General features: G+C 40.4%; 4 protein-coding genes across 8 annotated transcripts in view; all 4 read right to left on the bottom strand.

Annotated features, from left to right (window-relative positions):
* LOC117811558 (ras-related protein ORAB-1-like) overlaps positions 1-1,743 on the bottom strand; it is a 15,460-nt gene extending 13,717 nt beyond the window's left edge. Inside the window, exon 1 of the mRNA XM_034681905.1 lies at positions 1,356-1,743. Coding sequence (XP_034537796.1) covers positions 1,356-1,369 — 14 coding nt within the window. The 5' untranslated portion in view covers positions 1,370-1,743. The remainder of the gene's footprint in view (positions 1-1,355) is intronic.
* A 3,229-nt stretch (positions 1,744-4,972) lies between these two features.
* Positions 4,973-22,847, bottom strand: cep68 (centrosomal protein 68). 4 transcript variants are annotated; one of them, XM_034682507.1, is made up of 8 exons: positions 22,739-22,847; positions 22,360-22,655; positions 18,950-20,008; positions 14,050-14,251; positions 12,575-12,762; positions 11,724-11,846; positions 8,311-8,407; positions 4,973-8,227 (listed from the first exon to the last, which is right to left on the bottom strand). In XM_034682507.1, exons 2-8 carry the CDS (start codon positions 22,597-22,599, stop codon positions 8,052-8,054), a joined length of 2,085 nt encoding a protein of 694 aa, XP_034538398.1. In that variant the 5' UTR covers positions 22,600-22,655; positions 22,739-22,847; the 3' UTR covers positions 4,973-8,051. The 4 variants fall into 4 exon arrangements, with proteins under 4 accessions (XP_034538398.1, XP_034538397.1, XP_034538395.1 ...); XM_034682506.1 differs by having other exon boundaries at positions 22,360-22,630; XM_034682504.1 differs by having other exon boundaries at positions 8,029-8,227; positions 12,575-12,759; positions 22,360-22,630; positions 22,739-22,842.
* Positions 22,848-33,547: 10,700 nt separating this feature from the next.
* sdhaf4 (succinate dehydrogenase complex assembly factor 4) lies at positions 33,548-38,718 on the bottom strand. The gene is made up of 4 exons (XM_034681860.1): positions 38,656-38,718; positions 38,504-38,567; positions 38,138-38,251; positions 33,548-34,034 (listed from the first exon to the last, which is right to left on the bottom strand). Exons 1-4 carry the CDS (start codon positions 38,698-38,700, stop codon positions 33,925-33,927), a joined length of 333 nt encoding a protein of 110 aa, XP_034537751.1. The 5' UTR covers positions 38,701-38,718; the 3' UTR covers positions 33,548-33,924.
* Positions 38,719-50,089: 11,371 nt separating this feature from the next.
* tlx1 (T cell leukemia homeobox 1) lies at positions 50,090-55,962 on the bottom strand. 2 transcript variants are annotated; one of them, XM_034682138.1, is made up of 3 exons: positions 55,364-55,962; positions 53,150-53,387; positions 50,090-50,973 (listed from the first exon to the last, which is right to left on the bottom strand). In XM_034682138.1, the coding sequence occupies exons 1-3, from the start codon at positions 55,809-55,811 to the stop codon at positions 50,763-50,765; spliced, it is 897 nt and encodes a 298-aa protein (XP_034538029.1). In that variant the 5' UTR covers positions 55,812-55,962; the 3' UTR covers positions 50,090-50,762. The 2 variants fall into 2 exon arrangements, with proteins under 2 accessions (XP_034538029.1, XP_034538030.1); XM_034682139.1 differs by having other exon boundaries at positions 53,150-53,351.
* Positions 55,963-72,089: the final 16,127 nt, after the last annotated feature.

Below are 72,089 nucleotides of genomic sequence, written 5' to 3'. Positions count from 1 at the left end.
TTTCATCATTTGGCTCCTGATGGCAGGGATTGGTTGGTGTTTTCCCAGGTTTACTCCGGCTGTAGATAGCAGCTTTTTTTTTCACTCTTTTTTAAGAACACATTATGTATTGATTGCCATCAGGACATAAAGATCATTTTAACCAGTATACCAAAAAGTGGATCTAAATCTGACTACCAACCCCAGCTGTAACCCACTCAATGCAGCACAAACATCACATGACAAACCTGTGAACTACCATCACTCTCCTTGCTGTTCACCACAGTTTGAGTCAAGCAGTGCAGTTTAGACATTCCTGCTTGTTGCATCTGAACCAGTCTAAGCGGTCCGGATCAGCACACAGGATTACTCTGTAACCATGTTAAGTTAAGGAGCCTCCTCTCTCCTGTTCTGACACTTATTGAGTCACAGATGTTGGGCCTTCCCAAGGTGTATCCGGTCTTTCCTACACAGGTGAATATCAATAAAAGATGAAGTAGTCTGCAGGGGGGAGGGGGATTTAAATGGCCTAGTTGGACTTAAACACAACATGGAGATGTTTAAAAACAGGTGAGATGTGTTTGCACTCTGAGGTGGAGAAGAAGGAGCTCAAGTGACGAGTTGCTTAACGCTGTTGTGGTGAAATCGAGGGCTTGTCCCGTGGCATGTGACCTACACATGACTAAGAGCCTGCCTCACTATAACTCCACCATATGACTGAAAACTGAGTCATGCCAAACACCAGGTACAGCACTAAACTAGTAACCTGGAGGTAAACAACAGATGGTTGATGTCACTATGTTTACCTGTATGCTAATAGAAGGAGAGTAAATACATGATGTAAGAATATCACATGAGGAACTGGAGACCTCCGAAAGCATCGACAACAAGTGTTCAGAGAGCTGTGAGCCCTGGATCACATTCACACGGAATTTAATAATCCAGACACGGTTACCTGGTGCTAATACACTGATTACGCAGATGGTAGCATCTTTAAGCACAATGAACAAAACACAGCAGAAATGATCAAGTGAATTCAGCAGATAAATGAGCAGCACACCTTTGTCCTGTGGTTATTTACATGTCAGCGTTAAAGCAGGTGATACCTGTGACCTAACAGCTGGCTAACGGTGATGATCATGTGTCCAATGTGTTGCTTTTAGGTAAACAGATGCCTTTCACTGTGTTTAAAACAAACATCTGCTTTTTTTGTGTTTTATAACAGAAAAGGTGAAGAATCTATGTGACATGGGTGGACATAAAGGCTAATGTCAGCTGATGTTAGCCGCTAACATTAAGTTGTCCGCCAATGCTTGCTAGCTAAATCACGCTAGCTCGATTAAGAGTCCCACATGGTTTAAAAAGGTGATACTTACTATTCAGGATTCATTTTGACTTGTTATTTAGTGTATCCGTCTCTTGAAGAAAGCGGTGGCTAGCTCTTACTGCTCACAGAAGAACTACGGCCGGCTAGCTAGCTGCTGCTCCTCGGTACAAATCCAAAATGGCTGCCGCTCCAACCAGGAAACAGCTAACATGAGCCAGCTGGTGCGTCCAGTCGGGAATAACAACAAATACGGGGCTTGTTTCCGAGTGCCTTGTCTTTAGATGTGATATTGGTAACTCCTAATACAGAGGGGAACCGACGGTGAGAGAAACAGGCGGTGTTAGTGGTGAGGTGAGTAGACCGGATCCTTTCTCTCCTCCTCGTTGACTGAGTCGTTACTGCAGGAGCGAGCTGTCAAGACGAGGAGGGGTGACGTCATTTAGTGAAACGTGGCATACAGGAGTCAGACAGTGCTCCGTGTCCAACTACACACAGGGACATTTAACATTTAGGATCTTAGTTATTCATCCGATGAGCTGTTGATGATGAGACTGAATTATGATCATAACATATACAGTTTATGTGTAAAAACAACAGACCCGTTCTTTCTTTACACCTAAACTCCTCTTACTTTATTTATTTATTTATTTATTTATTTATTTATTTATTTATTTATTTATTTATTTATTTATTATCTAGTTCCAATTTTAATCACTTCTAAAGTATATAATATCTTATTTTAAATTATTTATTTAATTTAATTTATTGTTAATTATTTTATTATTTATTCAGTCATTAATTAGATCTTATCATCTTGTGTTTTTTACAGATTACCTCTCAGAATTTTAATATTTTATTCTGTTTTATTTACTTTTAGCAGGGGCGTTGTAGTGGGGGGAAAAGTGGGACTGACTACCTAGGGCTCATGTGGGGTGGGGGGGCCTGAATTGACCTCTAATAAAATATGTTTTCTGCTAATCTTTCCTTTTGTTTTGCTATAACTGTATTAAGATAACTAAAATTGTCTGAATAAATAAACAAACATTCAGAATTCCTTTCTGGAACAAAGGGGAGTCTCTGTTTACCTTTGGACCACAGCTGTCTGTCAGCAGCAGGCAGCTCCTGGGGTGCTGAGTGGACAGCAGCTGCGGAACAGACCGTGAGCCTTGATCAATCAATGTGGATGCATGATTAATACGTTAAAAACGCTTTTTCAATGGGCTATTAGTTTGATTTAAACAGCTGTCTATGCATAAAAACACTTGTTATTGTCATATTTTCACAGCATCAAGTGTGGCTGAATCTGATTAAAAGTAAACTGTAGGTTTTTAGAGTTTTATTTGACTTCATGAGGTTAGATTATACCACATAATGCCCCCTTGTTGTTATTCAACCATCACTTGGCTTCAACTAATCTTGTTTAAAGAAGTGGACAGTCTGAAGGTCAATGTTGTGCAGTTACATTTGGAGAAACTGTAAAATATATATATATTGATATGTAGCTTAGATTTGAGTCAGTTTAACCAGGATAGTTTTAAGCATATATTTTGTATAATGCAAATAAACCAGTATTATAGCAGCACTGTTATATTTTGTAGGGTTGGCTGTGGTGATGAAGAGTAACAGAAGAGGCTTGAAATGACCAAATCTGATACACTTGGTGAATAATTCCATTAAAACACATCAATAGAATCAATTTTCACAGTCCTCTGAAGGAACCTTGTAAATAATTCCAGTGCTTTAAAACTAATGAAGGGTTCAGAAGTCCTAAGCAGACATTTTATTTTCACAATTTTCCAGGAACAAGAAGTGTCAGTTTTGTTTTCAAGATCTGGACTTCTTCTCCTCGTCATATCTGAATACAAAAAGGTTGAGGTAACAGTATATAGGTTACTGTGGTAGGCCAGACCACAACATGCCGCGTTGCCACAGGTCATATCTAAATGCTTGTTTGGTTCTATGACTACTCAGGGGAGTTTTGATCATATGATGTTAAGCCAATAAGGTCTCAGCAAATCAATCTCCAAAAAAGGGAATCAATAAAAGTATGGATGCATGTCCTCACAGAGCTTCCGTACAACATAAAGGAAACCACAAACAAATGACTGAATGATCTGGAATCTGAGTCCAGAGTTCATGTTCATATCATGACTCGTATAGTTGCATCACCACTGTTGGTATGATTGGGATGATGACGGGTAGCTCATGTCAGCACCTGTACACAGGTGAGTGTAATAACATGAGTCACCGGAAGCTATTGCATTCTTCTCATTAGTGTGTTTGAGCGTCTTCTTTAAATGTATTTGTTTCAAAAGAAGTTCACTGAATTGACTTTGGATGAAGAGGCCTCACTGTCTGAAGTTTTTAAGGTCCTCCTCACCTTTAAAAAATAAAATTAGTTTCTGAGTATCCTTTTAGAAACATACGGTGGCCCTGAAGGCAAATAGTAATAAATATTTCAAAAGCGCAAAATATATTTCACAAAACGCAAAAACATTTCACCAAACACACAGAAATATATTTTGCGCTTTTGAAATATTTATTACTATTGGCCTTCAGTGACACCGTAGAAACAGACACATCTTGTGAAACCTTGTAATGTTTTTAATTAAGTAAATAAAAAAAGAATTATGAAACATGAACTCTAACTTCCCTTAAACTAAAACACCTGTGTTTATGTGAAGTGTATTTTATAACATGTGACCTCCTCACCTTCCAACACCTGCAGACCCTCAGGTCCTTTTTGTTTGTGTCTCTCTCTCACCGGTTCAGGCACTCACGTTTCCCAATCAGATACTCAACCAGACCGACCTGATGTGCTGTGAAACAGTGAATCAGTGAAATAGGAGTCAGCCTGGTTTCGCCTAGTGATCTGAGTTTTCCTCGTCCTGACAGATCACACAGTGACTTCCTGCTCTGTGGTCTGTGTGTGTCTGTTTGTGGTTACGGCCCCGGGCACCACTCTCTGTTGTAAATCAGCTCTGCATCTCTCTCTAGGAGGTTTATCCAGAGATCTCTAGCTGGCTCTAGGGGATGGACCTACTGTCATAACACCCAGCGGCCTGGACTACAAACCTGTGATAATCCAGTCACAGCAGAAAGGGCTTCCTTTGACACATGACAGGCTGCTCTGCTGGGAGAAAGGAATGGAGGAGTCTGCTTTATTTAACCTGCCTCTTAATGATGGCACAGAAGGACGGTTACACTAAGTGGATGACTGACCCTCAACAGACTCAGCCCTAAATCCTCCATAAAAAGTAAAGGAGGTGAGGCAGTTACACCTCATTTAACAGTTTCTTTAGGAACAGAGGAGCAACCTGTTATTTCACTCTTCATCACAGCACAGTTCACTGCTCTCCTGCCCTCAGATCTGGGAGCAGTGTCACCTCAGCTCTCACACAGACTGACAGTGTTCTGCTTTCCTTTGCTAGATGGATGTAACCAAAAGCTCCCTGAGGAGGCATATTTAAAAAGAATAATAACACTGCAGGAAGCCTTGTCAGTGTGACTGCTGTCCAGCAATGTTGGCTCTTCCCCAGCAATGTTTGCTCTTCCCCTTACGTCCATTTTTCCATTCTGTGCATTCATATAAAAAATGTCCTTCCGTTTGTTCTTCCACTGTGTGACTGTGGGGGGCTAAACATGTATATATCAGACAACATCCAGTCAAGTTTTTAAACAACGTGGTTTATTCAGTGAAAAGTTAGATTTCTTAAATACGTTCACACAAGTGACAAAAAGGCAGAAATCTCAGAGGCAGGTGAATCTGAACCTGAACATGTGACACCTGATGGTTTCTACTGAGAGAGAAAGGCTTAGTAATGTGTGTGAATTGACCCTGTGACATATAAACACACATTATAATGATGTAACAGACATTGGACTAAATATGTTAAGGCTGTGTGTGAAGGTGGATCATCTCTCCTCTGAGGTGTGATCACCTCCTTAAGCTGGCTGATACAAAAAAGGTTAAAAGGTGAAGACAGTAACAGATCATTGTGCAAGTAGTTGCAGTACACCAGGGTTCAGTGTTGGTGCAGGATCATAACAATCCTTTCAGCTGCCAATCATAAACGTGAAATGCTTTAAACTAAGTGAGCTCTTCACGCACACAAACACTGATTCAGCTGGTGTTAACACGAGTCGTGGGTTATCCAATCACATAAGGGCAGCTCAATTAAAAACATCTACACTGTGACCTCACCTTGATGAGTTATTATAAACTATGATAAACTCTCAGTGTGCCAGATCTCTTGCATGTTTCTGTGTGCTGTCTCACCCTCTTCCATTGTCCCCTTATGAGATCAAACGCACTGTCCCTTACTGAGGAGGTGCAGTTGTCCAGAGTTTTGTGCACACCTCCAATGATGCGTCTGGATATGCTGGAAATGACTTTAAAACAAAATTAGTCAGATATTTCTACAAAAATAGGAGAGAATAATTTAATCGGATGACATTAAACTTTAAAAACGGCCCTGACAGAGAGAGTTGTCTGTCCTCTATGTATCTCAGAACATATTTAGACATATACTTCCAAACAGTGTCAAAGAATGCATCCCATACGACCTCTACGATCGAGTCTCAGTGTTTCCTCAGTTTCCTTTCTGGGTATGTTTGCACCTTATCTCTGACAGGACCCATTTTAACACCAGGTGTAGACCGGACCTTTGATACGTTACTCTTTCTGATGAGCTCTGAGTCCATACACAGCTTCAGCTGCATGCTTCCTCAGCCTCTCTGAAAATGTTGGACTCAGTGTACCATGATGCATTGTGGTTTGTTTCTGGTTTAGGATTCTGCACACATCATTGCATCTTGTATGAAAAGGTAGGCTTGTCTTCCTTACACAACAGAAGAATGGAGCATAGGTGTCACTTTCTCTATAAGGCCGTACTACAGGATCTGCCGTCTTATTTATGCTCTTTATTGACTCCTAAAGTCGTCAGTGGCTGTAATCTTCTGTTTGTCATTCCTTGGACTCGCTCTGTTTTTGGTGAAAGTGCTTTTGATGTTTTTGCTCCCTCATCCTTGTCTGAGCTACGAAGTCACCTAAAACTGGATTGTTTAATTCGATTAGAGGATTTTAAAACAAGGATAAAGGATCATCTGATCAGCTTGTGCTTATTGTCTTGTTCTCAATGTGAAACTTTTATGCTGATGTCTTGACTAGGACTCCCTTGTAAAGAGACTTTGTATCTCAATGGGACTATTTCTGGTAAAATAAAGGTTCAATAAAAATAAAAATAAATAAAAAATGTAAAATGATCCATCCAGCAGATTAAGGTTCATGCTGCTGCTCTGTGGATTATGATCTCATTCAAGGTTTCAGTTGGCACACACCTCTTACATATTGTGATAGAAAGAAACTCTAAGACACTACATGTGACTGTAAACAGAGCAAGACGCTAATTCAAGAGAGGAAACATTAAAAACATTTCAAGGCTTCAGTTTGTGATTCTAAGAGTCTAAAATGGAGAAACAACATTTTTAGTGGCAGAAAACATAAACTTTGAAACCAGGTTCCAGTGTGGAATCTTTGGAAAACGCCACCGTAAACTGGCAATATGTGAGTCCTGTGAAAACGGTGAATTCACAGCCCCATTAGCACATGCTTCTTACTCACCAGATAAATACTTTGTGCACACCACTCTGTTGAAGAATAGCCTCTATGAGCTGGCACGTGTTGGTCTTCACTGGTCTTTCATTACAAAGTTATACCGCCAACTACTGGTCCGGCATGCACATCCTGCATTTTCAGTCGTGTGCACGTGGATCGCTTTCTCAATTATTTCATATGACTGCAGATTTTTGTTTACAGGCAAAGGTCAGACTTTTCTGTGCTCTCGTCTAAATGAGGCCAAACACAGGCAACAGAAGTGACACGATGGTGATCAGAACAGAGTAAGGTTTTAAAATGCAATGCTTAAAGTGAGTATGAGTAAGACAAGCTGTGCATTAAGGCATTCATGTTCTCAATCAGACCATGCACTATAAAAATATGGACCATACAACAGCTCCCCGAAAGTGAAGCCAAAACTTTGAAAGCTCCTCCTGCTGACTGTCTGCAGAATAGGCCTTAAAGCCAGTTAGCTCTTATCATGCTGGTTTAGATGCTGCTAGAGTTCAGCATCTTTGAGTTGTCTGATGTTAAAAAGAGGGGGCGTGATGTCATGATTGACAGCTCTGTTGACCAATGAGGCTCCTGCAGCGCTGTGTGCACCGGATTACCAGAGTAGAGAAGGAACGGTGAGAGGAAACGTAACAAACACTAACACAAGAGTCATTGAACTTTACATAACTGGGAGAGTCTGCTTCAAACCCACATAGGAATCTGTGACGCTGTGGACTGGACCCACATGAGGATCTGGACCCTCTGAGGGATGAGTGAGGTTTTATCAGTAAGTCAGATGTGGGTTTGAGTTAACTGAAGGCGCGGGAAATCTGTTCACGAATGAGATGGTATTTTGGCTTCACTTCTTACAATGGGGGAGATGGAGGCGCATCATCCATGTTTATATAGAGTCAAGCTGTAGGAGGACTTTGAGGTCTCCAAAGCTTCAGAGATCAGTTTCGAGCCTGAGCTGAATTCTTTCCATTAAAGTAAAAAACATTTTGTGACAAATGTGTGCTGCTGATGTGTTTCTGTGTGAAACATATGATAGCGTGGCATTAAAACACTTCATTGTAAAAGTTTAAGAAGCAAAGAAATAAATAAGTAAATTATGTTTGTACACAAACAGTCTGTTTACTCAGTGGATCCCTGGACCCCCCCAGAACACTGGTCCTCCTCTCTGCTCTGATGGACTGGACTGGGCTGGGTCAGGCTGTCCATGGCTGACAGGATGGAGGCGAAGAAGTGTTCAGTGTGGTTCTCCAGAGCTCCAGACTGCCTCTCGATCATCAGCAGGGCGTCTCTCAGGACTAGAAAAGAGGAGGGAGGATGCAGAGAGGCTCAGAGGAAGTTGATCAGTGCTCGTTTCAAAAGTTGCGTGTTGCAGACTTACGTGGAGATGTGGCGTTCATGCAGCTGAGGAGACGGTGTCCAGTTTGCAGAACACAGGATACCAGGGGCTGATGGCTGCTCACTTCTCTCTGGACACTCTGACAATGAGACCATCACAATGTTACTGTAACAGAATGATGATCAAAGACACCGACAACGTTGATTCTGGCGCCCCCTCTGGATGAAATCTGTAGTGTTTTTCAGGATGCAGACTACATTTTGCATGAGCTCCATCACCCTCTGTGGTAAAGATGTGTCTCATGTGTTGTTGAAGTAAATGAATGAAACAGATCATCTGTTTAACACCACTTTTCTTTGTTTGGACACTTTGTAACCTCTGATTTATTACTGATAGTTAGCTTACAAAAAGTGAGCAGACGTACCGCTTTAATGTTGTCAAGTTGTCATGGTTTAAGCTCCGGTGTCACATTTAATGTTTGAATAACATAAATATGCTCACGGTTTAACTCTTTAGTCCTCACAGAGCAGTGAAGCATTCACACGCTGACATAAACATTGAATCCTGGTCATAGATGTTTAGCTCTTTTAGCTAACAGAGCTCTGGTTGAAGAGTTTCTCTGTCTGAAACTTCAACAGGAAACATACACTACCAGTCAGAAGTTTGGACACGCCTTCTCATTCAATGGTTTTTATTTATGTTAATTATTTTCAACATTGTAGATTAATACTGAAGACATCAAAACTATGAAATAATCTGGTTTTACCATAATCTGGATTACAACAGTAGTCAAATAGGGCTATCCATTGTGTACTAACCCTACCTCTGAACAACACAACTGATGGTCTCAAACACATTAAGAAGGCAAGTCATTCTACAAATGAACTCTTGACAAGGCTCATGTTCATTAGAAACCATTCCAGGAGACCACTTCATGAAGCAGACTGAGAGAATACCAAGAGTGTGCAAAGCTGTCATGAAGGAAAAAGGGGGCTACTTTACAGAATCTAAAATATAAAACAGATTCTGCTTTGTTTAACACTTTTTGTTTCATTCAATAATTCCATATATGTTCTTTCATAGTTTTGATGTCTTCAGTATTAATCTACAGTGTTTACAATCATTAACATAAATACAAACCCTTGAGTGAGAAGGTGTGTCCAAACTTTTGACTGGTAGTGTACATCTGTTTGATAACCCTGCTCCAGTATCAGACAGGAGGATTAAACATCATGTCAGAAGATAATCATCTAAAGAAGAAAAACGCCTCCTGCTTGATGACTTACTTCTCTCTGACAAACTTTATGAGCAGAGCTCTGAACAGAGACACTTCAGGTGGAGGGATGTATATGGACCTGAACACAGGAGCCAACATTCAGAGAGAAATAACCAATCTGATCTCTGATGATCTCACTTTACTCTGTAGGTCTCTGCAGGCATCAGTATGAGAGTGAGGCTATATCAGAATCAGTTAAAAACTCCCTACGGTGACTTCAAGTGAGGTAAGACTTAGTTGAAAATGATGCTTTTCTGAGCATGTTACGCATTAAAATTGTGACATCTGTTCAGCAACAGTTACCTGTTAGAGCTGGCTCAGGCTTGGACCAGTTCTTAGTTATGCTGCTGGGGGAACTGGCGCACTGACACACTGGGATCCTATCTCACCCCCAACCCCCAACCCCCTCATCACTTACTTCAACTCTGCCTGTCCCATTAAAGTTACTAACCATAGACCTTTCTGGAGTCCCTGAGCTCCCTTGTCTCGTAGGTTCCTCTGAACTGCCGTAGACGTCCTCCTGCTGTGGACGTTCCAGACTCCAGCTGATACGGACGTGCTGGACTCCAGCGACAACAGCTACTACTACTTGTCTCATCACTATCACCGCTCCCTCTATCTCTTATTCTCCTCTATCCCTCTTTCCAGACCCAACTCTGTCTCAGCAGATTCATGTCTAACATGAGTAACTTTCTAAATGCTGCGAGGTGCATTGCTCATGGTGGATTAAGACAGGGTAAGACTGAGTCTTATCCTGTCTTGGTGTTGGGTCTCTGTTCATAATTTGACATAGAGTGGTCTAGACCTGCTCTGTTTGTAAAAGCGTCTTGAGATAACGTTTGTTGTGATTTGGCGCAATACAAATAAAGATTGATTGATTGATTGACCTTTAAGGTTTCCTTTACAAGAGTTGTGGACATGGTCGTTGATTTTGAGATGGACTGATTCATCTCTAGATTTGTCCTGGGGAGTTTATCTGTTTTGATTTGAGTCTGTTTCTTTACTTTAATTGAAAAGCAGACCTGGTGTTTGAGTGTGAGCTGCAGAACGACATAATTGAAATCAAATAATAATAGTAATACATTTTATTTATAGGCGCCTTTCAAAGGAGAGTTTAAAAAGAACAACAAATTAGTCTGATAAAGTCAATAAGACATAATCCAGTGTAAATGATAAATAAAATGAGCCAGATGAGATACAGTTCAGTAAAGAGGAGTAATAAGAGTGAATATGACAGTTTAAAAAGATGTGTTTGGAGATGGATTTGAAAATGGGGCAGCAGGAAATTCTGTGCTGGGCAGCAGGCTGAGGGTAGCAGACGCCAACAGACCAAATAAACTGATCTGTAAGACCAGTGATGTTGTCGGGGTGGAGCTTGACTCTCTGACGGTGGTGACAGAGAGGAGGACTCCACAGCATCATGGACAACATCCACCACCCTCTCTACGAGGTGGTGGTTAAACACAGGAGCACATTCAGGGAGAGACTCATACCCCCTAAATGCACCACAGAACGCCACAGGAAGTCATTCCGTGTGTTGACGTGCAAAAGTTCAGAGAGGTATGGAGGAGCGAGGTTATGGAGGGCCTTTAAGGCGAGGAGCAGGATCTTGAAATTGATGTGAGTTTTGAGCGGTGATGTGATCAATGGACGGGGTTCTGATGATGATACAAGCAGCAGAGTTCTGGACTAGTTGGAGTTTATGGATGGATTTGAGAGGGAGACCAAAGAGGAGAGAATTACAGAGGTCAATGCGTGATGTTACCAGGGTGTGAACGAGAGCGGCGTTACTGTTGGGTGTGAGGGACGGGCGGAGGAGATGGATGTTACGTAGATGGAAATATGCAGACTGAGTGACATTACTGATGTAAGATTGGAATGATAGTGTGCTGTCGAAGATGATTTAAGTCAGAAGAAAGAAATATGAAGCAGGTCTGTGTATCATCAGTCATTGTCCTTGAAATCAAAGCAGTTTTCCACACATGTATGATGAACCACAAAGCTGTGTGTTGGTCAGAGAGAAGAACTGAGTCTGAAACTGACAGATACTTGATGGATGATTCAGTTTCATGTCCACCTCACACGACTTTCAAAAACACTCACAAAGGTGTGAATATCTCCATATAACAAGTGTAGGGAGATAAGATTCTCATCTGTGACTGACAGCTTCAGCGCTCACCTGGTACTCAGCCAGAGACGACTTCACACTGTCGATGTCCATAGAGGGCGCTGCAAGCAGCTCCATCCTCTCTGACATGGCATACAGCTGCTGGATGAGCTGCTCCAGGTGTGAGCAGAAGACCTGGAACATACATAATCAATCAATCAATCAATCAATCAATCAATCAATCAATCAATCAATCAATCAATCAATCAATCAATCAATCAATCAATCAATCAATCAATCAATCAGCATTCATGTCTGCTACCTGACACATCCTAGACAATATCAGGACTTCCGGCCGTTCACACATGTACCACACAGCAGGAGACGATACAACTTTACTTACTCCCTAGATTCGACACAGAAGTATAAATCAGGCTTTTCTCTGCTCTCACAACATGATACACTATGTTTGGTTTCAGTGAAGGGGAGTTGCTGTGTAGAGCGTGCAGAGGGAGGGGGAGTGTTCAGTGATAGTGACTGTCTCTGTGTTCATATCCCTGCTTCATGTATAAGAACATTTCTGCAGAATGATAGCAACAGCAGGAAACTCCAGGCTGACAACTTAGAAAAACCTGCTGACTTTTACATGCAGCACTCACTTAATCGGCTCACCCTGATCTGTTGAAGAAATTGTACTACAAGGCTAGCAGGAAGAAGTCCTGTCCTGATAAGTCAGGGTGAAAAATTCTGCTGTTTGCATTTACTCATACAGCCCACCTGGATAAAGTCGGGGAGTTTTGTGCTTCTGTGAAAGGTCAAACAAGGTTCATGGATCTATGCCACCATGAAGCCAACGTGCTCAGATGTATCACCCCTTTGGGAATCTTGCACTTTGAAACTGTCTGCTCAGATTGTGTCTTTACCTTGATGTGCTGCATTAGGGAGTCCCTCTGCCTCTGGTCCTCCTGGCTGCCAGACACGGTGAGTCCAGAAAGCTGCTCCACCAAAGCCTCCACCTCCCTGAGACTGGACCGACTCAGCCCCCCTCCAGCAGGCTCTATATAGGCTCCAGCCCTCCTCCTCACTGCTTCAGGGACGCTGTGATTGGCTGCTGTTGGACAAGAAAAAGATTTCATTTAACTTGTTGTATTTACCTCAAACTGAAAATCCCCTGCCACTCTTTCTGAACAAAGAAAACCCAAGTTCACTTTCTATTTTACCATTAAAAACTACGCCTTAAACACAGAAAGTAAACAGGTTTCCTGCTCAATCTTTGTGAATGCATCATTTTGATGTATATAAATATGGTAAAACTCAAACACACACATACTCCTGGTACTTTTCTTGGGTATCACAACATTGTACATTTTCATCTTAACTATACCTTGAATAAAGCTGCACGACACACTTGAATAAATCAAATTCAGTGGGCAGAAGAGAACATAAAAAGGGTATTACTACATTAAATATTGCGAAATAACCAAAAAGTAAGCTCTAGTGAAAAGAGGACACCCTCAGGCACATTTTTCCACTCCTGGTGGATTCATCCTGTAAATACGGCTTCTTATTCCCTGGTTGAACAGTCGGTTTAAAGCTTTATTTAACGTGGGCAGATCAGGTTTTTGTCTTGTTTGTGCTGGTTTGGTTTATTGGCGACTTGTTGTGTGGTCAAATGATGAAACATGATGTAAATAAGAAAGTAGACCACATCACTCCAGTTCTTAGATCTCTACACTGGCTTCCTGTATGTCAGAGAATAGACTTTAAAATCCTGCTCATGGTTTATAAAGCACTGAATGGTTTAGGCCCAAAGTACATTGCTGATCTGCTACTACTGTATGAACCATCTGGACCTCTGAGGTCATCAGGTCTGCTGTCAGTCCCGAGAGTCAGAACGAAACATGGTGAAGCAGCGTTTAGTCATTATGCACCACATATCTTAAACAAAGTCCCTGAAAGCTGCAGGTCTGCTCCAACTCTCACCTCTTTTAAATCAAAGACTAAGACCTTTTTATTTTCCACTGCCTTCCTATCTTAGCTCATTTTAACTCACTTTAAATGCAGATTTTAATTTTATTTTTAATATATTCTAATTTTCCTTTTCTTTTCTGTTTTATTATATTAGTATTTTTAGTTGTGCTTGTCTGAATGTTTCCAATGCTTTTAATGTTTTAATGTAAAGCACATTGAGTTGCCCTCTTGTATGAAATGTGCTATACAAATAAAGCTGCCTTGCCTTGCCTAATTAAGACTGTTCAGCGTCAGAGATAGAAAACAGAGCTCAGATGAATGTGTAGACTGTTAACAGGGAACACCAATGAACTGACTCGCAGCAGTATAAATCCGGCTTAACTTACTCTGTGACTTACATTAAATACTTAAATAATAAACAGGCTACCTGTCTGAGCAGCACTCCTCTCCCCTCTGCCCATCTCATCCTGTCCTTCATCCACATCCTGGTTGTTGCCCTCCAGCTCCTTGTCTTCGGCCTCCTGCCTCTCAGGCAGGGCGATGGAGGACAGGACGGAGGTGGTGCCCGGCCCCAGAGACTCCCAGCTGGATGTGACAGGCCGGCTCAGCTGGGCTGTCACATCCCTCACCTGCACAAAGAGACAGAGACAGATACCTTCACCCTCAGCTGAGGAACAACCTTTAAATATCAATCACTATGTCAGTTCATCCAGCCCACCACCACTGTGCTTCAGTATTGATTAAGCCGACTATTGATGAAGAGCTGATCACTTAGATCTGCAACTACAATATCCTAAATATGTTTTAGTGTTGATCTTCTCTTCAGCCGACAGAGTGTTAACAGCATGAGTCTGCATATTAGTGTATCCTGCAGCTCCCTGGTGTTTTCAGCCTCTCCTCATGCACATGCTCATCTCCTCCTGACTTTGAAAATCAGTAAAGCTCAGCTGATGAAGAGTATGTTACTGGACTATAACTACTGTTACGTAAGGTGACCGTGAAGGTCAATTGCACAAGCATTTTACCAATCACAAAAATATTACATTATGTGCACAAACATTTCATAAAACACAAACATATTTCACAAAATACTACAGAAGAATATTAGGGCCACAGGGAAAAAAAAATAAGGTGAAATATATATTTTTTTAATTCTGAGATTAAAGTCAGACTTCTAAGAAAAAAAAGCTAGAGCAAAAAAAAGATTTACAGTGGGGCAAAAAAGTATATAGTCAGCCACTGATTTTGCAAGTTCTCCCACTTAGAAAGATGAGAGAGGTCTGTAATTTTCATCAGAGGTACACTTCAACTATGAGAGACAAAATGAGGAAAAAAAATCCAGGAAATCACATTGTAGGATTTTTAAAGAATTTATTTGTAAATGATGGTGGAAAATAAGTATTTGGTCAATAACAAAAGTTCAACTCAATACTTTGTAACATAACCTTTGTTGTCAATGACAGAGGTCAAACGTTTCCTGTAGCTGGTATTTCGGCCCATTCCTCCATGCAGATCTCCTCTAGAGCAGTGATGTTTTGGGGCTGTCGCTGGGTAACACGGACTTTCAACTCCCTCCACAAATTTTCTATGGGGTTGAGGTCTGGAGACTGGCTAGGCCACTCCAGGACCTTGAAATGCTTTTTACGGAGCCACTCCTTCGTTGCCCGAGCGGTGTGTTTGGGATCATTGTCATGCTGGAAGACCCAGCCACGTTCCATCTTCAATGCTCTCACTGATGGAAGGAGGTTTTGGCTTAAAATCTCACGATACATGGTCCCGTTCATTCCAAAAAGTTCTATTTTGGTTTCATCTGACCACATGATATTCTCCCAATCCTCTTCTGGATCATCCATATGCTCTCTGGCAAACTTCAGACGGGCCTGGACATGTACTGGCTTAAGCAGGGGGACACGCCTGGCGCTGCAGGATTTGAGTCCCTCTCGGCGTAGTGTGTTACGGATGGTAGCCTTTGTTACTTTGGTCCCAGCTCTCTGCAGGTCATTCATCAGGTCCCTCCGTGTAGTTCTGGGATTTTTGCTCACCGTTCTCATGATCATTTTGACCCCACGGGATGAGATCTTGCGTGAGGCCCCAGATCGAGGGAGATTATCAATGGTCTTGTATGTCTTCCATTTTCTTACAATTGCTCCCACAGTTGATTTATTCACACCAACCTGCTTGCCTATTGTGGATTCACTCTTCCCAGCCTGGTGCAGGTCCACAGTTTTCTTCCTGGTGTCCTTGGACAGCTCTTTGGTCTTGGCCATGGTTTAGTTTGGAGTCTGACTGTTTGAGGCTGTGGACAGGTGTCTTTTATACAGATAACCAGTTCGAACAGGAGCCATTAATACAGGTAACGAGTGGAGGACAGAAGAGCTTCTTAAAGAAGAAGTTACAGGTCTGTGAGAGACAGAAATCTTGCTTGTTTGTGGGTGACCAAAAACTTATTTTCCACCATAAGTTACAAATAAATTCTTTAAAAATCCTACAATGTGATTTCCTGGATTTTTTTTTTCTCATTTTGTCTCTCATAGTTGAAGTGTACCTCTGATGAAAATTACAGACCTCTCTCATCTTTCTAAGTAGGAGAACTTGCAAAATCAGTGGCTGACTAAATACTTTTTTGCCCCGCTGTATATCATTTTTTTCCCAGTGACCATTCATCATATTTTGCGTGAAAATAAATGATTTGACTGCCTGCAAAAAACGTTTAAGAAAACAGGCAGGATGGGGCTTCAGGAGGACTACACTAATGTTACTTTCAGGTTCTGTGAAATATTTTTAGATTTTTTTTTTTCTTTTTTTTTGCATTCCAGAAAATATTTGATCATTTTGGAAAAAATAAAAATGCTTTGGGGTATTTATTGATTTTTCGCATTCATGAAATGTTTTTACGTTTTGTGATTTAACATTCTGTGACATTTATTTATGTTTTTTAAATTGTTTTTTTTGCGTTTCACTGAATATTCGTTTGTTTAGTAAAAATCGTTTTAACTTTACATTAAATTATTTATTTTCATGAAATGTTTGTGCAGTAGTTACTGAACAGACAATCTCTAAAAATATATGAAATGAAATATACATTACATTTTGATGAGGATGCCTGCAGAAACAATAGACCTTTAACATTACATGAAGTCCTGGGCACACAGCAGATTCAACAAACAGTCCTCAGCTGCACAAGTTAAACAAACTGCTGCTTTTAAAAACATCATCAGCAGAATAAGACATCACCACGAGCTACACTCTGACTTCTTCTTTACAGCCAGGTTTGAATTTCAGCCACAGACTCACATGATCCTATTTATTGGAGCTATTTCCATTGTTTCATATACTTGATATTTTTACTGTAATTATTCATTTAATTATTGTTATTTCATTTAAGATAAATATAACATCAAGTTTGATGCCTGAGGTGTTATTAGTATATTTTAGTACTCACTTTGATGGTTGATAGTTTTGCACCAGGTGACGTGTATATAGATGAGCAGGTAAGATAGGAGGGCAGAAAGTGAATGTTTTTTTACCGGGGTTTGTGAGAGCATGAAAAACACTAATGATGGTTTGTAAGAAGCCTTCTTTTTGTTTGTTTAATAATACACCAGATTACCTGGATTTTTGTCTGAATATTTTCAATCTCTGGATCCTGTGTACAATCCACTTTTTGATTTAAAGGGGACATATCACGCTTTTTTCATCAATATATATTGGTCTCAGAGGTCCCCAAAACATGTCTTTAAAGTTTATGCTCAAAAAAACACTTTGAAATCAGATTTTGGCATGCCTGAAAAGTCCTCTTCTTCATTCCTCCTCAGAACACTCTGTTTTCTCTCTGACCACGCCCCCTCCGGAAGTGGATGTGCCTCGGCTCTCCAGCACGTTGATCTAATGTTTACATGTTGGCTGAATATACACGGCTGCTCAGAGATCGCGTTACTTCAACCCTCTGAATCTGATCCTGACGGAGAGGCGCCTGTAGCACGACCTTTCTGAACGATTGGTCACAGATTTAGTGTTTCTTGTTGTTTTATTTATCAGTATGTAGACGTGTGTCTTGGTACACAGCTACGAACATGTAGCTATGTGGCTATGCTAACTAGCGCTAGCACTTATCCATGATAAATAAAAATCATCCACTAGATCTTCAAATCTGCAGACGTGGGGAGTAAAACCGACCTCTGCCAGAAAGGCAGCAGGACCTTTTATGAACCATTGGTCACAGATTTTGTGTTTCTTGTTGTTTTATTTGTCAGTATGTCGACGTGTGTCTTGGTACACAACTACAGCTACAGCTACAGCTTACAGCTACAGCTACAGCTACAGCTACAGCTACAGCTACAGCTACGAACATGTAGCTATGTGGCTATGCTAATTAGCGCTAGCACTTATCCATGACAAATAAAAATCATCCACTAGATCTTCAAATCTGCAGACGTGGGGAGTAAAACCGACCTTTGTGTTTATTAAGACAGCCTACAACTAGCATGCCTCCCTCCTAAGCTCCTTGTTAGCACACATTTGTGCAGGTAATGAAAAACGGGGGAGGGATTCAGTATTATTTTATACAGTCTATGGGCTGAACAAGCTCCGAGCTCTGACTCCGTTACAGACCGGATATTGTTGTTACGTAACAAAAACACGGAAGTCTGAAACGGCTGGTTTCACACACATTTACAGAAAGGTGGAGAAATCAGAACAGGGGCAGAATGGATTATTTCATTCTCGGGGGGTTTGTAGACATGCCAGGGAAACATATTTCAGGTAAAGAACCATTAAAAAGTCAATTTTGCATGATATGTCACCTTTAAAGTTGGAAGCTAATAAAACAATCATTGGATAATCACGGATACAGCAGCATTGGAACCTGCAGAGTCAGCGGTTTGTTTGTCAAAATCAAAATAAGCATCTCATCAATATCAGTATGTGGGATTAATACTCTTATGTCTGTTTTGGAAAATGGTATCACTGTGGGAGTGTAGGAGTTCCCTAATGTGCACCATCCTCCCCTGCCCTACACCGTTTTGACTTCAGAGTTCATCATTGTGAGGAGTTTTATAAAGCAGACCGTTAAAGCTGTGGAGCATGTTGGAGCATCACATAAGCATTCTGTTTGTTAGAGAATCAAAAATATTTCATGTGGCTGAAGTTAGTGAAGGTTCCTCTGAGGGATTACAGATCCAGTTTAAACCTCTCTGCTGAATTTTAGACACTGAAGCTACTCTAATCTATAAATGTACTTTTTGATGAATTGTTTGCAACAGTGAGCATAATTAAATGTTTATGAATGTGTTAAAGCGTCAAAGCCTCAGTGATGACCTTAAGCTGACCTGTTGGGACAGCTGCTGCAGTTCCTCCAGCTGCTCCGGGAGAGGCCAGAACTCCTCGTCCAGATCCCCACAGACACACCTGGACCGAGGGAGAACGCTGGTGGAGCGTCTGAAAGCATCGGAGGAGAAGAAGGAGGAGGAGGAGGAGGAGAGGGCGTGGTGCTGATGATGCTGTCCTTTCTTCTTGTACAGATTATTTCCTCCTGGGTTCTGACCACAGTCTGGACTACCCAAGGCCAAACCCACAGGGTCTGTGAGGGAGAGGCGGGTACCTGAAGGCAGGCCATCTAAGGATCTGGTGGACCCCTGCAGGTCAGGTGACCTTTGATCCTCACCAAGAGTACCTGATCCTCTCAGGCTGGAGGAGCTACAAAGGTGGTCCAGATCGATCCCTGAGTCCTGCAGGTTTGGGTCTGTTTGGAGGAGAGAGTCTCCCTGACACTCGGAGGTACCCCATTCACCGACCACCTGTCCTGGTCTCAGAGGGTATGTGTAGTCCAGCAGGGCCTGGTACTCCCTGTTTGGATCCCAGCCTGCTGAGTGTCTATCTGGAGAGGGTGGCAAAGACTTGGGGATGGCACAGGCCCAGTAGTTGGCCTGATGGGGGGACACAGTCCGTCCTTTTAAATGTCCTCCAGAAGAGCACGGTTTGGTCTCTCCACAAACTCTACTTTCCCCCCGCCCCATCCTGAGCTGAGTCTGGTCTCCTCTGGATTTCCCTGAGAGAGGGGTGTAGGTAGGATGCAGAACTGTGGAGGTCAGACGTGGTCTCAGAGGTGGGTTCAGTCTTTGGACCTCCAGGATGGAGCTGGTGAAGGTGCGCTGAGTTGATCTGCTGCCAGAGAGAGACGAACGAAAGCTGGGTTCCTCATGGAACAGCCTGGACCTGAGCTCTGAGACCCCCATGGGTGAGTCCAGGTCTTCTCTAGAGTCTGAGCGAGGTGAGGTGTCGGCGTGAGACAGTCTGAAGCTCTCTGGAGACACGTCCCCTCTGTCTCTGCTCAAGAAGTCAGAGGTGCTGTGTTTCTTGTCTTCCTCTTTGCTCACACCAAACTGTGTCTAGGAGGAGGACACAAACAGACTTTAAATAGAGACCAGTTCATTTCTGGATTCAAATCTTCAAACAAAGCTTCACTGTCATTTAGACGCAAATTGTCCTCTGTACATCTCTGTATGTCCCAGATCTATGGTAGCTTTGTGAGTCTATCAGTGTGAGAGTATCCTGCTGCCAGTCTCAAAGTGTCTGTAGCCCTATGCAGAGTTCATGTCTTGTTTAAAGCTCCTATGAGGAAAAAAATCTCCTCCTGTTTTCTTCATTAAGACAATTACAAGGTCAGCCTACCATCACCTTAAGAATATATCAAGGATTAAAGGACTTATGTCTCAGCAGGATGCAGAAAAACTCCTCCATGCATTTATCTTTAGCAGACTAGACTACTGTAACGGGGTCTTTACAGGACTCCCTAAAAAGTCCATCAGACGGCTGCAGCTCATACAGAATGCTGCTGCTCGAGTCCTAACAAGGACCAAGAAAGTAGACCACATCACTCCAGTTCTTAGATCTCTATACTGGCTTCCTGTCTGTCAGAGAATAGACTTTAAAATCCTGCTGATGGTTTATAAAGCACTGAATGGTTTAGGCCCAAAATACATTGCTGATCTGCTGCTACTGTATGAACCATCTGGACCTCTGAGGTCATCAGGTACTGGTCTGCTTTCAGTCCCTAGAGTCAGAAGGAAACATGGTGAAGCAGCGTTTAGTCATTATGCACCACATATCTGGAACACACTCCCTGAAAGCTGCAGGTCTGCTCCAACTCTCACCTCTTTTAAATCAAAGACTAAGACCTTTTTATTTGACACTGCCTTCCTATCTTAGATTATTAACTCACTTTAAATGCAGATTTAAATTTGTTTTTTAATATATTTCTAATTTTCCTTTTCTTTTCTGTTTTATTATATCTGTCATTTTAATTGTGCTCTTTTCTGCTTGTCTGAAAGTTTCCAATGATTTTTAATGTAAAGCACATTGAGTTGCCCTCATGTGTGAAATGTGCTATACAAATAAAGCTGCCTTGCCTTGCCTTGCCTTGCCTTCTGACAGTTAAGTGTCTCACTCACTGTAAACAAAGGCTGTTTCCTCAGGGCGCTGCATCAACACACCTTCCCCTCACAGAGGTTTACGGCATTCAAAATGACAAAATAGAAATTGTAAGCTTTGTTGGTGATGGTCTCGTTTGCTTTTCTTGGTCATAAAGAGGCATCACTTTCATTTCTACACTGCGTGCACAATTATTAGGTTAGTTGCATTTTTGTGACAATTTCAAAAACTATATCAACAGTCGTTTTCAAATTTGTTAGGAAGTCAGATAGTGAATGTAGTTCTTCAACTGTGTGGTTAAAATTATGCTTTTCGGCTGTATTTTTAAATAAATGCCGAATCTGCAGAAATGAGTGTGCCAAATTATTATGCAAGTTGGTGATAAGAGTATATAACTTGTGAAAATTAAAATAGGCACCATTTTTAATTTTCTATTGATTGAAAATAATAATATTTACTACAACTTTATTCAAACTTCAACAAAAAAAACAGTTTTCTTTACATTTATTGCATTTATTTAAAAATACAGCCAACGTACTTTGAAAAGCATAATTTTAACCACATTGTTGAAGAAATATATTCACTATCTGACCTAGTAATTGTGCACGCAGTGTAGACAGTTTCCTAACAAGTCAAAAACTCCTATATAGGAGCTTTAATTACACATATCATGATACATAGCACACAAAGCACTATAACAAGTACCTGGACGTGCCAGACTCCAGCTGCTGCAACCACTACTATCCATCTCTCTACTATCATCTCTCTCTCTCTTCATCTCCCTCGATCCCTCTCTCCAACTCGGCCTCAGCAGATGTGTGTCTAACATGAGTCTGGTCCTGCTGGAGGTTTCTGCCTGTTAAAGGAAGTTTGTCCTTGCCACTGTAACTTGCTAAATGCTGCAAAGTGCTCTGCTCATGGTGGATTAAGATGAGATCAGACTAAGTCCTGTCTGTAAGATGGGACTGGATCTGATCCTGTCTTGATGTTGGGTCTTTGTTATTAATAGAACATAGAGTACGGTCTAGACCTGCTCTGTTTGGAAAGAGTCTGAGGAGAACATTTGTTGGGATTCATATCTTGTTTTTATTATTGTTTTTAAGTATGCCGCTCTTCATGCTCTTGCTTGTTTACTTCTTTGAATTGTTGTCATGCCTTTTTAATTTTGGATTTCACTGGAGCCTGAGAACAAAATTTCATTCCACCTCATGTGACGGCATTTGTTGGCATAACAATAAACAACCTTGAATCCTTAGACCCTCTAAACAGTCAGATGCCTATGACATAGACTTGAAGTGTGTCCTCTCACCTCCTCTCTGAGCCGCTGTGGAGGACTCTTCTTTAAGATGGACGTGTGTTGCTCTGAAGTAAACAGAGGCTTCCTCGTCAGATACTGTCTGTCCGTCAGATACCTGGAGGTCGGGGCCATAGTTACACTTTTGTTAGACACTCCTCTCTGGTCATGTGTGGTCAGACTCGAGGATGGCCTGCTGTGTTTGAACTCTGGGAGATGCATCTTCCACTGCTGGCTGCATCCCTCTGCTTCCATCGGAGACAGGAGATGAGGAGGGCTTTGTCGACTACAGAGACAGAACAATGGAGGACCTGTGAGTTACAGAGTCATGTTTAAGACTGTTTCAGAAGCACACATGTGTTTACTCAGAATCTGAATCATCAGCTGTATTTACTTTATGTTTATGTTTCATTCAGGCTCCTTGAAGAGTTTCTGGACTGTGGTGAAGCTTTGAGTCCTCTGTCCGCTCCACAAATAGCATCATGTCGCTTAGCACAGACGCTCTGTAATGACAAAGGACATAAAGGCAGTCCATTAGTACAGCAAAGTCAACAGGGAAATAGTACTAGTACTTCAAACATTTAATTCAGAGTTCTCTTTAAGAATGCACAAAGATGCTGCAGACTGTATTTCTCTTGTTGGCCGTTAGGGGGCAGCAGGTAAACAAACACGCCTGCAGACATCCATCATTCATCTGACATTGACATTCAACACCTTAAGAAGTTTATATTTTAAATGACCTGCTATTTTTACACATCATAATACCTGTATCTCTACTAAGGATGTTACTTTTAGAGACTTTGAAACAAAGCTGTAACGATTGGTCAATTAGTCTTACCTATAATGCAAACAATCCAGTGTATCATGAAAGAGATAATGTCCTGAGATACTTCTGTTTTTGTGTTTTCCTTGTCATAATCTTTCTTAGATTTCCAGTTTATTTTGTAAGTCCCTTTAGTCCTCTGTGTGTCTCTTTGTGCGTCGTCTTGTGTTTCTTGGTGATCCTTGTGTGTGTTTCTAGTCTGACATGTTTCCTGTTTTATTTTGTAGTTTTTGCTCCCTGTGTGTCTGGTTTAGATTTACTTCCTGTCTTTGTCAGTTTTCCCTCCATTTTGATTGGCTGTTTCCGAAACCGCCTACTATATTAGCAGTAAGTACTGATATGTCCAACATTCAGTATGTAGTAAGTAGTATGTGAACAAGAGCAAAATCTGCAGTATGCCAAAACTCCCCGGATGTCTACTGATACGGGAAAATATCTCAGTGTGCATCGGACCAGTCTGCCTCACGTACTGTTTCCCATAATGCACAGCGCTCGTTCTGCTTTTTCTTTTTCCTCATTTTTTGACGGGAGGAAATCCATTTTTGGGTGCTGTGAAAGTTATCAAATTACATATAAACCACTTCCTAACTTTTAAAATCATAAATGGATGATAAATAAGCTTTTTATTTATCGGCTTCGCCGTTGTTTACTTCCGCTTTCCGAAACCGGAAATCCAGCGAAGTCTGGCTCAGCATGCTGCATGACAGATCGGACAGAACAGTCATACTACATACTAAATTCAAACGCAGTATGTAGTATGCAATACCTACTGACTACTACATTAGTAAGTAGTATGTAGCAGGCCGTTTCGGAAACAGCCCTGGTGTCCTGAGTGTTTCCATCTGTGTCTAATTGGCTGTTTTCAAACCTCCTTCTTTACTAGCAGTACGTACTGATTTGGCCAAAATTCAGTATGTAGTATGTGAACAAGAGCAAAATCTGTGTGAGCAGGACCCCAATGTAACACCTTCCACTCTCCATTTTCCCCAACTTAAAGTATTCATGAGGACTGTCAGCGTGAACACACAAATCGCTACATGAATAAGGTCTGAAATGAACGCCTATTTTTTTTTAATTGTGAGCTATTTTTTCCTTCCGGCACACCATAGTTGTGCTGCTGCAGTGTTTTCCTGCTTCCTGCTCCCAGTCACTGCACTTTTAAATGTCACTTTTCACTTTAAACAACTCCAAGACGGCCCGCTGGTCCTAGCGGTCTAAGCGCCCCACATACAGAGGCCATAGTTCTTGTCGCAGAGATTGCTGGTTCGACTCCCAGCCATGACCATTTGCTCTGCATGTCTTCCCCTGCTCTCTGCTCCTCACATTTCCTGTCTCTCTTCAGCTGTCCTCACGAATAAAGACAAAAATGCCGAAAAATATATAACTTAAAAAAAAATATATATATATATATATCACTGAAGTACTTAGAGTCTGAGCTACCTGCTATGAGCTAAGCATACAGGTGCAGCTGATTATAAAGGAATTTTAAACATGTTTAAAAATGTGATTACGATATTCAGCAAACACTCACAATTATAAAATCCTCCCTCTAATGTATTAATACTCACACTCTGTGTTTGTAGCTACTAAAATCTAAAGATTTGTATTTTTTGTTTTGGTACATTTTTGGTTGGACAAACTATGAAACAGAGGTCACCTGCAGCTCTGTTAAATGTTGTTGATTGTTTTCTGTAGCATTTGATGGACTGAACTATCACTGATCAATAAATGAAAGTTTAATATTGAAAATGATTCAAGTTAAAGTTAAAAACAGAATATTTGGACCTCTACTTCACGCCTTTCATCTGTCCACAGGATGAAAGCTGAACAAGAATTCAATGAGACTTTGAAAGACTACTGCAGACCTTGTAAACACGCCCCAGATGAACACAGTTAAGTGTTACACACTTCCAGTTGCTCAGTGAGAGCCATGTCTCTACCTTTTGTTGTGGGATCACTGAGCTGCAGGCCTGATAAGTATCCAGGCAGTGAAATGATATGCTCGCTCCTCACCTGACTGGTCTCATTAAGACTGCATGCTCAGACCTGCTCAGGCTCACCGGACCAACCAGGAGGGTAACGAGGTGGACACAGCAGCAGGGGGGTCAGAGCTTCAGACTCAACACACTGAGGACTAAATATGAATACATCCAGTAGTTTTTATGGCAGTGACTGGATCATGTTACACACCAGCGACCATTCAACAATGAAGGATGAGTATGGAAGTAAATCAGTCTCATCAGATTTTGAATTTTTTAAGCCTTTGAATTTTTGGAATTTAAATGATGTATCTGAATTTTATGTCAATGAGTTTAAGTCTTCTTTTCAACAAGTACTTTTAACTTTTATTTTTCAATGTTCACAAATTCAGAGTCAAAAATTCAATGTATAAAAATTCAAGTGCTCATTTTCAACATCCAAAATTCAAAGTCAAAATTCAGTGTTAAAAAATTCAATGTAAACTGCTGATTTACTGAGGGGAAAGCAATTGATCGTCTCACATCGAACCCAACCGCCGGCCAATGAAGTCACGCTCCAGTGGTCATGTGATGCCGATACTTGGACAGGAGTTGTGCTCAGCTTCAGTCACAAGGTTCTTCACACATTCACAAACATAGCCCTTGCTAAACTCTTCCTACACCCAGCTCATCTCTCAACCAAACAAGGCAACAAACCAGTTGGTGATGACACGTGAATAAGTCCACTTACCTACAGACCGTCAAAGACTCAGGATTAAGCTAACATCTTGGTTGAAGTGGAACCGTCTTGTGCACTGTCTCACCTTTGGCTCTTTAAAACATACCGGGATCAGTTCTTTGATCATGTTTGACAAAACCTGCACAATCAATCTTTATTTATACAGCGCCAAATCCCAATAGATGCTCTCCTCAGACTCCTTCCAAACAGAGCAGGTCTAGACCGTACTCTATGTTCTATTATTAACAAAGATCCAACATCAAGACAGGATCAGATCCAGTCCCATCTTACAGACAGGACTCAGTCTGATCTCATCTCAATCCACCATGAGCAGAGCACTTTGCAGCATTTAGCAAGTTACAGTGGCAAGGACAAACTTCCTTTAACAGGCAGAAACCTCCAGCAGGACCAGACTCATGTTAGACACACATCTGCTGAGACCGTGTTGGAGAGAGGGATAGAGGGAGATGAAGAGAGAAAGAGATGATACATCAAAAGCATTTGAAGGCCTCTTTAGAGAAATATATTAGTGGTCATTCTACACTGAAGAAAATAAAACTAGATTATAATTCGGAGACAGACAGACAGGCGCCATAAAAGCACATAGATAAAACGAGAACTAGATTCACTGATCATGAGTTGATTTGCCCTATCTTCTTTCAGTGGTATCATATTTTAGCTCTCACTAAGTCAGTCTTTCTCTCCCATCTGTTAAAGACTGGCATTGTCTGCAGCTCACAGAGAAAAGACCTGATCATGTTATCAATTGCACCTGCTACATGTTGAGTATCTGCTGCAACAGAGCTTTATTCAACTTTAGTGTCAGTTCCTGTTTTTCCTCCTCATCATATGACAGGTTCATGACTCATTATACAAATAAACAGTGTTGGACAGTAACAAAGTAAATGTACTTGAGTACATGTTTTGAGTATCTGTACTTTACTTGAGTATTATTTTTTGTGAACTTATTACTTTTACTCCATTTAAAGACAAATCTCATCCTTTTGACTCCTCTACATTTCTATCAGTGCTCTAGTTACTCTCTACTTTATCTTTGAAGTCAGCTGATGAGTTCTCTTTTCTGAAATCAGATCCCAAAGACCGTAAACTGTTGGTGTCCTTGTGTTTGGTTTGTCTCAGTGGTGTAGCCGTACCTGGGTTGAGCGTAGATCAAACGTTCTTCAGATCAGTTGTTCATTTAGTCGTGGTGATGATGGCTATGACTGAGAAGGATGATGATTCTCTACCTGAGCACCACGGCCATATTTTAAACCCACGTTTGAGCTTTTGAAATAAAGAATGATTGTTTGTATTGTTGTAAATCTCTGATCTGTTTACCACACAAACTTCATCACAGCCTCCAAAACATCAGCATCTAACCTGAGAAAGCATGTGGAGGTCTGGAGCTAACACACTGCTTTGATTCCAGAGGAACATTGTAAACTTGTCTGTGCTTGTAGTAACTTAGTTTAGATTTCATGGTAGACTTTTTACATATGAAATCATGTTTTCTAGATAAACAGAACGGAGCAGAATGTTCACCCATGCATTCTTGACTGACCTCATGCTTTGTGAAAATACGTTTAGAGATATTTTAAAAAGTACTTTGAATACTTCAGTATTTTTAAAACAAGTACTCCAGCAGCCTGTTGCACCAGCTGTGTGTAAGTTCAAACGTAGCCTAGTTTGAACGTAATTTCTCATTTAGGATGGAGTTTACTTTCTACTAATGTTTTGGGTGTTGCACCAGCTAAGATGGTTCCAACGTAAGCCTAAGTTACAACTTAATTGTTACACTTAACTCTTAGTAGGTGTAAAGTCCTCCGTAGAGTATTGGTTGGCGCGTCGTTTTGAAAGGTGGGATGATTTGGAGGATGAGGTGAGTTCTCCCAGATAGATTACTTCGGCAACTCGTCATCCGCGAGAGATTACATCCTTAAGAAAATATGATGACAGAGATTTGCACTCCCGAGTATTAAAGTTGTAGTTGATCATTTTACTACTCAAGGTCACTGTTATTATAGAGCCTGTAGATTAAGGATTTAGGTTATAGTTATCACCTTACTTTGACACTTTATCAAGCCTTACATACCTTCTGTTGTTGTTCTGTGACAGTAACAGAGGTTTGTTTCAGCTGTTGTTCAGTTCTGAGACGACCCGGCACGAAAGGTAACAATGTTATAACCAACCGGCAACCTCCAGTCTAAAAATATGAGTCAATGCGGAAGTGTTAAAAGCTGCAGTTCATCGAGGATCCGCTTGAGGCTGGCTCCGGAAGTACAGGAAGTCACATACACATGAATGGGGAAAAGACGATCTTTACAGCATTAATAAACATGTTTACAGCCTGGTACAAAAGATGAGTGTAGTCTGAATAGCTAATTTCTCGACGTCCTCTCACTGTGAGGGGGGTGAACGTTTTTCTAATTCGGCAATTTCGAAGATATTGAGATTACCAGTCTTCCAATGAGAGGCACAGCTGCCTGTGGGAACACTGCAGCTGTTGGCTAGGAGGCTCAAAGCCCGCCTCTTTACGTCACACTGGCTCGACAGAAGCAATATGGCTGCCGCAGCCGATTGATCTCAAAACAGCTCTTCAGAAACAGATGGGTGACGTCACGGATACTACGTCCATATTTTATACAGTCTATGGTTATAACCCCTGCATCAAAATTGGTGCTTTCCTCTGATTGGCTCCTTGAAGTGTATACGTCATATCTGCCACAATGTTATGGTTAGTTTGGACGTGACTGTCCGCTAGTTAAGATGAACCTTACGTCTCCGTGGTGAAACCAAACAACGACACAACTTAAAGCTGCTGTGAGGATCTTTTGATTTGTATTGATTTTGGCGCCCCCTGTGGACAAAGTGATACCTCTGATCTCTTGTCCTGTACATGCAAAAGTAGTGTTTTGTACAAAAACATTATCCTGTTGTCTTCCAACAATCACATTTATCACACAATTTGATTATTTTCCATGAAAACTGTCAATAAATGCTGTTTCTAAAGTGAGATGTCAATCATCCAGTCTGACACCTACCCTCTCACAGCAGTTTCAAGCATTAAAAATGGCAACAGAGCAGGCATCAGTTTTGTTGCTGATGGTCTTATTTGCTCTTAAAGGTTATGAAGAGGCATCAGTATCAGTTTCAGTCTGTTTCTCAGCCAGTTCAAAACTCCTCACAGTGCCTTTAAGGTACAAACTAACTAGTTTCTACTTTTGATTTAGTGAGGACTTTATATCCTAACTTTGGACAACTTACACACAGCTGGTGAAACAGGCTCAAGGACTTTAACTCAAGTCATAATCTGACTGAACAACGTTCACTTGTAATGGAGTAATGTTTGACCAGGAGGATCTATACTTTGACTTTAGATCTGATGACGTGTTCTTTGTCCACCACTGCAAATATAACACGTGTTGCTAATAGACTAGAGGAGATCATGTCTTGTTAGGGGATGTCAGGTGTGTAAATCAAGTGTTGCTGCTTCATTCACAACATTAAGACCCATTTACTGCTCTGCATTAACATTGTGTTAAAAACATCTTTCAGAAACTCCTTAGAGGTTTGATTTGATGAGCTTATTGTCATCAATGCTGGCTGAAGCCTGGAGTTAGATAAGCCTGCAACAGCTGACTTATCCATTAGTATGGCACAGCCTGTCATGAAGGCAACACTTCACTGTGTGTAGTTCAAGTATCATCTCCAGTGCAGTCATATTTAAGTGATGTGAAAAAGAAGCAGAGAGGTGAAGAAGGTAAATATCAAGTCAGCTGTTAAACTTTCAGGCTCTGTTCTGTCAGCTCAAACACAGACTACAGTGTGTCAAACACAGGGGGGAGGAAACCATGGCTACAAGCTGTGACACCAAACACAGTTGACCTATACAAAGACCAGAGTCACACTGAAGCCGGCCATGTAAGGCTCTGGGTCCTGGTTTACTCACACCCTGACCAGCACGTGTGATAAACCCACTTTCTCTTACACAGCTGATGACAAAAAATAAATCCTGCAAATAAAGATAATACATATGAGATAACAGTTTACTATCTGGTAGTGTGTGGATTAGTGTTTACATTAATAAGGAAATGTGCAACATGCCTGAAATTCATGCAAAAACCATGCAATTAAATCTGTCTTTGCCAATCTATGAAATCATAATGGATTTAAAAACCAGATCTAAGCTTCTCATGCACGTGTGAGGTCTTCTCATAAATTCGGCATCTTTATAATCCATCATCCAGAGCTCACTCCTCATAAAATCCTCAATCTGAAGTATTGAACACTTTCTTCCGCCCACTCTTCTGTTCTCCCTTTCTTCAGCGGAAGTCCTCCCAGCTGTCACTGATCGATCATCTTTCCACACAGCCTCACAGACCTCCCTCTCAGCCTGCAGCCTCCACCCTGAGTCAGTGTTAAACATGAATACTGTCCTGTTCTTACCACATTAAGCTCCTTGCAGCAGCCTCCAGGTGTTGCAGCGGTCTGCAGCGGGGCTTTGTTACAGTAGCCTCCTTCCTCTTGCTGTGCTGCCTTCACGTGCTGCTTGAAAAAATGGGTTCTTCCTGTGTCGCCGTGTACCAACAGTCTTTCGCAGCATTTGTGATGAGCAGCAGTCTCTGTAATAACGAATGGCACTTAATACTCGGACATGTCGCTTCTTTGCTTAATGTTCAGTTACAAGACTACGACGGAGACAATACACACTTTGTCGCCGTTAACAGAAAGAACAAATACTCTTCTTTTAAACATGTTAGTTAAAACATACAGCTTGTGTGGGTGTTCCTACATGTCAAAGCTATAACGTTTTATTTGACACGAACAAGTCACAATATCAGATCAAAATACACTCTGGTTGTATCTTTGCTTTGTGCGTGAACATTAATTGTGATTTTTCTGACGATCCGTGAAGGCAACATAACAAAGTTTGAAACAGCAGCAGGCGGATGTAACTCTTTACTCCCCCTAGTGGACAAAATAAGAAGTGCACATGATACATTATGAAGTAAAACTTCCAGTCAGACATTATTTACTTCATAGAGCAATTTAGAGCACTTTGTTGTTGCGATTATTGATTAGATAAGATAGGGTAAAAGTGTTACCAAGAACAACTGAAAAGAGTTACCAAATAATGTGGGATTAGCAGAGCCGTCCCTAACCGACTTGGTGCCCTAGGCAAGATTTTAACTGGAGCCCCTTGTATTGTAACCAACTCAACCAACAACCACATAACATTTACACTGAAAGACAACTGACATCCAGCATTATGTTTTACAGGTTTCCTTTGTTTTAAAATTAAAACGACCTCTAAAAGAACATTAATAAAATGGTAATAACACTGTTATTTAGCAGGAAAATAATTGTACAATTTCAAAATAAACAATGTATTAGTAGTAGTAATTTAGTCAGTCATTATATAACACAATAATTTTCACAGTGCAGACACTTTAAACAAAGCAATAGTCATGTATTAAGTGATGACTGAAAAGCCAGAAGCAAAATGCTTATTTAAGCCTAGCCTACATTTTCTATTTAATTAAGCTAACAGCTTCCAAAGTGTAAAGAAAACAACAAAAACAAAACAAAAAACAAGTAAATCAAGAACACTTAAAGACTTCAAAAGCTGCTTTGCATACCATTATTTTTAAAACCAAAAGGGAATCACAAGCTTTTAAAGGTTTACTGACATCACTCAGACATCACAATTTAATCCTACATTAAATTAGATAAAACAATATTGTTTTTCCTATTATCTTCAAATTTTCTTCCTCACTCATTTAGCGGCGCCCCCTATGGACGGCCGACGCCCCTAGCATTTGCCTATACTGCCTATGCCAAGGGCCGGCCCTGGGGATTAGGATGCACCAAGGCGATTTCTTTCTGTCTTTCTGATTTAATTTCTTTCTTTCTTTCTTTCTTTTTTTCTTTCTTTCTTTCTAAAAATTAAATAAGTTGTTGCGTATACTTGGGACTATCAGTGAACATTGTTAATTTTTCTTCATTACACTATCTGTAAGTGAGCACAAATTCAGTTGTAAAAATGTAAAACAACCTTTAATTTAACTTTTTCTCACAAATATAAATATATATATATATATATATATATATATATATATATATATATATATATATATATATATATATATAAACTGCTTCAAAGGTGTCTTTATCTGCTACCATCACAAACTCAGTGAGAAGACATTGTCAGCCCAAAACAATCATACCTCATGTGAATCTGCTGCATTTTCATGAAAAAAAACAAGGAGGAAATGAGGAGACATCGAACAGACAACCAAACAGACAAAAAACCAGAGTAAACATCTGTGTCGCTTTTCAAAGGTGGAAGTCGTTAATGACAGAGTTAAGTTTGAAGGACACAGAAGTTTCCTGTGGTCTGATGGACAGGTGAGAGTACAACCTGCTGTAATGGAACGTGTTTGTAACAATGTTTATCTATTGTATAGTTTTTGGAAAGAAACGTTGTTTCAGTTAGTGTCGCCTGCTCACAGAGCAAACTGTTAGGCCAACAGCTTATAACTTTAACAAGGTCTCTCAGTCTTTTGTCTGATGGTAACACAACACATTGTTGGTAGAGAGAGCTTTGGTCCTCCACAGCTTCCATCTCTTAGATCAGGGGTGTCCAAACTTTTTTCAAAGAGGGCCACATATGATGTTGTCAGAATACCTCAGGGTCAGTGGCTCCTACTGAGAGTTAGGAATCCCAAAAGTTATATATGAAATATTTATTTAATAACAATCATTTTAAATTTTGTCTCAAGAAATCAGTAACTAGGTAGTCCTCAGTTCTCCACAAGCCATGTAAACATGAGCAAACATTATCTTCTTCTGGAGGAAAATGTTTTTCATTAGGGTCGGACAATGTGGGAAAAATATTGTATCATTATTTTCCTATGGCAGGATCATGATCTGGATTTCATCACACTTCTTTTTCATGTTGTTTTTAAGACCTTTCTGCCAAGCAGGCAACATTTTAAGAACAAAATAATTATTTTCCTGAGTTCTGAACATTTTTGATGCACCAAATTTAGCCTTTTCTGTACAATTCCATAATTTGATCTTGTCTTGTGTCCTCTTTTGTGTCTTCTTTAGTTTTAGTGTTCATCAAGAACATTTCCACATCATGATAAAAACATTAATTTGAAAACTTGTCAACTTTAAGAGTTCTTGTGTTTCTTCTTATTGCCGTCTTGCAGAATTCCCAGAGCTTTGGCTTTAGACAGGTAGTCCATATGAAGCTTTCTGAGACATTTCTGGATTGACTTTAGTTTTGTTTGTAGAAAGAAACTGTGATTAATTTCTTTGCTATAAATAACACAATTTAAGATGGAAGCTTTGGGCCATAAATAAATGGACCTTGGGCCGCAATTGACCCCCGGGCCGTACTTTGGACACCCCTGTCTTAGATGATGTGAAGGGTTAGGAACAGAGGGGTTCATTTTGGAATCTGACCTCATCCCATTTCTACGCACTGCACCTTTAATCTATCTTGATTAATTAACCTGTACACGGTTCCAATCTTGACAGTACACTCATCAGCCTGAGAACATGGTGTGTGATGTTCTGTATTTCTTTCTCTGACTGAATAGCAAAATTCATAATGAAGTTACAGAATAATCAAACATGTCATATATATATATGAAATAATCAACAGAGAGGACGTGAACGTGGAATAATCCCTTCTTTTATTGATGTCTGCATTCATACTCGTGGACAGAAGGTTTACAGGAACACACTCAGACCTGTCTCACTCTCACTAACAACCTAACATCATCCATGTGCAAAAATAAGTCGTGGAGCTTCACATACTTCAGAGATTGTTTATGATATTTTGTGACGATGAATACCTGAATGAATCTAGCTACTTACGCCAATAAGAAGTACGCTCATGTTTGTCTTTGTTCTCTGTAGGTACGAACACAGTGACAGAACAACGGTTGTATCTTTGCCTCCTTCTTGACCTCTGATCAGAAACTCAGACTCTGTGTGTGAAGCCAAAACAATCAATGATTAAATTACAACTCTGCATGGAGAATGAACTAGAAGTCAACACAGCGGCCCTTCCTCTCCCAGTCTCCGTAGCGGGTTGGCTCCGGGCCCCGGGGACCGCCCTTCTCCTTGGTGGCGGGGTTCACATCATCAGGGTACTCTAGAGGAGGACAACAGCAGAATAACTTTAGTTAAGACCATCTCTTTGAAACATTCAGTCTGAAAAACACACAGAGACGGTCTGTTAGATCCACCGGGAGTCAACTCTGTGTTCTAATATTAACAAAGACCCAACAAAGGCAGGATCAGATCCAGTCCCATCTCACAGACAGGACTCAGTCTGATCTCATCTTAATCCACCATGAGCAGAGCCGTGTTGGAGAGAGGGATAGAGGGAGATGGAGAGATAGAGGGAGCAATGATAGTGATGAGATGAGTAGTAGTAGCTGTTGCTGCTGAAGTCTAGCACATCTGTATCAGCTGGAGTCTGGAACGTCCACAGCAGGACGTCTACAGCAGCTCAGAGGAACCTACGAGACAAGGTAGCTCAGGGACTCCAGAAAGGTCTATAAGATAAGATCCAGTCCCTTCTTACAGACAGGACTCAGTCTGATCTCATCTTAATCCACCATAAAAGGAGCACTTTGCAGCATTTAGCAAGTTACAGTGGCAAGGACTGTAAAGGGCAGAAACCTCCAGCAGGACCAGACTCATGTTAGACACACATCTGCTGAGACCGTGTGGTGAAAATGAAACTTCTTTCAATTCAGGAGGGATATATGACCAACATGAGTATCATGCAAAACATACAGAAAAGCAAGCAGACATGAAGTCTGTGAATTGTTGTTCAGATGGTCTTTCTTATATTTGTCCATCACACTTTGTTGCATATTTTTCTCTTATTGTCTCATGAAGTGGATCTCATGGCGTCCTCTCTCCTCAGCTGACCTTGTTATCACTTGAATTTAATCTATTATGGGAAAGCCTCTTGAGATGCAGAATCTCATTTTCAAAGGGGTCCCACTAAGGACTGTTTCTCCTCTGCCATGGTGGAGGATATTATCATTTCCTAATTGCAGCTGGAGGAGACAAGAAAATCACTGCTGTGTTCTAGTGACGAGGATCTCAAGCAGAAGCACTGCTCGATAGTCTCTGCTAACTATTCGCTAATTATTCGAATAGTTCCCCGCCCCCTGCAGACGTGAGAGAGGGAGACCCATTTACTGACTGTGCACAGTTGTTATATATTTTTAGATATGACACACGTATGGATACAATCTAGATATTCTACTTTTATCTGTAAAGTTTGAACTTCACCTCAGATGATACTGCGATTGTGGCATGTATCTGGAATGGACAGGAATCTGAATACAGGGATCTGACAAAAGCCTTCAGTGACTGGAGTCACAAAAACTGCCTCCTACTGAACTCCTCAAAGACAAAGGAAATGATAGATTTCTAAAGATCCAGGCTCTGCCATCAGCTAGTTAACATTCGAGGGGTGGACATCGAGGTGGTGCCAACCTACAAATATCTAGGTGTACAGTCATGGCCAAAAGTTTTGAGAATGACACAAATATTACATTTTCACAAAGTCTGCTGCTTCAGGGTTTTTAGGTGTTTTTGTCAGATGTTTCTATGGTATAATGAAATACAATTAGAAGTATTTCATAAGTATCAAAAGCTTTTATTGAGAATTACACAGAATTCATGCAATAAGTCAATATTTGCAGTGTTGACCCTTCTTTTTCAAGACCTCTGCAATTCTCCCTGGCATGCTGTCAATCAACTTCTGGACCAAATCCTGACTGATGGCAGTCCATTCTTGCATAATCAATGCTTGGAGTTTGTCAGAATTTGTGGGTTTTTGATTGTCCACCCGCCTCTTGAGGATTGACCACAAGTTCTCAATGGGATTAAGATCTGGGGAGTTTCCTGGCCAAGGGCCCAAAATCTTAATGTTTTGTTCCCCGAGCCATTTTGTTATGACTTTTGCTTTATGGCAAGGTGCTCCATCATGCTGGAAAAGGCATTCTTCATCACCAAACTGCCCTTGGATGGTTGGGAGAAGTTGCTCTGGGAGGACGTTCTGGTACCATTCTTTATTCATGGCTGTGTTTTTAGGCAAGATTGTGAGAGAGCCCACTCCCTTGACCGAAAAGCAACCCCACACATGAATGGTCTCAGGATGCTTCACTGTTGGCAAGAGACAGGACTGATGGTAGCACTCACCTCGTCTTCTCCGAACAAGCCTTCCTCCAGATGCCCCAAACAATCGGAAAGGGGATTCATCAGAGAAAATGACTTTACCCCAGTCCTCAGCAGTCCAGTCCCTGTACCTTCTGCAGAATATCAGTCTGTCCCTGATGTTTTTATGGAGAGAAGTGGCTTCTTTGCTGCCCTCCTTGACACCAGGCCTTCCTCCAAAAGTCTTCGCCTCACTGTGCGTGCAGATGCACTCACACCTGCCTGCTGCCATTCCTGAGCAAGCTCTGCACTGGTGGTGGCCCGATCCCGCAGCTGTAACACCTTCAGGAGACGGTCCTGGCGCTTGCTGGACTTTCTTGGGCGCCCTGGAGCCTGTTTGGCAACAATTGAACCTCTCTCCTTGAAGTTCTTAATAATTGGATAGACGGTTGACTGAGGTGCAATCTTACTCGCTGCTATAAACTTCCCTGTTAGGCCCTTTTTGTGCAATGCAATGATGGCTGCACGTGTTTCCTTGCAGGTAACCATGGCTAACAGATGAGGAACAATGGTGTCATGCACCATCTTCCTTTTAAAGTGTCCAGTCACTCAATCATGACAGATAAATCGCCAGCCTTGTCCTCATCAACACCCACACCTGTGTTAATGTGTGTGACACCTGTGTGTCATTGAAATGATGTTAGCTGCTCCTTTTGTGGCAGGGCTGAAATGCAGTGGAAATGTGTTTTTGGTGATAAAGTTCATTTTCAAGGCAAAGAGGGACTTTGCAATTAATTGCAGTTGAGCTGATCACTCCTCATAACATTCTGGAGTATATGCAAAATGCCATTATAAAAACTGAAACAGCAGACTTTGTGAAAATTAATAGTTGTGTCATTCTCAAAACTTTTGGCCATGACTGTACACCTGGACAACAAGTTGGACTGGTCCCTTAACACAGATGCACTCTACAGGAGGGGCGGAGCCACCTCTTTTTCTTAAGGAGGCTCAGATCCTTAGACATCTGCAGAAAGATGCTGCTTTTATCAGTCTGTGGTGGACAGTGTGTTATTCTATGCTGCAGTCTGCTGGGGAAACAGTATAAAACACAAGGATGTGAGGCAACCTGACAAACTTGTGAAAAGAGCTGGCAGTGTGATTGGAACCAGGTTGGACTTACTGGGGGCTGTGGTGGAGAGATGCAAACAGAAGAAGCTAGAGGCCATTCTAAATTACACAGATCATCCACTTCACAACTTCTTTGTGGACCAGAGAAACAGCAGCAGTGGACGGCTCATCTCTCTGCGCTGCAGGACTGAGAGATACAGAAAATCATTCATCCCTGCAGCCATTAGGCTTCAGAACTCTCTAGCCAATGGGAGATGAGCTGATAGACACCTGAATTTCTCTTCGGGGATTAATAAAGTACATTCTATTCTATTCTACTTTTCGTTTATTTCTCGTAGAAGTTCCTCCAGAACTCTTCAGAGTTGCTGAAGTCTCTTACTGTTATGGAAGGCAGGCCAGTTTTTTGGTATAGAACACAGTGATGTGTCTTTAGCTGTCTCTGTAAATGAATCATAGTGCTGCATTCAGAGGTTTGCGAGTTGTGCTTGCACCCCTTCCGTAAATAACATCCCTATAATCCAGCACAGAGAGGAAACCGCTTCAATGATTCTTCTCCTGGTGAACGAGAGGAAGCAGGATTTATTTCTAAAAGAAAGCCTAGCTGTTGTCTTTTGGTTAAAGATTGTCCATGTGTGTTTTAAAGGTGAGTTTTTTAACTACCCAGATCCTAAGGTATTTATAATGATGCACTCTCAATTGTTGTATTATCTGCAGTTTGAATGTCAAGATTTTTAATGTCTCATCAGGAGGAACAAAGCGGAGGAGGAACTGAGAAAGATCTTAAAGGTCTGTGATGATTTTCTGAATGTCACTTTAATGACATCTCCAGCCTGAGTATATCTTGACTTGCACAGCAGGCTGTGGTTGTCATATTTTGCAGCACACCTGTCCCTCCCTCTGTGTGATGATCCTCTGTGTGATGATCCTCTGTGTGATGCTCATACTCACTCTCCAGGACGTCTTTCTGCTTCTCCTCTGGGTTGTCAAACCGACCCTGCGGGGTTTTGGCTTTCTTCAGCGGCTCCTTGTCCTTTGCTGTGCTGCTGGCTGACCGGGAACACCCTGTAACCACAAGAACAAGGAGGCTTTCAGAGTAACACTGGATCTGTCTGTGAGTCTGCAGACAGTGCACATGAAGGAAACAGTGATGCGTTCAGGGCCTGACATGAAGACCTTCAGCTCTGATTTAACCTAGCTTCACTTGAATGACTGTCAGAGTTTAAATTAGAGCTAAAGAGACATATCTCATGTAGTCTGGGCATAGCATGGACTAACTCAGCACACACACACACACTGTCCTGTAAACACACTGACCTGACAACACACACTGCAGAGCTCGGCCATTGAACACAACACGTCTGCTGGTTGAAGCACAAAGCTGCAGGAGAGACATGATGATCATAAAACACAGAAACAACCTGAAGCCCTCCTTATACACCGAGCCCAGAGGTGCTCTGAACACTTACACAACTGTTATGTTTGTCGCACTTTAATGACGTCAATGTCATCATCACAAGGCGACGCAGAATCACAAACTATTGCAATGACCATGTAGCGCCAGTAGGGGGAGAGAGAGTCCTGGATATCAGAGAGAACAACACTTTTTAAAGCCTCAGAGCACAAATTTAACATCTCTGTAAGGTATCTATTACGAACATTATTTAAATTTGAATTCGTCCTATTTTATTTTATTTTATTTTATTTATCTTATTTTTAAATTATTTTAATTTAAAACATTTTTTTTTAAATTTATTTGAGTCGATTTTATTTTTATTTTTGAAGTATTTCACGTCAGAATCAGAAATACTTTATTTATCCCGTGGGGGGTATTCAGTTACTATACAACGCTCTTATACAGTATGAAAGAAAGTCAAATAATAAAAGAAAGAAGGAATAAAATAAGATATAAATACAAATGAGATCAAATAAAATAAAATAGAATAATAACGTATACAGAAGCGCAGAATAGTTCACATTCCTCTGTCTTTATTCTCTATTCTCTATTTGGATCCCCATTAGCTTCCAGAGTGTGGTTGCTAGTCTTCCTGGGGTCCACACAACAAAACAAAAATAAGAAAAACAATTATTTAAAATCACACAGTATCCATAAAACACAAATGCTAGAGCAGCCAATTATAAAAATCAAAAATGAAAATGAGAAATAGATGAAGTATCTGAGCAAATAAATGATGGGTAGCATTAATCAACAAAAAAATGGAAACAAAAACAATATTGTCACAAACACGTGGCACCAAAAATTTACAAAATAAAACGTTTCAAAACAGTGATAACATAACAACGTCTATCAGAAATTCATCAGCATTTGTTTGAGTGACTTTATAAAATACATTTTGTTTTTGATCTCATGTTGGTGGGGAGCAGAATCCAGGTAGAGGAACCTAAAAAAGTAACAGATCTCATCATACAGTTAGTTCTAGGACTTGGTGTTAACAGATAACCAGTACTCACATGACATGTCATATAAGCGACTTTGAGTACTTAGAAAAGCGCTATATAAATTCTACAAATAATAATAATAATAATAATAATTATTATTATTACTATTAGTATTAGTATTATTGTATACCTGTGATTAAAACCAGAATATTTTAGTCTATCACAAAAGAATTGTGGTGTGTTATTCCATAAAATAGTTTTAGTCTTGTATCATTTTATCTGTTGCTGTTGTTTTCTGTCTCTGTTCTTTTCTGATGTCCTTTGAGCTGCATTGAATGTTTGAAAGGTGACATATAAATAAAGATGAGTTGAGTTGAGTTATTTTTAATTTCTGTTTGTTAGAAGTGGAAACTATTGAACCATTCATTTTTTACTAAGTTGCTTTCGTCTGATGATTACAGCTGGTTATGTTTAAAAGTTGATGAAATACCCTAATATACAAGCAACAACATAATCCATCGTACGGACAATTTAAATACAAATATTCTAAATTCAGGTTATCATGACGCCTAATTATTTGGGGTAAATATCAAATTTAAACCTGTGAGTGGTGGAGCTGTAAAAAATGTTCTAATATCTCTTTTGTCATGTTTTGCTCTCTTATCTTTTTACTTGAATGTTGTTTTCTTCTTTCTGTTTTCTCTTCGTAACTGTAAGTAACTTAATTACTCCTCCATTGATGTCCATCTAATTCTAGTTTCTGTATCTGTAATGTTTCCTTATCTTGTTCTTTAAATCTCTTCACGTACAATAAAAAAGGACACATTTAACAAAGACAGAGCAGATTAAGATAAAACAATATGACACGATGATAAAAGTACAAATTAAGCCAAAAGTAGGGATGGAAATAAAAATGTAAGACATAAAAATAAAATTTAAATACAAAAAAAAAAGAATGTGGAAGTTCTATTTCATTCTCTGTCTGGTGTCAAACTAAAAGAAAGACCTAATAAGCATTTGGAGAGGCAAAGATTGTTATGAGAATAAATCAATTTCAAAGCATCTATAAATAGAATAATTCTAAATACCCTTTAAAAATAAAATAGGAAATGTCGGAAATGTTTAGTGAGCATTATCAAACAGAAATCCCAATTGTCTGACCCTGATTATAATACCAAATTCATACTACAATAAATCAGAGTTAGCATAATGTGAAAATCATCCTATATAAACTAGATGTAATACAAGAGAAGAAACAGTGTTATGTTTCTTTCTGGTTTACAGATTGTATCAAAGATCAATGTCCAGTTTCAAAAAAAAAATCCTTATACTGACAGATATAATTCCAGATTAAGAACACTCTACACACTGTGTTGAACAGGGTCTGATATTTGAAATAATAATACAACCTTCTTCACTACCATACAACCACTTCATTAGTGATTTCATGAGACAGAGTCACCTTACATTTTCTCTGGATCCCCTGGACTCCTCAAAAGGTGATTGTTATCTTTATCTTGTGTGCACACACTATTTTCTTGTGCAAACATGATATTAACTTGTTCACACAAGAGGCATTGAAGTGCTGGTCTAATGAGCTTTTATGGGCAGACGAAGAGATAGAAAGAGATATGATAGAAGTGAGTACCTATATTTTTAGACAAAAACACTACTTGAAAATGAAAGGCTATCAGCAAAGGGTTATGTATATAACTTTATGCCATGTCATCAAAAACTGAGCAGATCATTTAGATTCCACCTCTTTTAAAACCTGAGGGAGTAACCCTTATTACAGCTCACTGTTACAGCATACAGGTGGCATACTCTAAAGAATAAACACTGGGTAGACTAAACACTTGGAGAAGTGACACACAGGAAGATATGATGAGGCTAATTGGGGTGAAGATTGTTTTAAAGTGTAAAATCAGACAAAAATACAAGCTTTCATAAACTTTAATATACATGGCCGATGAGAACGTTTTCTCCTGTCAGACTTGGTCATGTGTCTGCTCATGTTACAGACGTCTGTCGTTCAGTGAGAAAGGTACTCTTCTCCAGTGCTGTCCATGAAAATGTCCCAAAACTCAAACTTCTTGGAGGGACGTAATAGAGTTTGAGTTTCTGGGATTTGTTTTGACCTTCCGAGTCGTGTGCACCTTTCTTTGGAAATAACTTTCTAACCATGCTTCTCTCTGCTTGCTTACTCTCTTCCTCCTTATGTTTCTTTTTCGATATTCTCAGTTTGCTCTCGGGAGAGAGGCTGCTCCAGCATCATCACTTTGCTCTTCTGACTGCAGTCAGATGAATCCTATTGTGGGGTGGACTGAACCATTTCAGGATTAAAGTAGAGGTGAGAGGAACAATCAGAAAGATGCTCCACTTTTCAAAGAGTTGAAAATCACATCCTTTTATATAGCCATTGTTATTTTACTCATGCCCTGGTAGTGAGTCCCACTTTTCCCCCAGCTACGACCAAGTGCCAACCTCCAACTCTAAGAAATGAAGGATACACTGAACAGCAAACAACTGCAGTTCCTTGAGAGTCCACTTGAGGCTGCCTCCAGAAGCCAAAGATCTCCATAAACACCCATTAGAATACATATTTTACAGCAGAAATAAACACGTTTAAGTTCAAATATATATTTTTAATAACACATCCATTTTGAAGATATAAAAAGGATTTAAAAAACAAGAGAGTGATGCATGTATTTACACTACAAGTCAAAAGTTTGGAAACACCTTCTCATTCAAGGGTTTGTATTTATTGTAATGATTGTAAACACTGTAGATTAATACTGAAGACATCAAAACTATGAAAGAACATATATGGAATTATTGAATGAACCAAAAAGTGTTAAACAAAGCAGAATCTGTTTTATATTTTAGATTCTGTAAAGTAGCCCCCTTTTTCCTTCATGACAGCTTTGCACACTCTTGGTATTCTCTCAGTCTGCTTCATGAAGTGGTCTCCTTGAATGGTTTCTAATGAACATGAGCCTTGTCAAGAGTTCATTTGTAGAATGACTTGCCTTCTTAATGTGTTTGAGACCATCAGTTGTGTTGTTCAGAGGTAGGGTTAGTACACAATGGATAGCCCTGTTTGACTACTGTTGTAATCCAGATTATGGTAAAACCAGATTATTTCATAGTTTTGATGTCTTCAGTATTAATCTATAATGTTGAAAATCATTAAAATAAATAAAAACCACTGAATAAGAAGGTGTGTCCAAACTTTTGACTGGTAGTGTATATACTGTGGTTAGGGTCGTGACAGGCTTCAAAACCATTCTTCCTAAAGCAAAGGGTGACGTCACTGAGACTACGTCCAGGCAATGACAGCTGAAGTCAAGGTAGCCTAGCTTAAATTTAAGAAGCAGGTGAAGACAGCTGGTGCTGCTCAGTCCAAAGCTCAAGATATAGCTACTGACAACTTTGAAGCTCTCTGATGATCAAATATCTGTTTTATTTAACGTGTAACACATACCTATACATATTATAACAGAGGTCTAGGGCCTCTACATTTGGGCTGAATAGAGCTGGCAAACACTATGGTAGAATGACTCCAGTAAAAGAATCATGGAGGCTGAGATTCCTGTTCACCCATAGGAAAATAAATCTAGAGAGGAGATCTCAAAAGTGTTTCTTTTATGTCTCCTAGACAACAATGAGATCTGTTTGAAAGCAAAATGAGACTATAGCTTATGTCTCCTGTTTCTCATTCTTGCCTCCAGAAAAAAATTTGTAAAAAGTCTCAGCTTAGTCTCCCTTTCAGTTCAAAAGGAGATCTCGTCAAAATCTGAAATGATTCTCAGGTATTTCTCAAGTGATGTGACTCCTTTTGAGCTCAGGTGGAGAAATCAGGGAGCTCTCTCAATTGTCTCAATCAAACCTCATCCCTTTGTTTTTGTCAGACTGAGTTTTTGTGTCTCAAGTTGAGCTCAGATGGAGCAAAGAAAGAGCCTGAGCTCATCTTTTCATGAACATTTATAGTGCCCTGCAAAATTAAGATTTCAATGTAATTGTACACAAACTTACAATTCTCATTAAAACATTTGAACCACTTCAGATCAGCTATTTAGATGTCAAACGATCTCTTCTTTGACTTCACAATATGGTCATTCCTTTACAAGTCTGTTTGGAACAAAACAACTTCACAAAGATTTAGTGGATTTGAGAGAAACTGCTAAAGATAGAGATTTCATACCAGGTATGACAGATTATTTATTTAAAATATGGGCCACAAAGGTGCTGACCAGATTTAGCCAGATTATTACAATTAAAGGGGAGGATTTGTTTAGCCGCTGGCAGCCTAGCGGTCTAAGCGCCCCACATACAGAGGCTACAGTCCTCATCCCAGGGGTCGCCGGTTTGATTCTGGGCCGGTTGACCATTTCCTGCATGTCTTCCCCCGCTCACTACTCCCCACATTTCCTGTCTCTCTTCAGCCTGTCAAATAAAGGCAAAAAGGCCAAAAACATAATTTAAAAAAGAGAAGAAAATGAGCCATTAATGAGATCTCTCATTTAAGTCTCAGATAAGACTCATGTCATGGTCTCAACTATTTCTCCTAGTGAATTTTAGGAGAAACCAATGAGAAACAAATGAGAACAATTTGAAACTTGAATGAGGCTGAAGTGAGAATCTCAATTTTGTCTCCAGAGACTTAGAAGAGAAAGCTTTGAGCAGTAACATTTTCCTTTGGGCAGGTACTCTAATCTGAGAAGAATATGGAATCTACTGGGAGATACAAATAAACAATTTATAACATTTTACAATGAGGAATGAGGTAGCTCATAGGCAAAGTAGAAAGACTGCACACATAAATATACGGTCAATAAAACAATAGCAAAGCATCTCAACAGAACAACAATGATGGAAAATGGAACCGTTATAATCATTAAAACATACAGAAATTATGATGCTTATATCTGACAATGACACACATCTTTCCTCAAGTGAATTACAGCCTGCAGCTCATCAGCTATGGACGTACTGAGAGCCTCACAGACTGAGACTAACAAACAAATATTGTGACATTAACAGATTCCAACCTTCTCAAGGTAAAGATGCTAATAAAGGACATACAATGGGCTTTCCTTCACATATAACACAACCTGATAATGGTGGACTGTTCAAGAACCTGGTCCCCACAAAGTTTAAAACTTGAGCTAAGGGACAGGTTACTACACAGACATGAAGTGACCATGCTCAGGGTAGATACCGTCCTGACTGACAACCAGCATGTGTGTGTGGCTGAAAGGACCTTCGCTCTCTGTTGATTCTGATGATTGTAAAGGAAAGGAGTGTTTTCATCCTTTGCAGTTTTAAAAGCACTGAGTGAGTGTTTAAAGGCATCTGCAGCTTCTCAGTGAGAAATGATTCATGGAGCTCTCACAGGACATGAAGCTTTACTGAAAACTAAAAACTGAAGGACATCTCTGATATACTTTTTCTTTGTGTCTGCGACAAATTAAAATAATAGAGCAATTAGAGTTGTCATGTTTTTTTAAGAGCTGTAGCTAACTTCATTTTCCCCATCAGAGTGAAGTTTTGAGTTTGAAATAGAACTGCAGGCTGTTATTTTTGTACGGCTGTTTTTTAAATGTCCACACACCTTCGTCCATTTAGTGCACAAACACACTGAGGCCCAAAGAACAGAGGTTTCTCTTCTGGATTTTTCTCATCTTGCGTTATCTTTATCAGCTCTGGACTCCACCTCTCTGCGCTGGTTTCCCTCCCTGGGGGAAATCCTGCTGGATGTGTGAGAGGAACTCCAGGAGGTTTCTGTGCTGCTCACCTTCAGCAACTCAGCGCAGAAGCTTCCAGGAGGACGGGGAAATTCTCCTTTACATTCCTCTTCCACCTTTTAGAGAGGGGTTCTGGAGAGCATCACATCACACACTAAAAACACACACACACACACACACACACACACACACACACACACACACACACACACACACACACACACACACACACACACACACACACACACACACACACACACACTGTCTGACAGCGTGCTCAGCATTCACTGCAGACTCAAATTCACATCAAAATACACAGATTTTTGTACAGACTGAGAAAACACATGAACTATTTGCAAGGAGTGTTAGTGTGAAAAATAATTTAAACATAGAAGTTAAAAAAAACACAAGAATCCAGTTCCTAATTCAGATTCAGAGTTAGAGAGTTAGTTAAGATAGAGGACAGTGATATCAAATGCTTAAATAGAAAATTATTATGCCAAAATTAATAAAATAAAACAGAGAAATATCAGAAAAATAAAACAAAAAATAAACTAAGGTACAATAAGACCGAATACAATCAAATAAATAAAAATGATGCTTAAACAATGCTCATAGTGTTAATAATGCAGTCCAGGGTAAAAGGTAATGACTCCAAGTTAAATGCCAGATTAAAAAGTTAAGTCTGAAGTTTACTTTTAAAATAGCTTAGTCAGCAGCTCTGGAGTGTGATGACCCCTAAAAACACAAATGTCCTCCCCCTCTTGTTTATGTTAATCACATTAAAACATTATTACACATAACATCATTTCATTGTCTGGATTATAGAAACAAAACCTTTGATTTTACACCTTGGGGATTCAGTTTTACCCTGAAATTCAAAACAACAACAAAAGTAAAGATTTCATGCTGCCACAGCTGTACTGTCTGGAAGATGTTTAAGCTTTTAATAAAGTAGATTTAGATCTTAATGAAAATATGTATTGAACAACCTAACCCTCTGGATGTCTGTGGTGCTGAGACTCTTCACTGATGACTTGATGACTTTCTTTCTTTCACAGGATTGATTTCAAACTTTCCCTTTCATGTCTTCACAATTTAACCAGGCACCATCTTACTTGGCTGATCTTTTCCATGTTTAAACTCCAGCTTTAGAACTGAGGTCAACCAACCAGCTGCTCCTGGATGTGCTGAAAACTCTTCTTAAAACCCGGGGTGATCGAGCTTTGCAATAGCTGCCCCTAATCTCTGGAACAGCTTATCACTTCAGATACGATCTGCCCGACTATTGAATGTTTTAAATCATTGTTGAAGACCCACCTCTTTTCTTTGGCTCTCTCCTAAAGATGTGATCATTGATATATGATTTTACTTGATTTGACTATCTTATATAATGTATTGTGTAGTTTATTGTTGTCTTTGCGTACTTTTTACCTTGTAAAGCACTTTGGCAAATACTGGTTGTTTTAAATGTGCTGTATGAATAAAGTTGACTTGACTTCAGGCTTAGATTAGTTGTCTTGTGGCGTCTCAAGCTTGTGTGAATGTTGCTTCACGTCTGCTCAACAGAAGAAAGGAGTGTGACGACATTACAACAGTTTAAGCCTGTCTGCACTGACTTCATGATTTTAAATTGTATTTTGTTTCTCAGGCTTTGAAATGGATTGGCACCTTCCTGTCTGATCTGTTGCACTATCACACTCAACTTACCAGCTGCTCTTAGAAGTCCTGAGACCCAGACTTAAGAACAGAGAGGACTGAGAATTTGTGCTCCTATCCAGGGTCTGCTCAGTCACTTACCTCTTCTTGATGGCCTTTAGTTCAAGTTGACCCTGTCTCTCCTCATCTATTTTACATCGTCTTTAATGATTACGCTGTTAACGGTTTCATCTCAGCTCTTATTTCTCTTTGTTTAACATTTGATTCAGCATTCATGATCATGTATGTGGATGCTCTGAGTCTCTCACTGGGATGTTATCTTCATTTAATCGTCCACCTTGCTACATAAAATCTGATAATTGGTGAAATAGTGGAAAGACAACAAATTAAACATTGAAATTGAATTTGTTTTATTGTTATACGAAAAAGATCTGCTCATTTTAAGTTTGATTCCATTTCAACAGGAACATGTTATCGTTGTGTTCATCAGCTCTTCTTTGAACAACACTCTGTAAACGTTGGTGAACCAGGAGACCAGGTCTTGACTTCAAAGTCAAATGTTGTCCCATTCCTGCCTGATAGAGGATTACAGCCTCTCAAAAGTTCAGGGTCTCCTTTATCATATTTTATGTTTTCAATGGGGGATGAGTCAGGACTGCAGGCAGGCCGGTTCAGCACCTGGACTCTTCTACTACAGAGCCATGCTGTTGTAATATGTGCAGAATGTGGTTTGGCGTTGTCTTGTTGAAATCTGTAAGGTCTTCCTGAAGACGTCATTGTCTGGATGGCAGCATATGTTACTCCTAAACCTGTATATATTGTTCAGCATTAATGAAGCCTTCACAGATGTGGAAGCTCCCCATGCCATGGACTCTTATGATCCCCATACCATCAGGGACGCTGGCTTTGAACTGTGAGCTGATAACAAGCCTGGTGGTCCCTCTCCTCTTTAGAGCGGAGGACACAGCGTCCATTATTTCCAAAAAGAATGTCAGATTTTGATTCATCAGACCACAGGACAGTTTTCCACTTCCCCTCAGTCCATCTTAAACGGGCTCAGGTCCAGAAAAGTCTCTGGCTTTCTGGATCATGTTTATAAATGGTTTCTTCTTTGCATGGTTCAGTTTTAACATCAATGTTAACTTTAAAACCTGTCGAAACTCCACTTACCATGTCACTCCACTTAAAAGTTATGCAGAGTCAATGCAGGGACCTACTTAAAGACGAGATTTCAAAGCTGGTTGAAGAACAAAAGAAGAATCCACATGCATCAATGCTTAATCTGAAAGTAGCTCAGTGCTGTCTGCTTTGTCCAAAGTGTTTCTCCTTCAATTCAGTCTCTCATAATAGTAATAACCTAGACTGGCATCTCGTCCCTGACTCTGCCTCCCCTTTCTTCTAACATCTAGCTACAGACTCCTCTTCTTGTGTGTTGGGGGGTGGGGACTGCTAGGATCCAGGTGCTAGAGTATCAGTGTTGTCACTACCTGGAGCTTGCACGTATAGAGCCTGGGTCCATTGAATGTGGCAGTACTGTATGGGTTGGATTATTAAATTGGGGTGTTCTGTTGGTGGATATGATGGACAGTGGGAGCTGGCGTGGAGGGGGGTTACTCTGGGACTCCAGAGTTAACTGTTGAGCCTCTCCGAGGTGTTGTGGGCCTAACTAAAGGAAACATCAGTGAAGGGAGGAGCCCACTTGATCCACTTGATAACCCCAGTAATGTGCTGGCTCTCGCTCCCCTTCTGTCCTTTCTATCTCAGGCCTTGGGGGACATCAGGAGCCATGGGGTAGGCTACTAAATGAATCAGTAAAGGGTGTAGTGGGGTGGGTTTCTTCACTGAGTGCTCATCCTTTCTTTCAGCACAAGTATCTTGTATTGACCTCAAATTCTCATCGCTCACTGTAAACATGTTACCTATTGACTTATTTTTAAGACAGTAATTATGTCCTCATAGTTTTCTTTCCAGAAGTGACCTTGAAAACTTCTCTAAACTAAAGAATTAGGCTGAAACAGGAACTGTAGATGGATAACGAGTTGGCTGGTCTGCATTGTCTACCCATAGACTACATCACTGGCATGTCCTTGTTTCTAAGACGATTCTTAACTTGCTTCCCTCGTATTTATGCAACTTTATTCATTCAAAAAAGACTGGAAGCTTCAGTCTCCGCTCTGTGACCCAGTCACAACACTTGTTTTTTCTTTCGGTCCCCAGAGTGCGTCTTGAAATGGATAAAAAGAGTTTTAGATAGGCTGCTCCTGCAGCCTGGAACCTGCTGCAGGAGAACCTGGGTTTAAGAGGGCCTGTCTCTTTAAATGTCTTTAAAGCAGACTGAAGGCTCTTGAGTTAGATGCATCAGCTTGTAGATGATAACTTTTGTTCTGAAATTCATGATATGTTGTCATGTTTTAGAATTCTGTGTTGTTGGAACTTTGTTGGAACGTGCTGCTGCTGATCTTGGCCAGGACACACTTGTAAAAGAGATTCTGAACATCAATGTGGTTTTCCTGGTTAAATCAAATTAAATACAAATAAATAAAAAATAAAAATAACATTTTTTGCCCTAAAGTTTTCATTAAATGAAAGAAAAGATTTGTGGTGTTAATGTGCAAACCAGGTCGAAACGATTTTTCCAAAATGTACAAATTAAAAGTTACACATGGTTTGAAAATGTGCAAAACATTCACATTTACTTTAAACCACAAAGTCTGCAGAGAAAATATGAACTCAGTGTCCAAAATGTTTTATTGTCATCACTGTGGAGAGAAATAGATGATGTGACTGATGTGAAATCCTCCTGTAACGCACGCTCTCTCTCTCTCTCTCTCTCTCTCTCTCTCTCTCTCTCTCTCTCTCTCAATTATCACTGGTGGCAGCAGGCATTTATACGACTCTGTTATTGACTGAACAACAACATGACTGCGCAGCTCCCTCACACTCTGAGGTGTTTTCTACAGTCTGTTCTTCACACACACACACACACACACACACACACACACACACACACACACACACACACACACAACCAAAGTACAGTTTGTGAATGTATACAGAGACAGAAAATGAGAGTCAAAGAACAGTGACTCGTGGTTGCTGTGGTCAAAAGTGGTCGTTGTTTAATGCAGCTGCAAAGTGCAATTCAATAAACTCTTATTGTATAATAATGGTGGAATAGACAAATACCCGCAGTGAGTGTAAGTCATCACGTGAGGTCCTTTCAGCTGATGTGAGTCTGTAAAGGTGCTGATAGAAGTGCTGGGTGGACATTATTACAGAGTAAAAAGTCTTCTTGTAAACACAGACAGACAAAGTAATGCAGACATGAACACACGTTTCTTTTTATCCAACATCAAATATGAAAATATGCTGTTTATGAAACATTAAGTCCTTTACAGGTAAATATAGTACAACACCTCAGTGACGTCACACCGTCCTGCTCCTCTCGTGGGCTCTGTGTCAATGGAGCTCACTGTCATCACGACCCCCCCTCAAATACTCCCAGAACATCAGTCTGCTCTCTGGAGGGCTGGAGCGTGGATTCAGTCCAGACCCGTGAAGAATCCGGATGAGGAGCGGACCCCCGTCACGTGCTGAGGGGGCCTGGAGCATGGTTTCTGGTCTGTCAGTCTGACAGAGGAGCAGGCAGACGACCTGCGAACACAGACCCATACAAAAGTGTCCTGCACCGGGGCCTCTCGGAGGACTCGTGTCCCCGTCTCTGTCTCTGACCCCGGCACGCACGCCCCGCAGGAGGCCGGGTGCTGGCTCTACTCGCAGGCCGACACGCTGCTGATCTTGGCGGTGTTCTCGGTCCAGGGCTGCAGGTTCTGCAGGGCGTACAGAGAGCTGTTCTGCAGACACAGCGGGTCCGGGGTGACGGGCTGGTTGATGGTCTTCTGGAAGGCCTCCTGCTGCAGCTGCATGAGGATCCGGTTGGCCTGCTGCCGCTCCGCCTCGCGCTCCTCCGCCGTCTGCCGTCTGCAACAGCGACGAGACAACAGGACACATTCGCTTTTACATCCAACCGAGACGACAGTAAAAGACCCTAACCCGCTACACACACACATATATATATATATATATATATATATATATATATATATATATATATATATATATATATATATATATATATATATATATATTATGGTGAAACACGTTTTCTCCTGCATGGTGAAATATGTAGGGTAGAGGCTATTTTACATCCTAACACATACAATAAAAGTGTAGTCTGTCCCTGAACATCCTGCAAACCAACACAAGTGGACAGCTGTAACAAAATATTACTCATGCAGGACGGAGCGCTACCACAGGTCCTTCATCCCACCTGCAATCAGACTGTTTAACACCAGCACTGCTGTGTCCCGTTAATCAGCTGTTCTCATCTTTCATTCCACTACATGGAAGTTACTATGTGACTTGGCACATTCACAAATAACTACTGTATCCATCTGAATCACACTGTTCTTCATACTGTGTATGTTTGTTTTAATAACCTGGAACAATTTTTATCGTGCAATAACTTACCTTATCTATTTATCAGATAGAAGTGTACATAGTGTGTATATATCTGTGATAGTTGCCATATTTTATTTTATTTTATTTTATTTTATTTTATTTTACCTTTGTCATTGCTATTATTATTTTTTATTATATTCTTAACTATGTAAGTACATTGTTTTATTCCCCTGTCCCGTGTTGTAAGCTGCTGTAACAAAAGAATTTCCCCCAATGGGGGATCAAATAAAGTATATCTTATCTTATGCTGGATGTACTGTGGATCAGCCTGAGAATGGAGGCCGTGATTTAAACCAGGAAAGATCACCTTAATAACACGAAGAAAAAAATTATGGCATTTTAAATTTATTTTTTCCTGACGGTGAATGGTTTATAAATTTGATTATTTGCAGGTAAAATAGTTAAAACTCTATTTGTCCCTCAAAATGCAGCAGACCTGTTTATGCGCAATTGAGAGACGAGAGACGGCTGATTAAAGTAAACAGATTTTAATTTGTCAATTTTCTTCACTCTGCTTTTTAAATTTGTATTATAATTATTTTATTATTATTATTATCATTATCATTATCATTATTATTATTATTATTATTATCTTTCCATAATGATAATAACAATAATATTAACAGTAAAAATAACAACAATAATAATAATATTTTCACATATTAATTCAAAATATTTCAAAACAACAGGGAACCTGAAAATAATTACATTATTTATACTGTTTCTAATAGACTAAACATTTAATGTGCAACAATCATTCACTGAAAGATAGCCTCCGTTTACAGAGTAAATAAACAGGCCTAGATGTTTTTGTTGGATACCCATCTCTTCTCTTTGGCCTTCACCAGATGAGGACCTTAATATCCCGACTGATTTTTACTTGACTTTACTTTTATATAATTATCTTGTGTTGTTTATTGTTGTCTTAATGTACTTTTAACCTCTTACCTTGTAAAGCACCAACACGGGTTGTTTTTAAATGCGCTATATAAATAAAGTTGAATTGACTTGACTACATAAATCAAGTGAATAAAAGTCGGCCTATGTATTTATGCTACACACCCAGATATCTATAATGAAGTGGATGAGTACATCTCATTATTAAAAAACGAGGCATCTGACCCCATGTGTCATCCATGAACCAAATTTATTTTCAATAATTATTTTACAAAAACAGGTCAATAAATATCCTTTTGTATTTAATTTATTGTTCTATTTTCACCTATTTCCTCCCTCACAGTATGTGTTTCATAAAGCTTTCTCAGTCTGTCAGTGCATTTTGAAACAGTGGGATTATGAGCTTCGACAAATCCACGCAGAGAGAGTCTCCAAATACCTGAGCACGAAGCGCTCGTGTCTTTATGTGGTGTGACCAGTCTGCACGTTTAAAGCTGCTCACTGAGGGGACACAGCTTCTGTTTGTTAATGTTCAGTGAAATAATTATGATAGAGAAATTAAAGCATCAGTCAGTAAACATATTCTACATTTTGCGGCCTCGTGAAGCCTCTTTAACCACCGTGGGTTCCCTGAGAGCCCGTTTACAGAGTGCAGGACCCCTTTGTGGGAGAATCAACACCTGCACTGTTATGAGAATAAAAATGTATTTTTACAGATTTATAAACGTTTTCTTTTCACCTCCACTTGGTGCGTCTGTTCTGGAACCAGGTCTTGACCTGTGCGTCGGTCATCTTCAGGGCTTTGGCGAGGGCCGCGCGCTCAGCAGACGCCAGGTATTTCTGTCTGTGGAAACGTTTCTCCAGCTCACAGATCTGCAGCCGCGTGAACGACGTCCGGGGCTTCTTCTTCTTCGGAGGGGTCCGGTTCTGGTACGGATGACCTACACGACGCGTCACAGTCAGAGGTGAGAGGGACACTGGACAGGACGGGAGAGGAGAGGAGGGGAGGACAGGACGGGAGAGGAGAGGAAAGGAGAGGACAGTAAAGTCAGGAACAGTCAAAGCAGCCGGACAGGAAGTGAGGGAGAGCGCGCTGACAGAGCAAAATGAGAGTCCACATGTCATCTCTAATGACCAGATATAAAATTATACAGGGTCTGAATGTTTCCAGAATGATGTCCTTACACTCTGTTGAGTTAAACACCAAATATAAAACACCTTAAGTGCGCGCTTGGGTGTGTTTGAGTAGTCTTATTTTAATAATATTACAGTGAAAGAGTTCAGGAGAACATGACCTGCTGTGAAGTTAAATGCATGTTGTGTTTATTAAATTCCCTGGAACATATTCATAGATGTGTTGTATTTTTTATATTCAATTCCAAATAAACGGAGGCCATACATTTAGAAACACATAATGTTGTTTCATGTCTTTATTTTAAAAAATCAAGAACAAAAAACCTCGGAGAGCTTGATGTAAAGGTGAAATGTGTATTAAATAATGATGACTTCACTGCGTATTAACAGGAGGTCAGTGAGGCCTTCAGTGACAGATACAGAGAGTAAATAAAGTGAACACCATGGAGGCTTTGGATGTTCTCTCAGAAGCAGGGAGACATTTGAAGAGCGTACAGGGAGCTAAAGCGACAGTCATGTGAGGTGCAGCAGGTAAAAACAGAGGAGAGAGGGAGACTGCAGCAAGGACAGCTTCAGAGGAAAGATCACACTGCTCTACTTCATCACACTCACAGATTCCACACGTTGAATAAAAGCTCAGAGAAACAACTTAAAGATCAGAATTATCAAAGTGAATTTATTCAGGATTTTAATTTCTCATTCTTATATTTATGTATCTATTGATTTTTACATGGGAACTTGAGGACGCGTCGTGACTGTAGACAGGTTTCAGGTGATGAAACTGTACACACTGGTTTTACAGCTGTAAATATTACAGAGCATCATATCAACAGCCCGTTCACCGTGCTGCAGGCCACACTCTCATATTCACTGCGTTACTACAGGACTGCAGAGCAGCTGTGTCAGGCTGTGACTGCATAACTCCACCTCAACATTCACAGGTGCTCTATGCAGTTTTACCTTTAGTGAAATAAAGTTTCTCATAATACACTGACACTGAAAAAGATGCGTGTTAATCTGGGTTATATAAACATGAATGTAAAGGTAAAACAGGCTTTAATGTAAATGTTATATTTTATTTTTCTATTCTTTTAGAAGACACTTGTACTTTTGTATGAATTTGATAAACTTAAATTTAGTTTTTTTTAACCATGTGTTACAAAATATGACATAAATGAACACTGAACCTCACACACATAAATCCGGTTTATTGGCAGCTGATTTCTTACATTGTTAAAACCTGTTTTCTCCTTCAAACTTATTTCTAATTTTCAGCAAGTAAAAAAACGTATGAGGCAAAATAGTTTTTCTTTTCGACACATTTTTTATTTAATTTAATCTCATTAAGATTCCAAACACACACATGTGTTGCTGCTTCCTTATCAGTCTCTCAGATTTCTAAATAGAAATAGTTTTCAGCTCAGGAGAGAAATCAGTCTTCAGAGCCAGAAAAAAGGAAGCCTAGCAAGACTTTCACCACGAGGCCAGCTTCCTCTGATATTCACACATCCTGCGCGTCATTATTCAATGATTGAATGACAAAGAGAAGCTCTGTCTGCATTAATCTATAGAGTCTAAAAACTACTCTTTACTGTTTTTCAGGAGTTTTCTTTCAGGTATCCGTCAAGTTCAAGATATCACTGATTGCATGATTCAAAACACCAATCTGCACTCACTGAAGTCATTTCATATATTATCTTTCATTCAAAAATATAATAAACATATAATATCATTAGATCAGTGTCAGCTCTGTTAAATCAGGCCTCTCGCCTCTAACAGGCCGGTAACACTGGGATCCTGCAGGCAGACTGTAACCTACCTGTGAACCGGTCTTTGGTGTAGCGCCGGTTGCTCTCCATCCACGGGAACGTGATCGAGCCCAGGTTGTTGATGCTCGCGCTGCCCGGATGTCCAGAGGAGTTCCCGCAGCTCAAAGGTCGGTGTGCGGGCACGCGGATGACCCCGGCGGGGTTCATGTTAGTCCCGTTCGCGTTCATCCCCATGTTCATGTGATACGCCCCGCCGAGGGAGGCCATCCCGCACGAGCTGCTGGTGCCGTTATATCCGGTGTTCCCGCACGCGAAGCCTGAGTTCACGCTGCTCGCGCTGCCATTATAGGCCGCATGTCCGTAGTCCGGCTCGTGCATCCTCATGCCCAGCATGCAGCTCTGCTCCACGTTACTGAGGATCTGATCGATGCCGAAGCTGATGGGCTCCACTTGCGTGTGATGCTGCAAGTGCGCCCCCAGAATCCCGATATGATCCATGGCCTCCGCGCGCCCTGCGCTCCGGGGCGAGGAACACAGGTCGCTCCACGCGCCGCTCCCCGGACTCTTCCGTCTGGGCTGCTCGCGCTTCAGCTCCGTTCGTTATCTACGACCGCACGTGTGTGCGTCACTCTGTGCGAGCGTGCAGGAGTGCGAGGGTGGACTGCTGGCCTGTACCCACCCCCCTGTGCTGCGCGAGGACATCAATCAAACTGCCAAATAGACAGCGCGAGATTAAGAAGCAATTTTAGGCCACGAAACTCGATTGGTTAAAATCAGTGTGAGCTCCACGGAGGCTTCATGACGCACTTCATAAAACACTGATTAACAGCTGGACCGGATCAATAACACTGCTATACAAGGTTTATACACTCTTTTCTCTTTCTCTCTTCTTCCTCAGTCTCTCTCTCTCCCTCTTTTTTTCACACACGCTTACACACGCTCATGCACACACACAATTACGCACAAAGGCTCCCTGGCACACTCATTAAAAGCTTTGGTTCAGCACGCTGGATAAAAAAAAACGATTTAAGTTTTCTTTTTTTCCCCATCTATCTATCTATCTATCTATCTATCTATCTATCTATCTATCTATCTATCTATCTATCTATCTATCTATCTATCTATCTATCTATCTATCCAGAGAAAACGAAAGGAACCCCTGGACCAAACAGCAGAGTGATGTAGGCTATTTATTTTGGTATCTGTGTTTTTTTGCTCCTTGAATTATATATTTTATGAACTACAGATTGTTTCCTGTTTTATTTCGACATTAACACTCGCGCTGTAATTCTAATTAAATATTAAAGATGCGTTTTTAAATCATATTTTTGGACATTGCGTAATTACGCCAACGACTCTCCGACCCTAACTTTAGTTTGGAGTGCTTAGTGTCAGCGTGGATCTGGTGTAGGAAGCTGTTTGATTTACAGAACACGAATAACATGGGAAAATGCCAAAGATGTCTTTTAATTTGGCTCATTGTCAAGTTTCTATAAAGCTTATAAAACCTTTGACATCATTTAGCTGAGCAAAATAAACAGCTCACTAATTCAAGATTAACGCCAAGTTCATATATATTAGACATGCTTTTTAAAATTTTTTTTTTTTATCAATGAGACAGTTCATTCGACTCTGCCTGTTTTGATGAAATGCAGCAGAAATTTGGAGTCGTAATAAAAAGGCCTAATGGGCTCAAACGATACAAATAAATCACTGGAAATGATTGATGTTTAATAAAGGCCGCTCATTTATTGTTATGAAGCTGGCGCCATTACTAATTCATGCTCAGAGTGATGACAGTGCTGCAAACACTGATGCGTTTTCATTTGTTACCGTGGGAACACCACAGAGCTGCACGCGCTGCTGCAAGATTCCCTTACATTATATTTCATTGCATCTTTTCAGGACTGAAAGTGGCGCAAACCCCAGAGCAGGAAGTCTCATTTTAATAATGTAATAGATGATTGGTCAATATTACGCATTAGGATACATTCATTAAAAATGTGAATGAGGCGAGCGGTGCGGCGGGTCTAAATTACAGAGATCTTTATTCTATCATAACGAATGGATCTCACTTTGTTTCATCGTTGATCATAAATAACGAGCGCATTTCCTATTTATGATATTCTGCATGTGCTTTTCCAACACACACACACAATCTCTCTCTCTCTCTCTCTCTCTCTCACACACACTCTCCAAAACAATTAAATGAAAAACTAAACCGTGTGGCGCATTGATTTCCTCTCCTCTAAAAGCCACAGGGACTTAATTACTCCACTCGGGTCATTAAGGGATTAATATTTGATGAGCTTTACGCAGCTCTCATTGGCCAGCTGACCGACGTCAAATTTTAATGCATGTTGTAGCCTATCTGCTCGTTTAGGTGCAGCAGTGCGTTTAAATCGGGACCAATAATGAGCATTAGAGGAGCAGAGAGAGAGGAGCGCAGTGACCGAGAGGCAGACACAAACCTGCAGGCTGTATTTAAATGCAGGTAGCTCTAGATGATCAGATAATCCATCCTGAACAGGGCCAACATGCAAAAGTACAAATCAAGAACATATGCTGCTTTATTAATGATAATTTAGCAGACGCATTAATATGATGCTTTTGTGTTGGGAAAGAACGAAACAGCGCACAGGAGAGAAAGATGAATACAATAAATACAATAAATAAAATACATAAAATAAGGTAAACACAATAAATTATAATTCTATATATATAATAATATTATGAAATATTTAAAATAAAATAATAATATTAATAGTAATACTACTACTTCTACTACTACTACTTCTACTACTACTACTACTACTAATAATAATAATAATAACAACAATAATAATAATGATAATAACAATAATAATAATAATAATAATAATAATAATAATGATAATAATAATAATAATAATAACAATAATAATAATAATAATAATAACAACACCACATGTGCAGTAAGACCACTTGACATAAAGTTACCATGGTGTAAACTATTATTTTTGCTATTGCTTCATGCTCATTTAAAAAAATTATTATTTCTATTTTTTTTTTTTTTTTGCAGCACCAGATTTGTGAGTGACAGTTTGAGATTTCCACAGGAGACTCTCTGCATCTGGACAGAGACTGTGTAAACACAGCCTGTGGTCAGAGTCAGAGGCAGACAGGCCTAACACGCCTGACAGTAACACTGACTGTGGCGTCTTTTCAAACTCAATTATCGAGCGACCATTTTCATCCAGCAGCTCAAGTGTCCTCATGGGCTTCGAAGAAAAATCATCTCCTCTCTTCAGAAGGAGGCACTTATTGATTTCCTGCTCTTTATGTAGCATAAACTCCACAGACAGAGTCACCCCAGAGCTGAGGCTGCCACTGTCCATCACAGACTCCGACCAAACTGTTAAAATATGACTCTTCCTCTGTCTCATGTGGAGCTTTTTACTGGATCTGTCAGCCTTACGCCTTAAGAAATACAGGAGAGAAAGCTGTGTGTGTAAGACACTTTTGGCTTTTAGGGTTCTTAAAACTTTTCAAACACTTTTTTGGGAACATCTTGAGCAATTTGCTGTACTCATCACACTTCTCCCTTGTTGCTGAGGACACTATGACCCTCTCCAGCTCATTAAGTTGACCTATTCAGCAGTCCTGTAATAAATCTGTTTTTATTTTAACAAAGATTTTAATAATACGGTACTGTTCTCTTGCAGTAGCTCTATTTACTACAAATTACAGTTATATACAAATAATTTACTACAGCAGTTCTTATCAGGGAAACATAGCATTGGCTGAGTAATATTATCTGTTAACATCTAGAGGAAATGTAAACCTTACCTGCAGAGAGCCACAGGATGTTGATACTGAATAAGTGAAATCATCACTGTCATGCCACTTCCTTTGTTTCCTGCCAAAGTGAAGCATGCTCTTCATTGACCATGAAGTACTCAGTCTCTTTGACTTTAACACAGAGTCAGTCAGCTGATCTCTGAAACATTTCTAATGATGTTGACAGGAGCTCTTTTATATGTGTTTAACGTGTCACCTGTGGACAAAACTGTACCCCTTTTATCTTTGCTGAAGTGTCTCCCTGCTGTTCTAGAACAATCAAACCTATCACTGAATCTGGATGGGAATAAAGCAGGTCTATGTGCTGTGTTACCAGGTAGTAAAAAAACAACTACCTATGTATAGAGGTGATCACTCTCTCTCCTGACGGTCTTGTTTGTGCCTGAAGGCCAGAAAGAGTTTCCTCACAGTAGGTTTAACCAACATTGCTCTCACCTTCATCAATGTGAAAATCTGTTGCACAATCCCTCCACAGGCCGAGACTGGAAACCCTTACTTCTTTGGGACAAACTGCAAACCTCTGACATTGAAGCCGCAGCACAATTTCCATAAACTGCATTTCCTCACACGACAACTAGAGGCAGGCTTTAGAGGAGAGCAAATCCCCATAGACCTCAATGTAAAAACTTTACAGCAAAAATGGTAAAAACGTTAGTGTGGTGATAAGGTGAGAACTGTTATTTGTCAATCTGACATCAAACTGATTATGAGGCTTCGCTGATTTGCTAATAAATACAGCCATGATACCAGTGATGCTTGCTCGTAGCATGTAACCAAGTGAAGATATTAACACCATCACACTCAGCCTGATAACACACAAGTCTTTAACAATCGATAATCTAAATTCAGAGGGTTGACAACACTTTGTTATCACAAGCCTTTAACTGAACTTTGCATGCATCGATAATGTAGATCAGTGTTAAATGACTAAAGGCATAAATAACTTGCATTTGCAAGGTCAAGGGTCAAGGACCTGCAGAATCCTTGACCCTTGACCTCAACCTCTCTGGCGCCGGCACCATCAGCCCTTTCTCTTAATGCAAGATGAGCTTTCCCTGACTGCTGACTGGATTAGGGTCAGGAAACTGGGTGGAGTGTTTGATATCATCTTCATTTTCTGACATTGATAAAATGCCAGCATGTGCGTTTGCTATCCGACGGTCAGATCAATGCGTGTTCTTATTTGTAGGTTGATTGTTTTCTGTCTACCACAGTTTATAGAGTGTGTGAGTCCTCGGTGCTGAGGTCCCAGGTTCAACCCTAACTCCTGGATGTGATGTGGGGCAGTAACTTCTCACTACGTCCACTATGTTCTTTATGTCCCATCTTCCATGATGTGTGCAACTGGTGGAGGTTTGTGTCTACAGAGGAGACAGTTGAACTGTGCAGGACTTAAATGTAAGAAAGATTTCTCAAAGAGGACAATAAAATGTACCTTAACATATTGTATTGTATTGTATCATGTCGCATCTCCTCAAATCTTATTGTATTGTAACGCATCGCAACGCATCGCAACGCATCGCAACGCATCACAACGCATCGCATCGCAATGCATCGCATCGCATCGCAACGCATCGCATTGCAACGCATCGCATCACAATGCATCACATCGCATCGTATTGCAACGCATCGCATCGTATTGCAACGCATCGTATCGCAATGCAGCGCAACACATCGTAACGCATCGTATTGCAACGCATCCTATTGCAACGCATCGTATTGCAACGCATCGTATTGCAACGCATCGTATTGCAACGCATCGTATTGCAACGCATCGTATTGCAACGCATCGTATTGCAACGCATCGCATCGTATTGCAAGGCATCGTACTGCAACGCATCGTATTGCAACGTATCGTACTGCAACGCATCGTATTGCAACGTATCGTATTGCAACGCATCGTATTGCAACGCATCGTATTGCAACGCATCGTATTGCAACGCATCGCAACGCATCGTATCGCATCGCATCGTATCGCATCGCATCGTATCGCATCGCATCGTATCCCAATGCAGCGTAACACATCGCAACGCATCGCAACGCATCGCAACGCATCGCAACGCATCGCAACGCATCGCAACGCATCGCAACGCATCGCAACGCATCGTATTGCGACGCATCGCAACGCATCGCATCGCATCGGAACGCATCGCATCGCAACGCATCGCAACGCATCGCATCGCATCGCAACGCATCGCATCGCATCGCATCGCAACGCTTCGCAACGCATATCGCATTGTATCTCATCCTATCGCATCGTAACACATTGTATCACATTATAATGCATCACAATACAATGCAACGCATCGCAACACATTACAATCATAGACTGTAAAAAATATGGACGTAGTATCTGTGACGTCACCCATCTGTTCCTGAGAGCTGTTTTGAAGCAAATCGACGGCAGCAGCCATATTGGTAATGCGGAACTCAACTAGGCAGAGTGTGACGTAGTGTGAGTCTCTTAGCCAATGGCTGTGTGTTCCCGACCGGGAGTCACGTCAGTCATGTCCTTATTTGGGCAAAACTCATAATCTTAATATCTTCTTAACCGTCACGTTAGAAAAAAATTCACCCTCCGTACAGTGTGTGCCATTAGAGAGATTAGCGTTGTAGGGCCAAGCCGTTTTTTGGACCAGGCTGTAAACATGTTTATTAATGCTGCAAAGATCGTCTTTTTCCCATTCATATCTATGTGGTTTCCGGTGTTTCTGCAGCCAGCCTCAAGAGGATTTTCGATGTATTGCAGTTTATATCACTTCCGCATTGGCTTCATCGTTTGAGACCGGAGTTTGCCGCTTGATTACAATGCATCAAAACACATCACAACGAATTGCATCACAACACATTGCAACGCATCGCATTGCATTGTAGTACATTGTATCCTATTATATTTTATTGAATTGCAGGTTATCGTACTGTATCACATCATATCACATCCCATTGCATTGCACAATTGCATAGTAGTGTATCAAATCATATTGTACTGTAATGTTTCGTATTGATGTTCTCTTGTTGTGACATCTTCAAATAATTCTTTAACTTGAGTAGTGAAAGCTACAGTCAACAACAAACTACACACAAATCTTAAAAACAAGAAGAAGACACTGTGGCTGATAGCGTTTACCAAACCTTGTTACATTTTAGGATGACAGGCTGAATAAAATGCAAAGAGACAGCAGTTCACCTCTGTTCTGTTGTTTCAATATATCTCTAATCTCAAATACATAAAAACATAGATACATAACAATTCAACAACTGGTGTAGGGAAAAAATACATCATGCATAACGACCTCATGTGTAACCATAGCAGCATGTCCGGTCTCATTCAGCCTCAGTCACAGGTATATTCAGTCTTTTTCCTCTTGCACATTAACAGAGTGTGATCCTGGTGGTGTGTATCTGTGCAGAGAGTCGGTGCTGCTGGACTTTGAGAGTGACAGAAGTTAACACACACACTCTCTCCGTCAGCTCTGAAATAACAGAGTGAGGTTTCTGAGACGCACAGATAAGTGAGTGATCATCCTGTCGGTGTCGTAACACAGGCAGTGTGTGGACTCCATTCATCCCACGACATCTCTGCTTCCCCTGTGGAGGAAACACACACACACACACACACACACACACACACACACACACACACACACACACACACACACACACACACACACACACATATACCTGGTTGTAGAGTATGGACGCACATATTGTCAGGGAAACAGGCTGTTATGGTTCTCTGTTTGACAACATCAGTGTTTCAGTATCAGTGTGAAACATGAGAGGGCAAAGACTCCTTGTTTTGTCTCTATCACTTGGACGTGTTCTGGACTTGAGAGTCGATGCTTCTGAGGCTTATTTATTTCATTTTCCAGCAACAAAAAAAAAGAAACAGTTCTGGACAGAGTGAGACATTTCCTCTTAAACCTGAAGCATCCATCCTTACTCCAGAAGGTGAAGCACTTCAGAGGTCTGTCTTGTGGTTTAACAGAAGAAGTCCTGGGTATAAAGACTGAGGCTGAGCAGAAAAACAAGGAGAGCAAACTAAACATAACCACTCTGAGTATTTGAGAAAAGAGCCAACAACCTATAACTTTGACAAAGATTGGCAAGTCTGAGAAGGACATGGAATGAAAGTGTGAGTATGTGCTGGTATAGAGGACTAGTACTCTGACGTTATTATCAGCATGGACACAGATCAACAGTGGTCTTGTATAAAAACTCAGCCCTCTCATTCTTTGTATTGGAGCCAGTCCACTGATGAAGCAGGGTCACTAAACAAAGGGCCACAGCTAAAACAACAGGGCTGTTAGAACAAAACAATATTGGTGCTACTTTTGGTGCAATTTAATCTGGAAAAACACTGTGTTAAATAACCACTTACTGTTTTGGGTTAGCATAAAAACAATTGCAACCTCTTTTTGTCAGTGTTTTAAATTACAAAAAAATGAAAGTTTTAAATGAAGAGTAAATGCTGTACATTTCTGTGGGTATTTTTGGTTATAGAAAACCTCTAAAACTGAGATTTTATAATCTTTTAAACACATACAGATCACATGCACCGTTACACTGCACAAATGATATACGCAAAATATTATGCCATTTTTTTCTGATTTCATTCATGTTTTCTTCCCTTAAACAAAAAATGAACTCTGCTAACCAGGAAAGATACAAAAGTCATGATAGTAGAATAGAAAACATCCTTATTGTCATTGTTCATGTACAACAAATTGGACAACAAAAGTTCAACCCATTTTCATGGCTATAGATGCATAAAAAGAACAGAAGTAAAAGAATATAAATCATAAAACAGTAGACTAACATAAATAATAAATAAAAAAACACAGAGACACACACAGCATTCAACATGCAGACATTCAAATTATTGGACAGTCCCAAATTTATAGAGTTTATTTATAAATTCATTTATTGCTTTTGGATAAAAAAGGTTTATCAGCCTGTTTGTCTTTGTTTTCAATGTCCTGTATCTTCTGCCTGAGGGCAGCAGTTCCTCTAAAGGAATCATAGAGGTTTATCATAAAACTGATTCTGTGTTGAGGTGAACAGATTCATCTCAGAAACATTTGATGACCTTCAACGAAGCCAAGCTTCATGTGAACACTTTTAAGCTGTTTTAATTTAATAACCAGTGTAGTTGAAAAAACAGACCCATAAAAATGTCTTTAATAATAATGAAGAGATATAACAGCAATTATTTGGGGAGAATAGAAGACATAATTGTAAAATTTGACATTTTTACAGCCGAGGATCAGATGAGAAATACTTGAGAGGTTAATAATGTCAAGGAACAGTCCCCTAGATCCCACGGTCGGTAACGCTTCCACAACAACAGATTCTCATCAGCCTCCTTGTGGGACGAATAAACATTAAACTTAACATTTTAATTCAGGGTCCAGTTCAAACCTGATCCTGCTTGTTTGTAGCAATTCACATCAAAGTAAACATTTCATTGAAGGTATAGAAGAGGTGAATGATACTTCTGCAGGAATATTGATGCTGACATTTCTGTCCTCATTCAGCTCTCCTTCTTCTCTGACGTTGACTCACCTTTAAACATAAATGAGTCAAATTTCTCATCTTTAAACATTGTTGCTGTTATCTCTAATTCTTCTGATTTCGGTGACTTTGTAGAGATCGTTGTCTTGATCACAGGACAGGATGTTGCTCCACTTTTCCCTCTCAGAGATGGTTGGGGTCCAATAGCTCCTCAGGCTGAGACCACATCTGAGCCCGCTAACTGTCAGTACACTCAAGACCAGCCTGAGACCACACTAACGTTTTTACCATTTTTGCTGTAAAGTTTTTACATTGAGGTCTATGTAGATTTGCTCTCCTCTAAAGCCTGCCACTAGTTGCCCTGTGAGGAAATGCAATTTATGGAAATTGTGCTTTGGCTTCAATGTCAGAGGTTTGCAGTTTGTCCCAAAGAAGTAAGGGATTCCAGTCTCGGTCTGTGGAGGGATTGTGCAACAGATTTTCACTTTGATGACGGTGAGAGCAATGGCAGAGGGTGAATGTGACAGACTTCTTTCTGTGGAGTGATTTGATATGATGGTGGATTTTGGTACTAAGACTTTGCAGCATAAGCTTCTGCTTGGATCCCTGAACATCAGGACACATCATAACACCACCTGTATCCATATAAAGTTTTTGATTTAGTAGGTTACCAGATGCTCTCTAAATCTGCAGCTCAGAGTGGATTTACTCCTGCACTGCTGAGCTAACATACATTTAAACTTCTCCTATTTTACATCTAAGTCCAACTGGTCCACTGTCTGATGTGGGAAACACTGGTAATGTGAAAGTCCTCACAGAGTCAGAGGGCTGCTGTTTTCCTTCCTGCTGTGTGACTGACAGCTCCCTATCAGAGCACTTATCATCTGAATGTCAAGGACTTCCAGAAAATCCCATTTTCAGGTGATTGATGAAGGCCAGTCAGAGAGTGAGCGAGGAGAGAGTGAAAGGAAGAAAGTGAGTAGAGAAGGCAGGAGGAGAGGAGACCTTCAGGGAAGTTAAAAATACTGGTTTGGTGAAAACGGTTGAAAAGTTGAAGAAAGTTGTTAGGAAAATGAAAATAATATGATAACTATGGTTATCTTTAGTTAACACGACTTATTACCCAGCTGTGTTAAATACTTGATTCTGATTGTTCAAAACCCAACAACAACGGCATTTCATTCTCAACAACAAGAAGGAGGCCATGCAGGGACGACGTGATCACACACATCGTACAATCTGAGCAGAGCAATCCGTCTCAGTCCTCCTCAGCCTGTTGACACTGTGGTGAAAACATTAGTTTTGTCTCAGGCAGGTCTTGAGAGCGGGGTAATAATGATAGCTGGCACAAATGTGTGTTTCATATTACAGGATAAGACAAACCTCCCCTGTATCATGTTGGGGTCTCACCCTGTTGGGTTTCTAATTTTCATAACAACCTGTTCACTATATGTTATCTACATTATCTTCGTTATCTATGCTAACATAAATATGAAATATGATCCAACAACACCACAGAAACATGTGTAGTGCTTTATACATGGACAGTAGATTTACTTTATATGAGCTGGTTGTTACGGAGCCCCTGAAGTCCCTAAAAGAAATATTTTTTATCTTGTGTGCACAAGATAATTAATTATTTCGTGCGCACAAGATAATTATAATCTCTCCAACTAGTTCAGATGTGTATTGTCAACATAAAGCTGAATTGAGGACACTAATTTAATCAAGTTGTGCTTGATGTTATAGCTGCTCTTGTAGACATGGTACTATTATCAGCAGGAATCATCTGCTACGCTTACTGAAAGACAACAGGCTCAGCCCGAGTCTTTACGCTGACAGACACGCCCCCTTATCGAACATCTCTCACTGATTGGATGCTCGAACTTCTCAGAAACTTCACATCCCCTGAGTTTAAAAGATGGCCCTTAAAACAGTCCCTAAGATCATAAACATGCGTTCTTTCTAAACAGTGGGTATGTGATGAGCTGAGATTTAGAAGTGTTTGATGTGAGTTTTAAAGGTGACATATCATGCTAAACGGACTTTTTAATGGTTCTCTACCTGAAATATGTTTCCCTGGCATGTCTACAAACCCCCCGAAAAATGAAAAAAATCCATTCTGCCCCTGTTCTGATTTCTCCACCTTTCTGTAAATGTGTGTGAAACGAGCCGTTTCAGACTTCCGTGTTTTTGTTACGTAACAACAATATCCGGTCTGTCATGGAGTCAGAGCTCGGAGCTTGTTCAGTCCATAGACTGTATAAAATACAACTCAACCCCTCCTCTGTTTTTCATTCCCTGCACACATGTGTGCTAACAAGGAGCTTAGGAGGGAGGCATGCTAGTTGTAGGCTGTCTTAATAAACACAAAGGTCGGTTTTACTCCCCACGTCTGCAGATTTGAAGATCTAGTGGAAGATTTTTATTTGTCATGGATAAGTGCTAGCGCTAGTTAGCATAGCCACATAGCTACATTTTCGTAGCTGTGTACCAAGACACACGTCGACATACTGACAAATAAAACAACAAGAAACACTAAATCTGTGACCAATGGTTCAGAAAGGTCCTGCTGCAGGCGCCTCTCCGTTAGGATCAGATTCTGGATCAGATTCAGAGGGTTGAAGTAACGCGGGTCTGTGAGCAGCCGTGTATATTCAGCCAACATGTAAACATTAGATCAACGTGCTGGAGAGCCGAGGGGATATCCACTTCCTGAGGGGGCGTGGTCAGAGAGAAAACAGACTGTTCTGAGGAGGGCTGAAGAAGAGGGTTTTTCAGGCATGCCAAAATCTGATTTCAAAGTGTTTTTTTGAGCATAAACTTTAAAGACATGTTTTGGGGACCTCTTAGACCAATATATATTGATGAAAAAAGCGTGATATCTGACCTTTAAACACTGAGCATAAAAGCAAAATCATAAAATCAATGTAACAGAGGATTACTCCTGAGTTTATAGGCCTATCTGTTTGTTCATTTCAGATTCACCATACAAAGAAATAGAGACAGTAAAAGCCTAATATCATAGATAGAATATAAATATTCAAATAATATAGTTAAGATAAGATAATTATCTTGTGCTCACAAGATAAATTATATTTTTTAGGGGGACTTCAGAGAGTCCGTAGGTTGTACATTGTCATGTATATCAAACATTTTGTCACTGAAATGTATTCATTCATGTTTTCTTAAGTGATTTAAATGCAAACTACTTGAAATGTATTTAAAAAGTTGTGCTTTTTTCACCACCTGAACATTATTTTGTCTGAATTTATCATCCAGCTGACGCGTGACAAAACTAAGAAATCCAGATTTGTTCATGTTTGTCCAAATAGATTTTAAAAAGCACGACTAAAGAACAAAATCATCATCTTAGAAAATACTCATAGAAGTAAAGGAAACACAGAGCGGTGTTATCATTCGATCAGAGGCTTAAGGAAACCTGAACCACCACAGACAGTCGGATAGAAAGCAGCCTCAGGACGACAGGACGACCAAAGATAACCTGATGTTTGTGTGCTTTTAAAACTTTGCACCCTTTCCCCGACACACTCACACCTTCACCTTCGTTGTTTGGTTTTCTGGAATAGTGTTTTTTGGTGTTTTCTCCAAGTTGCCTGAACAGACCCACTGACCCCCCACTGTTCCCTTATAAGGTCTGGTGTGAGTCCGGCTCAGTGCTGATGACCTCCCCCCTGCGGGATGGATGGGGGGGCTGATGGGAGGACTTGTTGGCTCTGTGAGGAGGAATGAGGATGAAACTGGGAATGTTTGATTCTTGGCCGGAGGTTGAAACTTCTGAAAGTGGATGGAGAAACTTCTTCGCTCTGTGATCTCTGACGTGGGTCACTGTGTGAATTTCCACAGAGGAAGATCCACATCGGGAGGGATCACTCAAACTGAGTGAGTGGATGATATGGATATTCCATCACATCCTTTGAGAGAGTTCATGGAGATCTTAGTGTCCACTCCCCACAAACAAACAGCAATTTATTTACATCAGCGCTCAGAACCAGAGCTTTATTTAGAGCAGCCCCACAGCTCTGCTTCCATCAGGTCAACATCAGGACCATGTGGACCATATACACAGCTTCACTTTCTCCTCTCCAACAGAGATGAGGCTCTCATTCAGATATTAATATAACTTTCAGTTTTCATATCAATGTCAAGCTCTTGAAATCCTTCTTCCCCCAGTCGTACCTTTAACAGCTCCATATGTTTTATTTTGTCTAAACGTGTTTGGTTTTAAGATTTAAAGAAAAGTTACAGCTTCACTAACTATAAGAGCCATAATGTGATGATCTTAGTTCATAGAAAATCTAGTTTTGAATTCATGCTTCCCCAGCATTTTTGACCCTTGTATATTGTATGATTGATGCCTGGACTGTGGAAGAGCACAGACATCCAGTGCATGAGGGGTTAATGTTGATTGGTTAGCTCCCTAACCGTCACATGGCGGTGCAGTGAATGGTGATTGAGACAGAGAGCTGTGCCAGGTGAGGGAGCATATTTTTCTACACTGTAATTACATCTAACTTACATGCTCTGATCAAATATCTAAAAATATTGATATGACGATGTTGTACATGTGTTTGTACATGTGTGTATATATGTATGCATGTGTCAATAAATGTGCATGTGCATGTATGTATGTGTCCTTAAGGCTGAAGTTCTACTGAGGGAGGGCCAAGTAGAACCGTTGGATTTGAATCCCCAAGATACATGGACCAGGAGTAATCATTCAATCAATCAATCAATCAATCAATCAATCAATCAATCAATCAATCAATCAATCAATCAATCAATCAATCAATCAATCAATCAATCAATCAATCAATCAATCAATCAATCAATCAATCAATCTATCTATCTATCAATCAATCATTCTATCAATCAATCTTTATTTAAGTGCAAAATCCCAACAAATGTTCTCCTCAGACTCTTTCCAAACAGAGCAGGTCTAGACCGTACTCTATGTTCTATTATTAACAAAGACCCAACATCAAGACAGGATCAGATCCAGTCCAATCTTACAGACAGGACTCAGCCTGATCTCATCTTAATCCACCATGAGCAGAGTACTTTGCAGCATTTAGCAAGTTACAGTGGCAAGGACAAACTTCCTTTAACAGGCAGAAACCTCCAGCAGGACCAGACTCATGTTAGACACACATCCGCTGAGACCGTGTTGGAGAGAGGGATAGAGGGAGATGAAGAGAGAGAGAGAGATGATAGTGGTGAGATGGATAGTAGTAGTTGTAGCAGCTGGAGTCTAGCATGTCCACAGCAGCAGAGATCCAGAGGAACCTACAAGATTAAGGGAGCTCAGGGACTCCAGAAAGGTCTATGGTGGGGAACTTTAATGGGACAGGAAAAGTTAAAGTAAGAGATGGGCGGGGGGCTTTGTAGGAGTTAATGGATACTGGCCTTTTATAGCAAACTATTCCATCCACTTAAGAAATGATAAGCTCACCACAGTATCTAATTCTAATGAATAAAGGTACCAAGCACAATAAGAATGTCACTGGAATAACATGCTTCATAAGTGGACAAAGTATAAAAAATGAACATGATCCTGCATTCTGAACCTAACAGTGTGGGATACATCTGATATCTAAAGTGTGAATGCATTAGAAATGGTCAAGAATCCAAATACTGTCAGTTTCCATCATGCATCATTATCGTCAGCTCTCAGTCCATCAACCCTGCAAAGTTGTGGCAACAAATTAGGGCAACATGTGTCACAAGAGCAGAGTCATAGACACAACAACAGAGCTGTGATCCCACAGACCATCACTGGAGGCAACGTGGACATCGCTGTGCAGACCAAACACAATCTATCATGCAGACACTCAGAGACAGCACCAGGCTGAAGTGACTGTGAGCACATGCTGCTACGATGATGCAGGACGTGTTACACAGCAGAGAGTCAGCAGAACCAACCATGAGTGTTTTCATGTGTGTGAGCTTACAGACAACTTTCTGAGAAGGCTGGTGAGCTCTTAAGCGTTGTCAAATGGTCCCTGACAGAACTGCTGTGTTTGAGCTGACTGTCTGGATTCATTCTTTGATGATCTGACCGGTGCATGCACGTGTTTTGATGCTGGACGCTGATATTTTATTGTCTGATATAATTTCCGTCTGCTGTTCTTTGTGTGACACTTTGCATGCTGCTCTCTTTGCTAGGACTCCCTTGAAAGGCCTCAACGAGAATATTCCAACAAAGAAAGAGTGAGCTTAAACTGCTTTATTTAAAACTACCGACCCTGCAACTTTCTGACTTCTTGAAACTACAACCATTTCAGATTATTCCAAAGGACTTTGATTATTTTTATTTTCTGATGAAGATGAACGTTGTCCCTGAAGCTTTTTGCCCATGTACTCTGGAGAGTCCTGAACAACAGTAAATCTATCCTGCTGTTATTTGATTATTTTTATTTTGTCAAAAATCTCCTGAAAGTGACTCCACCATCATTAAGTTCTCCTGAAAACATCTTGAACTCTTCAGGGAGGGCTGCATATGCGTTCATTTACATGTAGCATTGGTCTCATGGCAAACAGTGTCACTGTTTGAGAGCTGGGGGGCGTTTAAGCATTGTCTAATTCACAAAGCACGCTGAAAGGGTTAAATGCCCCACAAAGTGTTGAAGAATAAATAGGGTCTCTGTGCACCAGTGTTGTTTGCACACATTTAAATATACACTACCAGTCAAAAGTTTGGACACACCTTCTCATTCAATGTTTTTATTTATGTTAATTATTTTCAACATTGTAGATTAATACTGAAGACATCAAAACTATGAAATAATCTGGTTTTACCATAATCTGGATTACAACAGTAGTCATAGGGCTATCCATTGTGTACTAACCCTACCTCTGAACAACACAACTGATGGTCTCAAACACATTAAGAGGGCAAGTCATTCTACAAATGAACTCTTGACAAGGCTCATGTTCATTAGAAACCATTCCAGGAGACCACTTCATGAAGCGGACTGAGAGAATACCAAGAGTGTGCAAAACTGTCATGAAGGAAAAAGGGGGCTACTTTACAGAATCTAAAATATAAAACAGATTCTGCTTTGTCTAACACTTTTTTGATCATTCAATAATTCCATATATGTTCTTTCATAGTTTTGATGTCTTCAGGATTAACCCACAGTGTTTAAAATAATTAACATAAATGCAAACCCTTGAATGAGAAGGTGTTTCCAAACTTTTGACTGGTAGTGTACTTTGATGCATTCTATGTATTCTAGTTTAGTTTTATTTGGATAGTTTTTTTCTGCAGTTTATTTTGCCTTTAGCTATGTCTGCACCCTCCACAGTTGGTGAGGGCGCTTGTCTTTAAGTCGGTACGCATGGCACACTGAAGATAGGACGGGTCAGGGTGCATACTTTAATTGACCACAGGCTCAGAAA

The sequence above is a fragment of the Notolabrus celidotus genome, chromosome 4 (assembly GCF_009762535.1).
Source record: "Notolabrus celidotus isolate fNotCel1 chromosome 4, fNotCel1.pri, whole genome shotgun sequence".
NCBI classification, from domain to species: Eukaryota; Metazoa; Chordata; class Actinopteri; order Labriformes; family Labridae; genus Notolabrus; species Notolabrus celidotus.
Note: the sequence above shows the minus strand (reverse complement) of the source record. Positions and strands in the feature narration are given on the sequence as shown.

Coding starts and splice junctions, on each gene's coding strand:
- cep68 (XM_034682507.1), bottom strand. CDS start 22,599: ATGGAAGCAGAGGGATGCAGCCAGCAGTGGAAGATGCATCTCCCAGAG. Junction 11,847..12,574: donor CCCTAATGCAGCACATCAAG/GTAAAGACACAA, acceptor TGTATGTTCCAG/GTCTTCTGCTCACACCTGGA. Junction 8,408..11,723: donor CGTCTCTGGCTGAGTACCAG/GTGAGCGCTGAA, acceptor TCTCATTGTCAG/AGTGTCCAGAGAGAAGTGAG.
- sdhaf4 (XM_034681860.1), bottom strand. CDS start 38,700: ATGATGACATTGACGTCATTAAAGTGCGACAAACATAACAGTTGT. Junction 38,568..38,655: donor GCGACAAACATAACAGTTGT/GTAAGTGTTCAG, acceptor TCTCTCCTGCAG/CTTTGTGCTTCAACCAGCAG. Junction 34,035..38,137: donor GCAGAAAGACGTCCTGGAGA/GTGAGTATGAGC, acceptor GTCCTCCTCTAG/AGTACCCTGATGATGTGAAC.
- tlx1 (XM_034682138.1), bottom strand. CDS start 55,811: ATGGATCATATCGGGATTCTGGGGGCGCACTTGCAGCATCACACGCAA. Junction 53,388..55,363: donor CACCAAAGACCGGTTCACAG/GTAGGTTACAGT, acceptor CGTCCTGTCCAG/TGTCCCTCTCACCTCTGACT. Junction 50,974..53,149: donor AACAGACGCACCAAGTGGAG/GTGAAAAGAAAA, acceptor TCGCTGTTGCAG/ACGGCAGACGGCGGAGGAGC.